Source organism: Tribolium castaneum, chromosome 1, assembly GCF_031307605.1.
Source record: "Tribolium castaneum strain GA2 chromosome 1, icTriCast1.1, whole genome shotgun sequence".
In the NCBI taxonomy this organism is placed as follows: domain Eukaryota; kingdom Metazoa; phylum Arthropoda; class Insecta; order Coleoptera; family Tenebrionidae; genus Tribolium; species Tribolium castaneum.
Genome location: NC_087394.1, coordinates 6,691,371 through 6,751,230, shown reverse-complemented (window position 1 = coordinate 6,751,230; position 59,860 = coordinate 6,691,371). Strand labels below are relative to the sequence as shown.

General features: G+C 26.6%; 3 protein-coding genes across 3 annotated transcripts; 1 reads left to right on the top strand and 2 right to left on the bottom strand.

Annotated features, from left to right (window-relative positions):
• Positions 1-7,503: 7,503 nt before the first annotated feature.
• Positions 7,504-31,510, bottom strand: LOC657222 (glutamate receptor 1). The gene is made up of 13 exons (XM_963693.5): positions 31,367-31,510; positions 25,268-25,420; positions 24,812-25,069; positions 24,501-24,754; positions 20,224-20,595; positions 19,743-19,964; positions 19,549-19,669; positions 16,049-16,143; positions 15,411-15,998; positions 11,966-12,210; positions 11,799-11,904; positions 11,528-11,740; positions 7,504-7,720 (listed from the first exon to the last, which is right to left on the bottom strand). Exons 1-13 carry the CDS (start codon positions 31,449-31,451, stop codon positions 7,643-7,645), a joined length of 2,790 nt encoding a protein of 929 aa, XP_968786.2. The 5' UTR covers positions 31,452-31,510; the 3' UTR covers positions 7,504-7,642.
• Positions 31,511-35,444: 3,934 nt separating this feature from the next.
• LOC657138 (uncharacterized protein) lies at positions 35,445-45,987 on the bottom strand. The gene is made up of 4 exons (XM_064358080.1): positions 45,818-45,987; positions 39,015-39,071; positions 38,719-38,792; positions 35,445-36,127 (listed from the first exon to the last, which is right to left on the bottom strand). Exons 1-4 carry the CDS (start codon positions 45,903-45,905, stop codon positions 35,711-35,713), a joined length of 636 nt encoding a protein of 211 aa, XP_064214150.1. The 5' UTR covers positions 45,906-45,987; the 3' UTR covers positions 35,445-35,710.
• A 4,461-nt stretch (positions 45,988-50,448) lies between these two features.
• On the top strand, positions 50,449-54,609 carry LOC654863 (uncharacterized). Its single transcript, XM_970665.4, has 3 exons — positions 50,449-50,927; positions 50,987-51,201; positions 54,435-54,609. Exons 1-3 carry the CDS (start codon positions 50,519-50,521, stop codon positions 54,564-54,566), a joined length of 756 nt encoding a protein of 251 aa, XP_975758.1. The 5' UTR covers positions 50,449-50,518; the 3' UTR covers positions 54,567-54,609.
• The last annotated feature ends 5,251 nt before the right edge of the window (positions 54,610-59,860 follow it).

Here is a 59,860-nt window from a genome sequence, read left to right as displayed (position 1 = left end):
ATTATTTCGGGATAAACTATTTTTTTGCTAATTATCTCATAGATGCTCCGATTTTTTTTCTATACTTTTTATAGTTTTTTTTTCCTGAGCTTCAATTCTTTAATAAAAAAATGCCCTCTATTTTATAACTTTTTAGTACTTTTAATTTGTATGAGAAATTATTTTTGGGTTTTTTAATCATATATTTATGGTTTTCTACTGTTAATTACAATTTTGGTGGATGCGCCGGGAAAATAGATTTCTTTGAGAAAATCAGAAATAAATCTAATAGTGAATTATTTTTGGTCAATTGTCTTTAAGATCTTTTACCTTTGTATTTCTTTAATAAGAAGTTGACCAATTTAGGTCTTTTAATAAAAGGTAGTTCTTTTAGAAATTAAAACTTAAGTAGATATAAATGTTATATATTTATTTAAAGGTTTTGCATTTAGTTGTTCTTGTTTCTAAAAGTTTTTAACGATTAATTACAAATTTGGTGGAGGCGCCGGAGTAGTCTAATTTTTTAACAGCTTACTTGTTAATTATTAAATTTTATACATTTGAATACTTTAAAAAAATGTTTAGGGACAACTACGGGAACAAATCGAGTTGAGATAAACGGAAATTTGTAGAAGAATAAATGCAAATTTGAATTAAAAAAAGTTTTTTATTGCCAGGCAGAGAAATTTTTAGATTGCTTTTATACAGTGCTTATACTTATAGCCTATGGTGTACACAGAGAGAGTATATTTGCGCTTTTCAACGTGACGTATTAAATAAATTTAGATAAAATAAAATAAAATTGGCGTAAAAACTAATTTCTTTAGAAAAGTCAGTTGAAACAGAGGAGCGTAGAAAGTAAGAAAATTATATTTTTTGTGTAATTTGAAAACATGCAGATTGCGAATTACAAAAACAATACAAAAAAACAAATTGTTCGGAATAATCCTTTTGATTTTGGGAGGTGGACTTTTGTAATAAAATGCAAAAACATGTTTTTTTGGCTTCTTGAAGGTGGTAAGCTAAAAATTGGAATAAGGTTTAAAAAAATATTTAGAGTAATTTTTTATGAAGCTACTTGTTCTATCTAAAATTGTGAACTTTAATTAGGAGAGAAATGGCACTATAGTCAACTTGTTTAATACTGTGCCCCAAAAACTAATAACTAGACAGGAATCATCATTTGCGAATAAATGCTTTATGTTTTTGTTTAAGCATTTAAATTTTTTCAGATTTTTTTACAATTTTTTATAATTAGGACTTAAATAATAATTAATATTAAGTCGCTGAAAATAAATATAATTTTTTTTGTTGGTAGCTTACATTTCGTAGCATAAATTTGATTACAAATTCTTTTTAATTTATTTGGTCTCTGAATTAAATTGAAAATTAAAATTAGTTTAAATAGTAATTAATTAATTCTTAGTCTTCAATTAATAGATATACTTTATTGTGCAAAACACAAATTAGTCACTAATTAAAATTTAATTATTGTTAAGTGTGAGCTTCAAAATATGAACCACACAATTTTTGCAAACTTTTTTAAGAGCCAGCGGCAATAATTATTTATGCTATGCAATTTTTTCACTGTTACAAAGAGATCTAAAAAATGAAAAAAAAAGGGCGACATAATAATGATTAATTTTAATCATAAAGAATTGTAAAATATTTTGGAAAAATAATTTTAATAATTTTTTTATTGCAAATGTGTGATTACAAGTTTTCAAAAAAAAACTTTGCAAAAAATGCAAAATCTTTTGATTTATCTTAAAATTAATAGGTAAATAGACTAATTCAAAACCGCAATAAAAAAAGCTTTTTATTAAAATAACAAACTTGATACTCACTGAACATTTTTATTGAGCAGGATTTACTAAATTATAGCTGTATTCAAATTTTCAGATGAATTTTATTATTGGAATAATTTTTTATTTATGTTATTTGAAGGATGTAAAAGCTACACAGAAGATTGCTGGTTGCACTTTACATACAAAGCCAGTAATTGTAAAATTATATGAAACACCTTGTATATGTATATTTTGTATTTGCGACAGCATTTACGTTAATAATTAATCACAATTTAATTTAGAGTAATGCATTTTACGAGTAGCGTCTCAGGCAAAAAATTGGAATAAAAGTTTTTTGCCTATTTTTGGGTATTTTTTAACGTGCGCAAACAAGCATTTTCTGAACTTGTCCGTTGTTGAGAGGTGGAAAATTTTATTATAAGTTTTGTTACGTTCTTTCAAAAATGTTCGTTGTAAAATGGTGTCCGTTATTCGGAGGTGTCCATTACGGGAGGTTTCACTGTATTTATTTATGATAAGTAACAGGAATTTAAATTTGTAAATTTTGGTACACTTGTTTATCCTGTTAACCTATCAGCAAAAAAACAAATTCAGAACAAATTATATGTATTTTTGTTTTGCAAATTTTGCAGCACTCCCTGCACTCGTGCTGTAAAAAATTGCTCGAATGGGAAATAGTATTTTGAAAAAATGACAGGAACTTAAATTTGTTAATTTTGGTGCACTTGTTTAACCTGTTAACCTATCAGCAAAAAAAAAACAAATTCGGAACAAATCATATGTATTTTTGTTTTGCAAATTTTGAGCACTCCGTGCACTCGTGCTGTAAAAAATTGCTCGAATGGGAAATAGTATTTTGAAAAAATGACAGGAACTTAAATTTGTTAATTTTGGTGCACTTGTTTAACCTGTTAACCTATCAGCAAAAAAAACAAATTCGGAACAAATTATATGTATTTTCGTTTTGCAAATTTTGCAGCACTCCCTGCACTCGTGCTGTAAAAAATTGCTCGAATGGGAAATAATATTTTGAAAAAATGACAGGAACTTAAATTTGTTAATTTTGGTACACTTGTTTAACCTGTTAACCTATCAGCAAAAAAAAACAAATTCGGAACAAATCATATGTGTTTTTATTTTGCAATTTTTGCAGCACTCCTTGCACTCGTGCTGTAAAAAATTGCTCGAATGGGAAATAGTATTTTGAAAAAATGACAGGAACATAAATTTGTTAATTTTGGTGCACTTGTTTAACCTGTTAACCTATCAGCAAAAAAAACAAATTCGGAACAAACTATATGTATTTTCGTTTTGCAAACTTTGCAGCACTCCCTGCACTCGTGCTGTAAAAAATTGCTCGAATGGGAAATAGTATTTTGAAAAAATGACAGGAACTTAAATTTGTTAATTTTGGTGCACTTGTTTAACCTGTTACCCTATCAGCAAAAAAAACAAATTCAGAACAAATTATATGTATTTTCGTTTTGCAAATTTTGCAGCACTCCTTGCACTCGTGCTGTAAAAAATTGCTCGAATGGGAAATAGTATTTTGAAAAAATGACAGGAACTTAAATTTGTTAATTTTGGTACACTTGTTTAACCTGTTACCCTATCAGCAAAAAAAACAAATTCAGAACAAATTATATGTATTTTCGTTTTGCAAATTTTGCAGCACTCCTTGCACTCGTGCTGTAAAAAATTGCTCGAATGGGAAATAGTATTTTGAAAAAATGACAGGAACTTAAATTTGTTAATTTTGATGCACTTGTTTAACCTGTTACCCTATCAGCAAAAAAAAACAAATTCAGAACAAATTACATGTATTTTCGTTTTGCAAATTTTGCAGCATTTCTTGCACTCGTGCTGTAAAAAATTGCTCGAATGGGAAATAGTATTTTGAAAAAATGACAGGAACTTAAATTTGTTAATTTTGGTGCACTTGTTTAACCTGTTACCCTATCAGCAAAAAAAACAAATTCGGAACAAATTATATGTATTTTCGTTTTGCAAATTTTGCAGCATTCCTTGCACTCGTGCTGTAAAAAATTGCTCGAATGGGAAATAGTATTTTGAAAAAATGACAGGAACTTAAATTTGTTAATTTTGGTGCACTTGTTTAACCTGTCAACCTATCAGCAAAAAAAACAAATTTGGAACAAATTATATGTATTTTCGTTTGGCAAATTTTGCAGCACTCCCTGCACTCGTGCTGTAAAAAATTGCTCGAATGGGAAATAGTATTTTGAAAAAATGACAGGAATTTAAATTTGTTAATTTTAGTGCACTTGTTTAACCTGTTAACCTATCAGCAAAAAAAACAAATTTGGAACAAATTATATGTATTTTCGTTTGGCAAATTTTGCAGCACTCCCTGCACTCGTGCTGTAAAAAATTGCTCGAATGGGAAATAGTATTTTGAAAAAATGACAGGAACTTAAATTTGTTAATTTTGGTGCACTTGTTTAACCTGTTAACCTATCAGCAAAAAAAACAAATTTGGAACAAATTATATGTATTTTCGTTTGGCAAATTTTGCAGCACTCCCTGCACTCGTGCTGTAAAAAATTGCTCGAATGGGAAATAGTATTTTGAAATAATGACAGGAACTTAAATTTGTTAATTTAAGTGCACTTGTTTAACCTGTTAACCTATCAGCAAAAAAAACAAATTTGGAACAAATTATATGTATTTTCGTTTTGCAAATTTTGCAGCACTCCCTGCACTCGTGCTGTAAAAAATTGCTCGAATGGGAAATAGTATTTTGAAAAAATGACAGGAACTTAAATTTGTTGATTTTGGTGCACTTGTTTAACCTGTTAACCTATCAGCAAAAAAACAAATTCGGAACAAATTATATGTATTTTTGTTTTGCAAATTTTGCAGCACTCCCTGCACTCGTGCTGTAAAAAATTGCTCGAATGGGAAATAGTATTTTCAAAAAATGACAGGAACTTAAATTTGTTAATTTTGGTGCACTTGTTTAACCTGTTAACCTATCAGCAAAAAAAAAACAAATTCGGAACAAACTATATGTATTTTCGTTTTGCAAATTTTGCAGCACTCCTTGCACTCGTGCTGTAAAAAATTGCTCGAATAGGAAATAGTATTTTGAAAAAATGACAGGAACTTAAATTTGTTAATTTTGGTGCACTTGTTTAATCTGTTAACCTATCAGCAAAAAAAACAAATTCAGAACAAATCATATGTATTTTTGTTTTGCAATTTTTGCAGCACTCCTTGCACTCGTGCTGTAAAAAATTGCTCAAATGGGAAATAGTATTTTGAAAAAATGACAGGAACTTAAATTTGTTAATTTTGGTACACTTGTTTAACCTGTTAACCTATCAGCAAAAAAAACAAATTCGGAACAAATCATATGTATTTTTGTTTTGCAATTTTTGCAGCACTCCTTGCGCTCGTGCTGTAAAAAAGTGCTCAAATGGGAAATAGTATTTTGAAAAAATGACAGGAACTTAAATTTGTTAATTTTGGTGCACTTGTTTAACCTGTTAACCTATCAGCAAAAAAACAAATTCGGAACAAATTATATGTATTTTTGTTTTGCAAATTTTGCAGCACTCCCTGCACTCGTGCTGTAAAAAATTGCTCGAATGGGAAATAGTATTTTGAAAAAATGACAGGAACTTAAATTTGTTAATTTTGATGCACTTGTTTAACCTGTTACCCTATCAGCAAAAAAAACAAATTCGGAACAAATTATATGTATTTTTGTTTTGCAATTTTTGCAGCACTCCTTGCACTCGTGCTGTAAAAAATTGCTCGAATGGGAAATAGTATTTTGAAAAAATGACAGGAACTTAAATTTGTTAATTTTGGTGCACTTGTTTAATCTGTTAACCTATCAGCAAAAAAAACAAACTCGGAACAAATTATATGTATTTTCGTTTTGCAAATTTTGCAGCACTCCCTGCACTCGTGCTGTAAAAAATTGCTCGAATGGGAAATAGTATTTTGAAAAAATGACAGGAACTTAAATTTGTTAATTTTGATGCACTTGTTTAACCTGTTACCCTATCAGCAAAAAAAACAAATTCGGAACAAATTATATGTATTTTCGTTTTGCAAATTTTGCAGCACTCCCTGCACTCGTGCTGTAAAAAATTGCTCGAATGGGAAATAGTATTTTGAAAAAATGACAGGAACTTAAATTTGTTAATTTCAGTGCACTTGTTTAACCTGTTAACCTATTAGCAAAAAAAACAAATTTGGAACAAATTATATGTATTTTCGTTTTGCAAATTTTGCAGCACTCCCTGCACTCGTGCTGTAAAAAATTGCTCGAATGGGAAATAGTATTTTGAAAAAATGACAGGAACTTAAATTTGTTAATTTTGATGCACTTGTTTAACCTGTTACCCTATCAGCAAAAAAAACAAATTCGGAACAAATTATATGTATTTTCGTTTTGCAAATTTTGCAGCACTCCCTGCACTCGTGCTGTAAAAAATTGCTCGAATGGGAAATAGTATTTTGAAAAAATGACAGGAACTTAAATTTGTTAATTTTGATGCACTTGTTTAACCTGTTACCCTATCAGCAAAAAAAACAAATTCGGAACAAATTATATGTATTTTCGTTTTGCAAATTTTGCAGCACTCCCTGCACTCGTGCTGTAAAAAATTGCTCGAATGGGAAATAGTATTTTGAAAAAATGACAGGAACTTAAATTTGTTAATTTCAGTGCACTTGTTTAACCTGTTAACCTATTAGCAAAAAAAACAAATTTGGAACAAATTATATGTATTTTCGTTTTGCAAATTTTGCAGCACTCCCTGCACTCGTGCTGTAAAAAATTGCTCGAATGGGAAATAGTATTTTGAAAAAATGACAGGAACTTAAATTTGTTAATTTTGGTGCACTTGTTTAACCTGTTAACCTATCAGCAAAAAAAACAAATTTGGAACAAATTATATGTATTTTTGTTTTGCAAATTTTGCAGCACTCCCTGCACTCGTGCTGTAAAAAATTGCTCGAATGGGAAATAGTATTTTGAAAAAATGATAGGAACTTAAATTTGTTAATTTTGGTGCACTTGTTTAACCTGTTAACCTATCAGCAAAAAAAACAAATTCGGAACAAATCATATGTATTTTCGTTTTGCAAATTTTGCAGCACTCCTTGCACTTGTGCTGTAAAAAATTGCTCGAATGGGAAATAGTATTTTGAAAAAATGACAGGAACTTAAATTTGTTAATTTTGATGCACTTGTTTAACCTGTTAACCTATCAGCAAAAATAACAAATTTGGAACAAATTATATGTATTTTTGTTTTGCAAATTTTGCAGCACTCCCTGCACTCGTGCTGTAAAAAATTGCTCGAGTGGGAAATAGTATTTTGAAAAAATGTTACGTAAATACATAGCTTCTGAAAAAAAACCGAGCTATGATTTCCGCGCGTGTTTTCCTCTTTTATGTGGCGCCCCTGTTTCCTACAACTCGAAACGCAAAAGAGCAAATTGCGTTTGGCCTAGAGTGCGCCTGGCACAGCGGCCTGCAGCGGTGCCCTGGTCACGGACACTGTTCTATTTAGCGATAACATCGCCACGCAAACATCCAGAAATCAGCCGAGGACGCAACCGCTTTGATCTTGTGCTTGCTTGACCATAATTCATCGCCGCGGCGGCGGCGGCGGTTGCTTTTCCCGGAACTAATAATAATTCGCTTGCTTCAGGATAATAAAATGAAACCACACAACAAACAGGTAATATTTAATAGCCACAGTCTAAATTGACACAATCTACGTTTAAGTAAAAATATTACAATTAATGTGACGCACGCGATGAGATATGGTAACGATGAAAACGTCAACTCTTACAAATTGGTATTTTTGGGCTTCACACTTGAGTGTGAGTGTTGCTGTGGGCTTGCTCCTGTTCGTTAGCACCGGCGATTTGGTTGGCTGGAGTGTAGTACTGGAAGTTGAAAAATTGATTACTCGAAAAGTGTGTTAACTATATTCGTTTAACGGCTTAATTATTGAAATTTTAAAAGTGGAAGGTACAATACGAGTATAAATAGTGTTTGGTGGACTTTCGATTACGTTATTGATAACGATACGTAGTTTAGAACCCATATTTCGATTAAATTATTTTTAGAATTCAACAGGTTCTCTATTAATAAAAACTAGAATTTAGTTTGGAAAAGTTTTTATAAATTAGGATTAACATTGTATAGTCATATGGAAGCAGATTACGTTGCATGGGATAAAAATTTTGCGATTTTTTTATCCAGAACAGGGAGAAGAAAATGATGTTAAAAAAGTTTTCAGTTTTAGAATTTTTAACAAACGTTTCAAGAAATCTAAACTAGCGTCTTGACTTCACTTAGCCGATTTATCAGTTATTTTTCAGCGTCTTTTTAGTCTAAAATTTCTTGTTAACACTGTTGACTGTGGTATTGATCTGTCTTTTCGTATCGTATTTGTTAAATATTTTTTATCATTTTTTTATACCAAAAAATTTTTGTCGTATTGTTACAAAAATTGTAAAAATTGTTACTTTTTTTTGTTTAATATAATAACTAATTTAAATAATATATTAACTAAGACACGTATTTTTTCTTAAGAACAAAGTTTTATTTACATTTATTTACATCCTGTGGTAACAAAACGAAAATATCCAGATTTAGGTAAAATATTGTAAAAATTATTTTACACTATAAAATGATTTATGCTTTTTTTGTAAACTGTTTATAAGAAATTTCTTCACTAAGTGAAATTTTAATTTTGTATTAGTTCTAAGTGAGGAGTGATTTAAATAAATGACGCTTCTGTTGAAGAATTTAAAATTAAATAATACAGGAGAATTTAATTGTTGGACTTTCGTTCAGTTGTTTACAAAAACGAAGTCGGATTTTTTTTCAAACAACTTAATTTTTTATTTTTTTTTAGCAGCGGCACCGATGTTGCTGTTTTATTTCCTATAACTTCGAATTCAATTTATTTTCGAAGTTGCAACTTTTTTAATTGTATGGTATAACATTAATTGTTGATTTTTTAGTAGGTATTTGTTTAATGTTGCAAGAGCAACGTTTCTGCTAACTAAAGTAAAAAAATACTATAATTTGAAGTGCCATAAATTTACCATAAAAATTTAACTTTGAAAAGCTGTAACTCGTAAAAAAAAGGCATGGGAATTTTTTAATTTATTTTTATCACCACTCGGTACTTTTGAATCAGCCTGTATTTTAATTTAATTTTTACTCTATTTTTTGTAGACATTTGCTATTAATTTCAATATATATCTAAAAATTACAAAAACGGAATGTCTAGTTTTTAAGATATTTTAAATTCAGAAAAAAATTAAATTTGCAAAGTGAAGAGGTCACCAGACCTGACCTGACCTGACCTGATGTGTTTGTATGAAACTTTTTCTTTTTTTTTGTTATACTTTTGTTAAAGCTTTAAATGTTTCTTTTTTTTTCTTAAATTGTAAACAGGCTGAAATCTCTACCACAATTAATTCCAAATAGTGCAACCGTTCATAATTCTTGCTAAAAAAAACGCTTTCTTATAAATCTACCAAAGATTTCTAACTGTTGTAATGTTAACTTAACCACACATATCTGTCTAAATTAAAAAAAAACAGTTTTCTAAAAAATAAAGTCGATTTTTTCGTTTCCAGAGAAGTTAGTAAGAAATCAAATCTTCAAATAGTTTACGAAAACATGTCACGTGTGAATTATTCATTTCTGAAAAAAATTCTGAAATTTCTGAAATTAACTTTTTTAGGAATCACTTGTACTGACACAATCTTTATAAAATCTATTCTTTTTTATATTAACGGACGCGTTAAATAGTCTTATGTTGGCACCACTGGCTACATATTTCATAATTATTTTAATAAAAAAATAATACTAAGTATTAGCAAAAAATTATATTTTTCTTGTAAATATTAAGGCTAAACTTCTGAAACATTCCTAAACTTTACTCGCTTGTTTAACATTTAACATTCTGCAATTTTAAACACAATAATTAGGAATGAGACAGACAGTAATTAAAATAAGAGTTATGAAGTAATTGACCTGGTAAATAATTTAAAACTAGCTTCAATTTTGATCGTATTTAAAAATTACAAAATTTAAACACAATTTTTATAACACCCATTTGTATTATCCTTCAATGAATAACTTTTTTCGGTATACCTGTAAAAAGTTTTTTTTTATTTTTTAGTTATTGTACGGAAAGCTCAAATTAATAATTAAGTTAATATTAAGTTCGTCTTTAGACAGAAGATAACAAAATTTTGATTAAAATATTAAACAAAACAATAAGTTATAACAAAATTTATTGAAACGAAAACAAACAAAATGTGCTGCTACCGATGTTTTTACAAAAAAAAATATTTTGGGAAGTTTACCTAATATCAAACTAACTTTAATTAATGGAAATATATTAATGTAAACTTTAATAAAATGGCGTTTCTGTTAGATGCATATGTATTTAGTACTAATTTTTTGAAAATGAACGTGAATAATTAATTGTAAAAATGTAATGATTTAAATCAGTGATGGTTTAAAGAGACCAAACTATTGTTTCCTTAGATTGTTTAAAAAAAAGTACTTTAAGTTCTTTAAATAGTAAATAGTATTTTTTCAATTTCACTCCAAAAATTCACTCATTTGAAAAGTTTTTAGCACGTTATCAGTTTAATATTTTCTTTGTTTTCACAGTATTTTGCGAGATTTTGCTCAAAATGGGCAAAAAATCATTTAATTAGATTGAAAATGACGTTGTTTATGCTTTTTTTTTGAACATTTCTTTTTCACAAAAACATATATACTTTCGTCAGAATTACTCAGATCTAAAATTGTAAAAGATGAGGAGGTTATTTTTGGCTTTTTTCAATCTAAAAGACAATTATTGTGCAAAGTTTTTCTCGAAAGCTTTCTACAAGAATTTTGACACGTTTTTTGAGCTGAAAATATTATTTTTTCCCAATTTTTTTTGTTAAAGGTTAATTTTTTGAAAATTATGCTAAAGCTTATTAAGAAATGTCATTTTTATTTCAAAAATGTACTTATACTATTAGCCTTGTTGGTGTGTTTTTGAACGTAAACTGTAAATTTTCCACTGTAAACTTTACATTTCTTCTTAGAGATCGTACTGAGATTTAACAAAACAATAATTTATAACAAAATTTATTTAAACGAAAACAAACAAAATGTGCTGCTACCGATGTTTTTACAAAAAAAAAATTTTTGGGAAGTTTGCCTAATATCAAACTAACTTTAATTGATGGAAATATATTTATGTGAAAATTTAATAAAATGGCGTTTCTGTTAGATGCATATGTATTTAGTACTAATTTTTTGAAAATAAACGTGAATAATTAAATGTAAAAATGTAACGATTTAAATTAGTGATGGTTTAAAGAGACCAAAGTATTGTTTCCTTAGATTGTTTAAAAAAAGTACTTTAAGTTCTTTAAATAGTAAATAGTTTTTTTTCAATTTATTTTTTTGCCTTTCGCTGTACCAAATTTTTTTTTTATATTTTCAAAAATAGAAAGTTCTTAAAAAAATGACTAGACTAATTTGTAATTTTTTTTTCAAATTTATTTTTCTCGTTTCGCTGCCTTTTAGCATCAGTGACTCAGACACAATGAAATATTTTACTGCTTGTCTGAAATAAAATGTGAATAATTAAACGCAGCGTCGTATAATTTTGATGCGACACTTATGTAAATGTGTTTTTTATAGTAGTTATAAAATGTCATTACCCTTCCATTATCAATATCCCTTCCGACGCCAATCGTCAAACGAGCTTTCGCCTTCATGGCATCACTGAGCGGAATTTTCGCTCTCACGGCTTCTGTATGCGATTTGTAGCAAAATTCGATCAGAGCAACAGCCAGTGCTATCATAAGACCTCCGATCAGTATGTAGAAAATTCCAGCGACGTTACTTAGAGATAACTCGTTTCTAGCTGCGTCCTAAAAGAAAGCATCAAATATGTTAATGTTAAAATTACTAAAAAAAAGGTGAAAAAACCTGTTTGTCGTGAATGCACTCAGTTCTGTCGTACCACCACCGATTCATTAGTTTTGTTAGTTCGCCGTTCTCTTTCAAGTTCAGTACTGCTAGATTAATAGCGTCTCTGTTAGAAATAAAGCATTTTTCTAAATAAGTATTTTAGTCTTAGTTAAAGGAAAAAATACCTCAAAGGCGAGCCCAAAGGTGTAGCAACTCCAAACCCTTTAGCATCCAAATTTCGTCCAACTTTCATCGTATCGCAAGGTTCTCTCTCGTTGATGTAGTCATTTTTGGGCGATTCGATCAAAAGGGCGTATTTGCCCTTTGAGGTCCGAACACGTCTAATGCCTTCATCGTACGATTTGACGAAAACGTGCTTCCGCGAATTCATGTATTCCCACATTTTTGAGTAGAGGGTTATTTGTGACCTCTGCAAGAAGCCAGTTTTAAAATTAGTTATTTTTCCAAAATGTCAGTTCAAAGTGGAACAATTTTGAATTCTTGCTCAACACAAAATTTAGTTCCCAGTCAAAAATTCGAGATAAAATTGTTTAAAATTGATTTAATTTTATCTAGTTTACTAATTGCTTCAAAAAACTAATTGCTTCAACACAAAATTTAGTTTCTAGTCAAGAATTTGAGACCAAATTGTTTAAAATTGATTTAATTATAACTAGTTTACTAATTGCTTCAAAAAAAAGAAGAAACTTTGACCATCAAATTTTTAATATGCTAAGAAAAACCTGAGGATCAATTACATTAAAAAAACTTTTTCGTGACTGTGCCATGCCTCACATGTTCGACTAGCAAAAATTCTTTGTCTGAAGATGATACAATAAAGTTTCGAAACGTGAGGACGAATTTAATGTTGTTTATTTATTTGTTTATTGTTTATTTATTTTTTTGAACATCTCTTTTTCACAAAAAAAATATAAGCTTTCGTCAGAATTACTCAGGTCGAAAATTGTAAAAGATGAGGTTATTTGTGGCTTTTTCCAGTTTAAAAGACAATTATTGTGCAAAGTTTTTCTCGAAAGCTTTCTACAAGAATTTTGACACGCTTTTTGAGCTGAAAATATTATTTTTTTTCCAATTTTTTTTGCTAAAGGTATATTTTTTGAAAATTATCCTAAAGCTTATTAAGAAATGACATTTTAATTTCAAAAATGTACTTATACTATTAGCCTTGTTGGTGTGTTTTTGAACGTAAACGATAAATTTTTCACTGGAAACTTTACATTTTTTCTTGGAGATTTTACGTAAACCGACTGTGAAATTACATGTTTAAGTATAAAATGACTTTGTTTTGTTTTTTCTAGTGATTTTAGCGTACGTTTTTGTGTTAAAATATTTGTTTAACATGTCCACGAGATTTTAATGCCAATAAGATTTAAAATGACGTTTTTTTTGGGCTTTTTTGTGCGTTTTTGCATATTTCCTAATCAAGAACATCATTTTTGGTAAAAATTTTTAAAAGCAATAATAAAAATTTGCTAAATTCTATCAAAAACTGAGTTACTTTTCATTTTGATTTTTAGTAAACGCAAACTGTAGTGCATTAAATTCTCTTTTTTTCTGAAATAAGTCATTTTTTACAAAAACGGTCGACGAAATTACTTTTTTTTTTCTTTGTCGCTGATAATTTGTCAGAAAAAACAAATTTTATTTTATTATGTTTTTTAATTCTTTTACAACGTTTTTTGGTTTTAAAAAAGATTTAAAGGTTTATTTGGGAGAAAAATTTATATTTTTGTTTCTTCTGTATGTAAATATTTTAATTTCTCGAGATGTCGCTTAGCCAAAGTAAAAATTTATGTAATTTGATAACAAATGTCGACCGTATTCTATTTTGGCCGTTTAGCAGTTGAAACAAGAAAAAAAATAACCTGGAAAATTTCTATAACAGCGAAAAAATATTGCCCACTTTTTTATTTTACACGCTCTTTGCTTTAAAACTATGAAAATTTCAACGTCGCATTGTACCAAATATTTTTTTTAATTTTTATTAATTAATTACTTTTTTATTAAAATTAAAATTAAAAATTGACGTTATACTTTTACTATTTTCTAGAATCATTTTAAGTTAAATATTTATTTTGGTGTGAAGTTTTTTATACCATTTTTGAATAATGTCGAATAATATAAATACTCCTATAAACTTTTACCTATTAGGAACATAAACAATATTTTACGAAATAAAAATATTAATTGGAAAATGTCTACATCCTTAAAATTTTTGCATTATTACATAATTTCTAGTTTTAGGACTTAAGAACTTTTAAATGCTTCAACAAATATTATTATAAATAATAAACAACTGCGGCCTAATAATGATTAATCAATTTGGATTTAAAATTTTTTTAAAAAAATTTTGAGAAAATCACACGCATCGAAACCAAATTAGCAAACGCTATTTGAAAATACGATAAAAATATACCTTTTGTAGCTTATATCTACAAGTATATATCTACAAGATTTTGCCAAATACACTTAAAACGATGTTTTAAACTCTCAAATATAAGCCCAAAAGGCATTAAATTTTAATAAAAACACTTCAGCTTTTGACTTCTAAACAGAAGCGATAACCTTTAGTGCGACAATTTTTTTATTAAATACCTTTTGGAAGTAACGGACTACACAATTACTTATTTAAATGAAAAATGATAGAAACGAAAACTTCTTTTTTCACTGAAAATGTCTTTTTTTTACAGAATTTTGTAAAAATAGGTGCTTTTTTTTTAGCACGTTTAGCTATAATAGTTTTTACATTACTTTTTTAAAGATTTCGGTAAAAGTTATAAAAATTGACTTATCTGGGTACCAACTGTTATTTTGCTAAACGTGAAAAATTGTTCAATCTTATAATTTTTGGGTGTTTAGCAATTCTAAAATCAGTAATTTTAAACAGAAATACAAAATGTTTCACACAAAATGATTTTTCAGTTTTTCTTATTTTCTTATTTTTTCTCTCTATAATTTGATTTTGTGTTTTTTTTTTGAAGGAAATTTAATTCTCTATCACTCTGTTTTTCTAATTTTTTACCTCATATTGGTGTTTATTTTTTTGCTAGTTTTTTTTATAACCAATTTTATTAGCATTATTATTATCTTTATCTACAAATGCCAAAAGTCTACATTCTCAAAAATATTCTCATTATCATAATATTTCTAGTCTTTTTTCAGCTTGAGTGCATTAATACTTCAATAGAAGTCATTAGAAATAATTAAGAAAAAATCTTCAACTTAATATTAATTAATTACTTTTTATTACAAAGAATTTTAGAAACATTCTGAAAAAATCACACACATAGAGATAAAAGAATTGTTTTCTAGCAGACGCTAGTTTATGTAATAAATTGTTTTTAATATACAGTAAAAATATATTTTTAATAACCGCACCCTGTATTAGGAAATTTTTAATTTAATAAAGTTAATATGTGCTACTAAAGTCTCTTATTTTTTTTACTTATAGTCATAAAGTGAGTCGAAAAACCGCTAAAGCAAAAAAAATACAAAAACACTTATTCATGCATGAAGGCTTTACGTTTAGTTTTTTTTTCTACTATTAATAATAAATCTTGCATAAATCATAACCCAGTTTTACAAAAATTGTCAAAATTTGGTACAAACCTTGAAAAAGTCCCACGTCGCCCCATGGTACAGTGTCCCATACTCAACCTCCGTCTGGGAGGCCAAATCCTCTGGTGAATTAATCGGCGCCACCATCCTCTCAACTGTGAGAAACGCTGCCAAGTTGGCAGTGTACGACGAAATTAATATAAGGGTAAAAAACCACCAAACCGCCCCCACAATCCTTCCCGAAATAGACCTGGGAGCAATATCGCACCCTTGTTGCATAAAAGCACCCAACGAAAACCACAACGAGTTCAACATTGTAAAATCATTAGCCATGGAATTGTGTGTTGAGTGTTGTCCTGAGGGATCTCTATGTTCCCCAGTTAGGTGGAGGAGTCTCCATTCATACGGAGAAAATCTCGACACCGTAAACAGGACTATACTAACTCCTATGTAACTGAAAATCACGCAAACCCAAATTTCTTTTGACAGTGGGTTCAGGAAACTGAAAACTCCCGGTTTTTGCTTCATTGGTTTTTTGATCATTATTGAGATTCCGAGCGACATGAACGGTTTGCTGAAGTCGATCACGCGTTCGCGTTCGGAGGTTATTGTCATGGGGGCGATGGCAATGTCGGCTTCCTGTAAAAAAATTATAAAAAAATTGGTGGTGGAAAATTTTTGGGGCTTACGTTGCGAACTAGTTCTCCGACCATTCCGTCCCAGTTGCCTTTCACTTCGTGGTTTTCTGAGCCGTAATTGCCGTCTTTTACCACTCGGAGCTCGTCTACAAAATCGTAATAAAAGTAAAAATAATGTTTTTTTGTTCAAAAGCTACAAATTAAAGCTAGAATCAGTGTCTTATTTTCTAATATTTTAGCTTCAACAGCGATGAAGAGCTCGTTATTTATTTCAGGAACTCAATATATTAAGATGACAACTTATTTTTTTATTGTCAGCGTCTTAACACTGAAGGAATATAAAAAAAAATAAAATTACGTTTACAACTTGAGTGGTTTGAAAGATTATTCCAAAAACAATTTTAAAAAATTTGAAAGTTTCGGTTTTATGTTCAAAAGCTACAAATTGTTAAAGCTGAATGCAAAAAGTTAGAAAAATCAATGTTTTTTTTCCAATATTTTAGCTTCAACAGCGATGAAGAGCTTGTTATTTATTTCAGGAACTCAATAACTTATTATTTTTATTGACAGCGTCTTAACACTGAAGGGATATTAAAAAAAATTAAAATTACGTTTACAACTTGAGTGGTTTGAAAGATTATTCCAAAAACAATTTTAAAAAATTTGAAAGTTTTGGTTTTATGTTCAAAAGCTACAAATTGTTAAAGCTGATTGCATGAAGTTAGAAAAATCAATGTTTTTTTTCCAATATTTTAGCTTCAACAGCGATGAAGAGCTTGTTATTTATTTCAGGAACTTAATAAATTAAGATGACAACTCATTTTTTCTATTGTCAGCGTCTTAACACTGAAGGAATGTTTCAAAAAAAATTAAAATTACGATTACAACTTGAGTGGTTTGAAAGATTATTCCAAAAACAATTTTAATAAATTCGAAAGTTTTGGTTTTATGTTCAAAAGCTACTAATTGTTAAAGCTGAATTTGCAAGAAGTTAGAAAAATTAATGTTTTTTTTTTCAATATTTTAGCTTTAACAGCAATGAAGAGCTCATTATTTATTTCAGGAACTCAATAAATTAAGATAACACATTTTTTTTATTGTCACGTTAACTTTGAAATTAGATATTTTCAAAAAATTTTAAGGTCACGATTACAACTGTGTGATTTGAAAGATGATTCCAATAACAATTTTCAAAAAAATTCGAAAATCAATACAACTATAAATATTCTACCAATATTTTTTCGCAACAGTGTGTTTATTTAATTTTTAAACTATCACAATTTTTTAAGAATAGATTTTGTTTGTAGCTAAAATTTTTAATTCTTGACATTATATAAAATTGAACTAAGAGGAATGAGAGAAAAAATTTACATTTTTTGAACAAATTAATTCATAAACGCGGTTTTTAAAATTAAATAAAATATTCATAGACCAGACTCCGAACATTTTACTTTGTTAAGTATTTTGTTTTTGTTGATAAACATATTTTTTTTTCTTATTTGAAAGTTGCAAATTGTTAATTTAACAATTTAGTCACAGTTTTCATCCACTTTTATTTAAATAAGAAGCATATTTTTGATTTATTTTGTTGGGAAACTTTTTTTCAACAACATACTAAAAATTGTATTTTTTTTAAATTAATTTTATTTTTATTTTCTAGTTTTAAGCTCTTCCAGAACATTCTTTTCTTTTCTTTTTTTTGTATTTGATGATGAATTTTTTGAGCTTTTTTAAAAAATGCCAACGTAATTTGTATTTTTTTCTTTACAAAATATATTAATTCAATAAATTAACATTGGCTCAATTTTCAATAACAAATAATAGAATATTTTTAATTATTTTGTATAACTTTATATTTATCTACAAATTTTAATATAAGTATAATTGATTGACAAGACTGAAAAAAAGACGAACAAATGTGAGAAACGTAGAAAATAACACATTAAAAAATTAAGGAATTTAAAATAAGAGGCTCAAAAGTTGAAAGAAACTGAGAAACGGAAACATTGAATTTAAAAAAAAAAAGTGAAAGTCTGTCTAATAAGCAAGAGTTCAGAAAACTGAAATAGTTAGAAAATGAAAGAACGAAAGACAGAAAATGAAAAACTAGAACTCAAATGTAAAAAATTAAAAATTGATAAACAGACATTTAAAAAATGTGAGAAATTGATAAATTTTGAAAATTTATTGATTTAATCTGAAAGACTAAAACACTGAGACACTAAGTAATTTAAACATGGAGACCTTGAGAAACTTAAAGACTGATATCCTTAAAAGTGAAAAGATAAAAAACTACGAAACTAAGCACTGAAAATTTGGAATTCTAAAAAACTCAAAAAAAATGAAAATTTCAGCATAGATAAAAATCATAGAACAAAAACCGAAAACTACAAATTAACATTTTAAACACTAAGATGCTGAAAAGTTAACAAACTTAAGAACTGAAAACCTTTAATATCGAAAACGTTTAGATTTGTAAAGATAAAAAACTGAGAAACTTTGATTTAGCCTGAAAGACTAAAAATAGTGAGACTTTAAAAATTAAGCCTTAATGGATAAATTTGTTGTTCTAAAGAGTGAAAGATGTAAGATTGAGAAATTTGAAGAAAGAAAGTCTGAAAAACTAACATATATAAGCAATGAAAAGAGCGACTAAAAGATTGATAATGAAAAATATCATAAAACTAAAAAATAAGTAACAAGAAAAAATTAAGAACTAAAAAATTGAAATACTGAGAAAACAACATTTTAAGAAATATAAGAAACTGGGAAACTGAAACTGTGACTATGACTAAGAAATTAAAAAATCGTGACTTCAAGTTTACTATCACAAAGGGTGAAAAGACTGATAAGCTGAGACATCTAGGCACAAAAATCTGAAACAGTGAAAAACTCAAACATTGAATAAAGTCATTAATAAACTGAACATAAAAGTGATCACAAAACAAATAAATAGGAAACTACGAGTCAAAAAATTTATAAGACTGAAAAGTTAATTAATTTAGGAACTGAAAAGCTGAAGTACTAAAAAACTTTCAGATTTAAGAAGTTAAAAAACTGAAAAACTTTGATAATCGAGATTTTGGGGAAGTAAAAGACTAAAAAACTGTCGTTATAAAGAGTGAAAACACTTGAAATTGCGGAATTTAAGGACTGTAAGACTAAAAGCTTAAGATAGTTAAGGACTGAAAAGATTGGGAATGGAAATGATCATAAAACTAAAAACAGGAAACAGAAAGAAATTAAAAATTGAAAAACTGAAACTGTGACGATGACTAAGAAACTGCAAGACTGCGTGATTTTCTGAAACATTAATAAGAAACTAAGAGATTAAAAAATTACAAAGTTGTGAAACTAATAAGACTCTGGGAAGCTAAGTGACTGAAAAATAAAAACAGAAAAAACTATAAAATTTCAGGTTAAATAAATAGAGATTAAATTGCAAAACTGACACTCTGCGCTTTAAGTTTTAGAGCTTTAAAAGAGCTTTTACTTTGGGTAAAAATTAAAAAATTTGGAATAAAACCATCAGATATTTTTATTCTACTCACACGTAATTCCCAAATGTTTGGCAATCAAGTCTGCCAAATCCTTGCAATAGCCCTCAAAACGATCATTTCCACTTAAAGTCTCTCCAGGTTCAGGTGAGCGTAACATTATGTAAGGCTCTTCCTGAAAGATAATTTTTTTAATGTATTACCTACTTCTATTAGGTACAGAAATAATCAAAATTTGGTCAACTTACTACAATAGTTGTAACAATATAAGTCCGATTTCTCTCAATTTGAGCGTTACTTTTTAGCCGAATGTATTTAGCAGCAACTGGTGTAAAACCAGTCTCGTCGCTCCATTCTGCTACTTTGACCATAGCACTGTTTATGGTCATTTCGACAACATGAAGAGTGTAATTTTGTCGTCGGCCGTCTTCACTAAAACGGATCTCTCCAGTCAATCCTTCAATCTCTACCTACAAAATTTAAAGACTACTTTTTAACTCATTTATTTAGTTTCTGATTTATTTATTTATTTTTTTAAACTGGGTATGATTTTGTTTTTGAAAACTAAAGTGTGTTTTTTTATTTTAGAAAAAATTAAAACGTGTAAAAAATTGTAACAATAAATAACTACATGTATGTAGGTAATTCCATTAATTTATCTTTATTCTATTTTTTTTAGTTGTTAACATTTTTGTTAATTTCTTTATTAGTTTATAATACTGTACTTACCTTTCTTAAATATCTCGAAATTTTATCGCCATGCTCCCATGGTATAACCCACCCTCCGGACGCATTACAGTCTAAACCCTTGCTCCCATTATTAAAAATTTGTCCTCGTCTCATATTATTCCTAAATATGTCTTGTTTTTTTCTCAATAATTTATTAAAAGCTTCAACGAGGACAAAAACAGCATCGTACATAAGAGCAGCTTGAGCCGAGATACTTTCCCGGCCAGTATTTTGACTTCCAGTAGAATCTAACTTTTTCCAGTTATCCAGAAAGTCTTTGACGTGCTTTCTGGAACTATCAACTATTCGAAATCCAGTTATGTTAATTGCGCCGTATTCGATTACTTCACTCTCCCATCTATCGTCCATCACCTATTAAAAAAATAAATATTTTCTCGACTTCTTTAAGGTAAAAGGGGATATGTTTTAGTGTGCTTTCTAAATTTCTAAATTTATATTTCTGTTCTGTTATTTTTTTCACCGTTCACATTTTTAGAAAACTGGAAAAAGCATTATACACAGAATATAATAATAATAATAATAATAATAATAATAATAATAATAAAAATAATAACCAAGACAGGGCGACGTAATTTTATTTTTTTCTGGTCACAGATGTGGCAAAAAATTTAATTGGTTGTGTCTTAAAAAGATCTAATTTAATCAATTAATGAATATTTGTAATTAAAACCTCTAACCTCTAGACTTTAGAGGGGAGCGTAAAAGTTAAAGGCAGGTACAAATTTAATCTAAAGAAATTAAATATAAAATAAAAAATATATAAATATTAGTACTGAGAGTAAGAAGACGAGACCACAAGCCAAACATTTCACTTTGTCTGTAATGAACTCAATAAACTAATTAGTAATTAACATGAAAGCAAAGACTTAAAAAAAAAGGTGTTCAGAACTTGTTCAGAAAGCTTTTGTAAGGATTAAAGAATTTTTTGCGATTTAAAAAAAATAATGACCTTTCTTGTACCTCAATGAGAAGGGTTTTTACATTAACAGTAAGTAAAGAAATGATCTGTAAACCTTGGAATGACGTAAAGGAGGCACTTTTATTGCCTACCAGATACGTCGAAAGACTACCTCTTAAATTAAATACAGTTTTTATACATATTATGAATTTAGTCTAAATATGAAAAATAGAAAATTAAAAAAAAAAATGTTTAGGTTGTGTATAGCGGAAGGTTTTAAATAAAATGTAAGAGCAAATGTGTTTTTTTGTTTTTACTAATTACACTAAAATCTAAAAAAAATATGCAAAAATTTCTTTCTAGGGTTGTTATCATTAATGATATTTTAGACAAAAATTACTTCAAAAATTTGTTTACCTTGATCTTTTTTTTATATAATTAATAATTATTTATTATTCTTATTTTCATTACTATTTGTTTTAAGTACATTAATCAAAAAATTTGAAAATTTAAAATTGGAATTTTTGGCTTGTTTGACCGATATTTCTTAAGAAATATTTAAATTTTTAAATTAAACTTAAACTTTAGTTCATAAAAGTGAACACAAACTTTTGAACAGTATCATTTTTGGACAATTTTGCAAAAGCTTTAGGAACTTAGTGAATTTTTGACTTACAACAGTTTTAACATAATATGCCAATTAGCAAAAAAATAATTTGGGATTTAATTATGTCGTTTTTCTACTTTAAATACGTACATAAACATTTAAAAAATTGAAAAAACTAAAACATTCGAAGGAAATAATAAAGACTCGAAAAGATTATTAGTTAATTACTGACACTGACTTTTTTAAAAAAGAAAAATAAAATAGAAAGAAATAATAGTTAAAGTCTGATGAAGATAAATAACCAATCATCATTTCAGTCATAATTTTCAAGGGCATAAATCTGGATCTAAAGCTGGGTTGTTTAACTTACTCGTATTACAATGAAATTTCGGAACCTAATAGAGTTTTTTTGTTTCAAAAAATGCTTTAACATTTAAAAGATGCAAAACACTTTTACCCAAAATCTGTGATTTTTTTTTCATCTTTGAATAAAATCTCTCAAAATCACTTAACTTTCAATAGAAGCTTTATGGCTTTATGGCTCTCAACAAATAATTTCAACCTAATTGTATATTTTTATTATTTGGACAAAATCTCGCTGTTGTTTAGGTAAAATCAAAAACGTGCACAAACGTTTTCAAAAATTAAAAACAATGTGATTTGTTGCAAACGCTCGCTTAAATATGAATTAGTAATAATAATTAATAATAAATTATTTCGTAATAACAATAAATCTCGGAATAAATTTCACAGAATTAGACAAAAAATTAAGTATTTTTAATAGCAAATGCTGAGTTCTGTGTGGTTATTAGTACTTTTTTTAAGTCAGTATAATAAAGTATGAACTTTAAAAATTTTATAATACAACTAAGTTTTTACATTCTACGTTTAATTCGGAGGCTTTAGTGTTTGTTTCATTCATTCTTCTATTTTTATTTATTGAATTTTTTTTGCAGTAAAGAACATTGTTTACAGTTTCTAGATATTTTGACAAAATCTTAGGTATTTCAGAGAAATTTTTTATTAATATGACATTTGGTGTGGTAATTTTTCTATAATTTATCATTAAAAAGCTTTATAACAAAGTGATTTTTTTTACCGAAAAAATATCAAAGTAAATTTAAACCAATAATATTGTCTTCCAATTAAAAAGTTGGATTTTGCCGTAGTCCGATGTTTGAGTAACATTGAAAAATTACTACAAAATAATCAATAACAATTCGTTTAAAAAATATTTTCTGTGTATGAATAACTTATACAGGGTGACCCAGCGGTGTGTAATCGGTCTATAACTTTTTTGCTATTTGAAATATTGCCATGACAAACTAAAAATATTTTTATTATGCACAGGGTGTTGTATACAGGGTGGTGAACCAAAGTTATATTTTTTTAAATGGAACACCTTATCAATTTTTGCATAATTGGATTCTACGCAAAAAATAATGTAACTTTATATAAGCAATTATGGGTCTATCTCTTTTCGTTTCGGAATTATTCAACTTTTCGTTATAAAAAAGACCAATTTTTGAAAAATCACTGCAAAGTCGCTTATGAATATTTTCCGATAAATTTGCAACAGAAAAATTTAGAATACCTTGTAGTTTTAGTTAATGGTCGACTTTTAGTTAAAACACGCAGATAATATACAGGGTGTGCCAAAACGTAAAAAGTTCAATAACTCATTTTTTTCAAATGGAACAGCCTGTATTTTATTAAATGTGTCGATAGCATTTTTGATAAGCTTTCTAACGGTATAGGGTTTGCATAACAAATTTAAAATATTTTTCGAAATTGTTCAAAAAAATATATTTTATTACAAGATAATTTGTTAGCCTAGAATCTGATAGTCAAATAGTAATAAATTTTTTGACTAATTACACAAGTAATCTAATTATTACCTGATACATAAATGAATTTCACTCATCAAGAATTATTAATAAAATAAATAAAAAAATTATTTTTTATTTTTTTGAACACTTTAAGAAATATTGTAAATTTGCTATAAAAACCGCATATCAATAGAAAGCTTATGAAAAATGCAATCGACACATGTAAAGAAATACATGGTGTTCCATTAAAAAAAATGAGTTATTCAACTTTTTGCGTTTTGGCACACCCTGTACATTATTTCCGTGTTTCAAGTAAAAGTAGACTATTTCCTAAAACTACAAGGTAATCTGAATTTTTCTGTTGCAAATTTGCCGAAAAATATTTACAGGCGACTTTGCAGCGATTTTTCAAAAATTGGTCTTTTTGATAACGAAAAGTTGAATAATTCCGAAACGAAAAGAGATAGACCCATAATAGTTTGAATAAAATTACATATTTTTTTGCGTAGAATCTAATCATGTAAAAATGTACAGGGTGTTCCATTTAAAAAAATGTAACTTTGGTTAACCACCCTGTATACAACACCCTGTGTACAATAAAAACATTTTTGGTCTGTGGACTTTAAGTCGCTCTATCGGATAATGAAAACAGAATCGCAATATTTTAAATAACAAAAAAGGTCACCCTGTAAGTTGTTACAGATGATGGAAAATCATCTATCGCATCTCCAGTTTTCAGTTAATTCACGTTTTGTCCAAAACTAATATTTTTTCTAGTTTCTTTCCCATTCTTTTCGCATCATTACATTAATAGTATTATAAACATTTTTCTTTAAATTGTTAATGAAAAATTTGTTAATTCAATTTTTGAAATTTCGCTGCTAAAAAAACAATTATGGCCTTAATTATTTTTGTAACTTACTAAACCAGACAGTAAGTAGTGATAGGTCCTTTTTCCCAACGCAATATCCCTAACGTGACTAACGACAATTTCTTTCGCCATATCTGCAGAACAATCGAGCACTACGTATTTATGCTCCCATCGCGACTGTTCCTCCAGTCCTCTCAGGAACTGTAAAGCTTCCGTAACATTGCTTATTCTTCTAACTGTTGACACTTGAAAACTCTCACTTCCCGGCACTAAACCCTGATAAATTTGCTGTAATCTGAGGAGACCTAAAATTAACTCTCAACTCAAGAAATCTATCGACAATATTTTCTTTTCCATCTTACCGTCATTTGAATCATAAAGGTAAATAATTTTAGGCCAGCCATAATATCTGACTGTGTCTATAATAGCCTGGTGGTACTCAGGCCGCATGGAAATGGCATAATCCAGGAAACCCGATGATGGGGCTAGGACTTTTTCAGGGAACCATGGGGTGACAAAGGGCATTTGGAAAGTGTTGCTGTAGGAATGTAACGTGTCGAAGGAATCTGGTGAAACAGCTCCCAACATTGAGTAAACGCCTCTCTGGAACTGGTTACATACTGAAAGAGAATTACAGAATTTATTGTCAAGTCAACAGAATCTTTTTTTAGTTATTGGCGCGGTATTGCGTTGGTTTATTTCCTTAACGTAGTGTTTTCCGGCAAGTTTTATAAACACGTTGTTTGTTTCTTTTTGCGGTATAAATAAATGCTTGTTGGAAATTTTAAACTAAAAGTTTGTGTAGATCGATAACTTACTAAGTCTTGATAATTTGAAAGCGTCTGCTGTATTTATGACGTCGACGTACGCTTGTAGTTCGAAACGTCTTGCCGTGACGTTCTGGTTGTGGTTTAACATTGCAAACTTGAATGCAGTTTGAACCTCATCAGTGCCTTGCTCGAATATTGCACCTAAAACGAAGTTATTACAGTTTATCGATATTTTTTTTTCAAAAAGTAATTAGACAGACAGTGAAAATTACACGTGGGGATAATTGGGGAAGCTATAGAAGCTTTCAAGAATAATAATTAGTTAAAAAAATTCTGGAGAAATTATGCTAAACATTATTATTATTACAGTTTATTGTTAATTTTTGATTTCAAAATGTAATTAGATAGACAGTTAAAATTATACATAAGAACAATTGGGTAACTATAGAAGCTTTCAAGAATTTTTATTTATTTAAAAAATTTTTGAGAAATTATGGTAAACATTATTATTATTACAGTTTATTGTTAATTTTTTGTTTCAAAATGTAATTAGATAGACAGTGAAAATTGTACATAAGGACAATTGGGGAAATTATAGAAGCTTTCAAGAATATTAATTATTTAAAAAAAAATTCGAGAAATTATGCTAAACTTTATTATTATTACAGTTTATTGTTAATTTTTTGTTTCAAAATGTAATTAGAGAGACAGTGAAAATTATACATAAAAACAATTGAGGAAACTATAGAAGCATTCAAGAAAATTAATTAGTAAAAAAAATTCTCGAGAAATTGTGCTAAACATTATTATTATAACAGTTTATTGTTAATTTTTTGTTTTAAAATGTAATTAGATAGACAGTGAAAATTTTACATAAGGAGAATTGGGGAACTATAGAAGCTTTCAAGAATATTAATTAGTTTAAAAAATTCTCGAGAAATTATGCTAAACATTATTATTATTACAGTTTATTGCTATTTTTTTCACAATGTAATTAGATAGACAGTGAAAATTATACAAAAAGACAATTGGGGAAACTATAGAAGCTTTCAAGAATATTAATTAGTAAAAAAAAGTTTCGAAAAATTATGCTAAACATTATTATTATTACAGTTTATTGTTAATTTTTTGTTTCAAAATGTAATTAGATAGACAGTGAAAATTATACATAAGAACAATTGAGGAAACTATAGATGCATTCAAGAAAATTAATTAGTAAAAAAAATTCTCAAGAAATTGTGCTAAACATTATTATTATTACAGTTTATTGTTAATTTTTTGTTTTAAAATGTAATTAGATAGACAGTGAAAATTTTACATAAGGAGAATTGGGAAACTATAGAAGCTTTCAAGAATATTAATTATTTAAAAAAAATTTCGAGAAATTATGCTAAACTTTATTATTATTACAGTTTATTGTTAATTTTTTGTTTCAAAATGTAATTAGAGAGACAGTGAAAATTATACATAAGAACAATTGAGGAAACTATAGAAGCTTTCAAGAATATTAATTAGTTAAAAAAAATCTCGAGAAATTATGCTAAATATTATTATTATTACAGTTTATTGTTAATTTTTTGTTTCAAAATGTAATTAGATAGACAGTGACGATTATAGATAAAGACAATTGGGAAACTACAGAAGCTTTCAAGAATATTAATTATTTAAAAAAATTTCGAGAAATTATGCTAAACTTTATTATTATTACAGTTTATTGTTAATTTTTTGTTTCAAAATGTAATTAGATAGACAGTGAAAATTATACATAAGGACAATTGGGGAAACTATAGAAGCTTTCAAGAATATTAATTAGTAAAAAAAATTTTTGAGAAATTATGCATAACATTATTATTATTACAGTTTATTGTTAATTTTTGGTTTCAAAATGTAATTAGATAGACAGTGAGGATTATAGATAAGGACAATTGGGGAACTATAGAAGCTTTCAAGAATATTAATTAGTTAAAAAAATTTCGAGAAATTATGCTAAACATTATTATTATTACAGTTCATTGTTAATTTTTTATTTCAAAATGTAATTAGATAGACAGTGAAAATTACTATAGAACCTTTCAAGAATATTAATTAATTAAAAAAAATTTCGAGAAATTATGCTAAACATTATTATTATTACAGTTCATTGTTAATTTTTTGTAGTTAGATGTAGTTAGATAGACAGTGAAAATTATACATAAGGACAATTGGGGAAACTATAGAAACTTTCAAGAATATTAATTAGTAAAAAAACTTTTCGAAAAATTATGCTAAACATTAATATTATTACAATTTATTGTTAATTTTTTGTTTTAAAATGTAATTAGATAGACAGTGAAAATTATACATAAGGACAATTGGGGAAACTATAGAAACTTTCAAGAATATTAATTAGTAAAAAAAATTTTCGAAAAATTATGCTAAACATTATTATTATTATTACAATTTATTGTTAATTTTTTGTTTCAAAATGTAATTAGATAGACAGTGGGGATTATACATGAGGACAATTGGGGAACTATAGAAGCGTTTAAGAATATTAATTATTTAAAAATATTCTCGAGAAATTATGCTAAACATTATTATTATTACAGTTCATTGTTAATTTTTTATTTCAAAATGTAATTAGATAGACAGTGAAAATTATACATAAGGACAATTGGGAAACTATAGAAACTTTCAAGAATATTAATTATTTAAAAATATTCTCGAGTAATTATGCTCAATATGATTATTATTACAGTTTATTGTTAATTTTTTGTTTCAAAATGTAATTAGATAGACAGTGAGAATTATAGATAAAGACAATTGGGAAACTACAAAAGCTTTCAAGAATATTAATTATTTAAAAATATTCTCGAGTAATTATGCTCAATATTATTAATATTACAGTTTATTGTTAATTTTTTGTTTCAAAATGTAATTAGATAGACAGTGAGAATTATACATGAGGACAATTGAGGAACTGTAAAGGATTTTATGAATATTAATTAGTTAAAAAAATTTCGAGAAATTATGCTAAACATTATTATTATTACAGTTCATTGTTAATTTTTTATTTCAAAATGTAATTAGATAGACAGTGAAAATTATACATAAGGACAATTGGGTAACTATAGAAGCTTTCAGGAATATTAATTAGTTAAAAAATTTCTCTAGAAATGATGCTAAAATTTAGAGAAATGTTGGCAGAAATGTTTCAAATTATTGATTTACAAAAAACTTTTTAAAAATATTTGCTTTAAAAAGCCAGACTTCCTGGTTGAGATTCAACTTGGATAAAGAAAACTTGAAACAGTTCAAGGAAAACGAAACACTCTTTTCCCCCTATATTGGTTTGTTCTTTCACTGTTCGTGCAGTAAATCTCATTTCTGGGCTGAATCCTTGGTTAGCGAAAACTTTTCCTCAATTTTCTACATACGATTGTGTTCGTACAAAGGTCAAACTTACAATTGTGTTAAAGCAGCTTAGTAGCTTATAAATTTTATTTTTGTGTATGAAAGAGATTGTCATTTGCTTAGAGGGTATTTTTGATTTTTTAAAGAATTTAATCAAGTTAACACAATCAGTCGTAGAAAAGAAACGACTGATATTGATAGTAAAATTAACGTATTTTGTTTTGTTATTGATTTTTATGACATTTTCCAAGAAAATCGATTTTTTATCTGACACAATTTTTATGCCTTTACGTACATTTAAAAAAAAATCTGTGAAAAATTTGTTTTTACTGTTTCCTAATAAATATTTATTTTGTATTTTTTTTTTATTTTCGACAATTTTTTTGGGTCAAAATTAATTATATACTATAAATAAAAGTTAAATCAATGAAAAAAAATATTTTATTATTTATAATTATTAATACATTCTAAAAAATCGCTGAAATACTTTGTACTTAATAAAATTTTTTTTCTTGTTTTCAGAAATTTTTTACATTTGTTTTTTGGTCAAAATTAATAAAGCACTTGATAAATATTAAGCCAGTAAAAACAATTTTTATATTATTTATAATTACACTCTGAAAAATCGTTAAATGTTAAATACGTAACTTAATAAATACTTAATTTGTTTCTTTTTTTTTTCAGAAAATTTTTACAATTTGTGTCAGACCATAGTTTTTCTTTTATTATAAAGATAAGGGTAGAAAATGCAGTTTAATTTTACTGTCATAAGACTTATAGCTTTTATTGATATCATAAGACGTCTTCTAGTAGCAATATTATGAATTAATGATAGACTGGCTGAGGATATTTTTTTTTAATATTTATAATTTCATTCTGAAAAATTGCGATGTTTGAATAATGTTTTATCTTACACAATAATTTTTTGGGGCCTAGGTAGCTACAGTTTGTTTACACAAAACATTTTTGCTTCGTTTTTTTTCAAATATTTAATATTACTAATTTTACTTATTAAAAATTAGAGAATATTCTGAAAAAATACAAGGTGAGTCAATAGAGGGCTACTTCTGTCTAAGATGCAACCAAAAATTCTAATTAGAACATTGGGTGAATTTTGAAAACATTAATTGAATCAACACTTATTTTTTTATTTTTTAAATAATAATAATCCATAATAAAATTTTAGCACTGTTAAGACAAATTTACCACTACATACATGTACATTGGGATTAAATATTTAACAGCAATATATTTTTTTATAAAAAAAACTTTTTATTTGCATTTTTTTAAGTTTTTTTTTGAACGATAAATATAGCTAGATAGTAGTAGTAAATATAATATAAGTAAATAGAAATAATAGAAGTAATATTTTTTTTAGCTGTTTATTTATGCTAATTATAGTGTGTCAATTTACTATGACAAAAATTTTATAAAAATCATCAGTATGGTTATTTCGTTTGTAACCTCTAGAAATGAAACTGTTAATTAACTATTAAAAAAATCGTGATTTAACATTTTTAGATTACTTTTTGTAAGGATATTTTGATGTCGTTGGCTTTGCCTACAACTAGAGTTTGCAATTAAACACTGATTTAGTAGATTTAGTACAAAAAATTACCGAAAGTTAAGTTTATTAAACACGATATTGTCATAAAATAAATAGGGTTCTCTAATTGTCTCAAATATTTTGTATTTTATTTAATTTTAAAAACATATCATACTTATTGAGAATATTTTTGTTTCTAATATTTTATTCAGTTAATTAAATTTTTTTCACCACAGTTTAAACTTCAATTACTTAATTAGATTTAAAAGTGAGTTCAATCCAACAACAATAAAAATTTTGTGCAACAATTAAAATTAAAAAATTAAATAAACTGCTTGTGATTAAATCTGAATTCATTTTTATGTGGTGTATCATCATTCGAAAGTTGGTTCGACATTTTTTAATCATTATTTTTATTCAAATCGTTATTTTCTTTATTTTTCGGTTTCGTTTTTTACTGAATTTTAAGATATTTTACATCTTTGACTATTCTATTACGATAATTTACTACAACTTTTGTCTATTTTCTCAATAAAAAAAAAAGTTTAAAATACAGGATGATTCAGCTATAACATCACAAAAGATACTTTTTTCTAGATTTGGTTTCTAGCTCAAGCATCTTGTAAAATATTTTTTCAAGTCAGAGAAGGACATTTTGGACTTATTTTAAGAATTAATGGTTTACGAATTGTTTTTGTATTTTTTTTTTAAGTTTTGTAACAAACGTTATTTTATTTATTTTCTTATATTTTTCTTAAATATTTAATTGTTTGATAGATTTAAACTATAACGTTGAAAATTGTCACGTGTGTATTGGTGAATAAATGGTAGATTATGACCGTGCGCGTGCATAAACACACATTATTATAGCCGGAAACATAATTTGCCGTCAAGTAACGTAATTATAAAAATTTCGTTTTAACTACATATTCGTATTTACAAAAGTTCTTGATTAATTTGAACAAAATTCATTATTTTAATTAACTTATTAACCCTTAATGATAATATACAGTGGTCTACTATTTTTTTTTCTAATACAAGGTGCGTGTCATGCAACCCTTGATTTTTAGAAAAAGTAGGTACCTAATAATAATATTAGCCACTCAAATAAAAAAAATGTGGCGGAATTAAGAACTTAAATTGGATTGACGTTTGTCTTCTCGTAGAAGATAACATAAAGCTTCCATGTTTAATGGATTATTACTTACCTAAGGGAATTTTATCTCCAGTGGCCGATACACTAATAGTGAAAAACGTCAACAAAACAATATTTTTGACGTTGGTGACGCTCATGGCGCTCGCCCAGCTTCACTAATGCTGGACCAAATCTAACAAAGCGACGCCCGATATAAGGGCGCAGACGCATCTTCCTGCTGCGACTTCGATCATTTCATTTGATGTAATTATCATCGAAAAATTTGAAAATTTTCTATTCGCATCATGATGATTTGTTCTTTATTGTGTTTTTTATTGTTTAGATTTTTATTTAATTATTTTAGGTAGCAGGTTTACCGCATTAATAATTAATATGGGCTCAATAATTTGTTTATCACAAAAACACAATTAGAAAAATTAAATTTTGAATCTAGTTTTTATCGGCCGCAACTATATTTTTAATTTTTGTAAGTAAAACATTAAATTGCTAATTTTTTGTTTTAAGGATAATCTATGTATTTTAAAAGCAATTTTTTTTCTAATGTTTAAAAGTTTACTATATCCCGGCGCATCCACCATTTGTGTACTTACTTATAATATTAATTATTGTGGGTATAATGTGCTTTTAAGCTAATAATAGGTATCAGCAGGTCACAATAACAAAAAACAGTACTGTATATACATCAAATAAACTTCTAATTAAACAAGGTGTACCTCAAGGGAGTATACTAGGGCCTTTATTATTCGTAATTTATATAAACGACCTATTAAACATTTTAACAGTCTTAGACAACAATAGTGCAGTTAACTTTGCTGATGACACAAACATATTAATTGGGGGTGAAAATATGACAGATACAATGAAAGAAGCATAGATATGCATGAATAAGGTAATAAACTGGACTAAAGAAAATAAATTAGTGTTAAATTTTGAAAAAACCTACGGCATTTATTTTGCAATATGTAATCACAAGAATACAGAAAAACCGAATAAAATTGTAATATCATCTAAAGAAATTGAATTAATAGAGAAAATAATTTTCTGGGAATATGCATTGACCATAAGTTAAGTTGGACTAATCATATAGATAATTTAAAAAAAAAATTAAACTCAGTACATTTTACAATACGTGTTTTAAAAAAATACATTAACATTGAACAACTAAGAATAATATACTTCGATAATTTTCAATCATTACTAAGCTACGGTATAATATTTTGGGGACAAAGTGGAAAGATGTCAAAAGTATTTGTTGCTCAAAAACAAGTCATGAGAACTATGTTTAACTTAAAATATAATGAAACTTGTAGGAACATCTTTAAAAGCAATAACTTTTTAACAGTAACTGGTTTATACATTTATAGATTACTTTTATTTTTCTTTAAACAGAATCTACTATTTAATGTCACTAACGACCATAAGTACAACACTTGCAAAGTAGACTTAGAGTATCCAAGACACAAACTCACGCTGACGGAAAAAAATTCTCATTATGCAGGAATAAAACTATGCAATAGTTTAGCTATGCATCTACGCACACCTTGTAATTTAAATTTATTTAAAAAGAAAATATTTGACTACATTTTGGATCTCGAACTATATACTTTAAATGAATTCTATAATAGACAGGTTTTTTGACTTATGTCTTAAAATTATTTGTATATTATTGTTATTTCTGTGTATAATACTGACGTTTTTTGTATCAATTTTGTTACTACATCTGTATAAATTGATAGAAATAAATTATTATTAAATTATTAAAAAAAATATATATTAACGCTCACAAAAATAAAAAAATGCGTATTTTTGATGATAAATTTTTCGAAATTTTTTAAATCATTTTGGAATAATTTCAAATTGAGTAGTTTGTTATTAATAAACATTAAATAAATTTAAGGAAAAAAATATTTGACTTAAAACTTGGCTTACAAATGTATTAATATGTATAATAAGTTAATGAGAAATGTACGATGTGTTTTAATAACGGTTGTGTAAGTAAAGTTGTAATTAAAATAGTTTTAATGTTATCATTCAGCCCACAAGTATGTTTTCTGAAATTTCTATTATTTTTTTATTGTAATTGTTTTTATAATTTTAAATTATAATAATTTTTTTAATATGGATATTGCATTTAAGAAACGTATGTGTAATAATTGTACAGTTTTTTGTCTCTTATTTTTTGACGAAATCTATTTATTACCAACTAGCATGCAAATAATACAAGAACTATAAGTGTATAAACACGTGTAGCTAATTAAATATGAAATGTGATTAAGTGCAGTAATGTTGCACGAAATTCTATAAATATAATGTGGTATGATTTAATAATAACAACAATCTGCATAAATATAAAATTAATTTGTATTATTTTTTTTCATAGATTTTTGTGAATATTAATTACGATATTCAAGAAGAAAATTAAATAGTAATAATTGGTGTGATTGATTAAACTTATTTGTATCTTAATTTTCAAACGGATATCCCTTAAGAAAATAAAAAAAAAACTGAAAATTGCAACATTGCATAATAACAGAAAATGAAAATCACTGTAGTAGTGACTTTTTAAAGTATAAAACTGTAGAAAAATTGTAATTTTTAACTAAAATAACGCATATTACATTGCTGTTTACTATAAATAATAGTAAATCAACTTATTTAAAAAAATATTGTATGATTGTAGGAAAAAAGTCAAAAGAAGGCGATTTAAGGATTTTTTTATATAACGTATCTTTGACCAGTATAAGACAATTTTTGAGTCATTCTGAAATCATTTTGGTTTTTTATAAAAAGAGAAACTCTTGAAACTTGGCAAATCATACTTCATAAGTGCCTGAAAATCCGTATATTTTAAGGAAAAATTAAGGGTTTTAGGCAGAAATAAGTGGCGAAAACTATTTTAAGGCACTTTGGTTCATTTTTAAACAAAGAGTCGGAGTTGATTAAAATTTTTTCAAAAACTTTCGATTTCTTCGGTTTCTGTTTAAAAATTTAGGTAAATTCTTAATTGTCTTAACTTGGAAAAGGTCTTTTAACAAAACTAGAATAAAAGATCATATAGTTTTCAACTAAATTGAAGAGACCCAAGCCATTTCAATTTTTTTTTAACGTAAAATTATTTAAAGAAACTTATTTCAAAAAAACTAGTCAGAAGATTTTCGTTTATGGAAAAAATAAGGCATTCCAAAGTGATTTGGCTTATTTTGAAGCGTAAATTTTTTTACGTAGTTATTTGAAGGTTGTTATTAGCAAACAACCATTACAGATTTACATATTCTAATGGAGCCAGCCGAAAAATTAAATTATTTAGCGCTGTGAGCAATTTTCGTATAATTTTTTTTTCTTTTTCTTATAATTAAAATTAATGATAATTGTAGCATTTAGCACTCTGAGCAATTTTCATACAATTTTTTTATCTTTTTTTACAATTAAAATTAATGAATTACAATGTAGTAAGTGTTATGCTGTGAAAAAAGTATGTAAAAAATTGACGCCACAGTCTCAAAAAAATCCAGTTTATTGTGTATCTCACATTTTCTAGCACACATTTAATAATAATTGTACCTAATTGTAATTGTAATTTGGATCAAATTTTAATTAAAACGGCAACTAATTGTAATTAGTTAGAATTAGTTGTTTGCTTAAAAATGATATTTATTTATAACTTTGCAAAAATTGATTAAATTGATCGCAGAGTAAAATTTGAGTGAAACTAATTAATTTTTCGTGAAGTATTTTTTAGACAAAACAAAGTTTAAACGTCGTTTTTTTCAAAATGTCATTATAAATAAAAATATCAATATTTTTAGCAACGTATTAATAATTACCTGATGAAAATTTGTTTAAAAAAAGTTTTTTTGTGAATATTATTTATTAAAACCTTTGTGCAGTAAAAATATACGTTTAGAGACTAAACTACTGTTACGGTAATGTTGCCAACTTAATTACAAAATCACTGGCCAATTTCACCAATTGATTACTTAGTAGCAATACCACTCAATTTGTGTTTTTTATGAAGTATAAGATTATAAAATAACTTCGGAAATTAAATTATTTCGGTCTGTTTTTTTTCGTTTTTATTTTTTGTAAATTGGTCGTAGTAACCTTTTCGAGAATTACCAAAATAACACAAATGATAGTAACTTTACATTTTATTTTTTCATCTGTCTTATACACTTGAATATTTTTAGAAGAAATGCAAATTTGAAATTAGTTATACACTGGAGTGACAAAATAATCACAGTAATTGTTAGATCTAGATTCAATCAAAATTCAAAACTTTTATAAAAACGTACTCGTAAAACAATAACTAATTTCAAGCTCACTCTCAAACTGTGTTTACAATATTATTACGTGCAATAAATACAACTTCAGTTCCAAATTTTTTTTTTCAAAATCGTCAGTCTTTCGGTAACGCACTATCACTTTTCCCTCTGACATACAGCCGTAAATTACTAGTTCGTGATCCAAGCATTCGTTCAAGCAGCGAATGTTTCGACTTTCTTCTAGCTGCCAGAACCGCTCGACATATTTCTTGAAAAACCACAGCAACTGGAGCGACTTGTTCAGCAGCTGCTACCTCCGAAAATCCACATTCAAAGTCTCTAGCTAACATTGCACCTTCTTCAGCGCTAACTTCCCTCAAGTGAACCATATCTTTTTTATTACCCACTATGTACACAGGAATGTCGGAATCTGCAATCAGGGTCCCTACACGTTTCAGAAAAGTGAAAGAGCGACGATTTGTGATGGAATAAACGAAAAGGAGGCCATCAGCCCAGTTTATTATCTCGCTAGAAGGTAGATCATCTTCATTCTGGAAAAAAGTGTTTTTTTTTTAAATAAAATTAAGTTATGTCTATGGATATTTAAAGGTTAGGATGTGAAACGACGTACAAATAAAACGTTCCCGTTCATAATGGTTCGGTTAATGTCGCCAGTGAGCGCAGTTGTTCTATTACCGTCGCTTACAATTTCGTTCGTTAAATTTTTTTTTGTATCTTAAAGCTTATTCGCTGCATTTTTAGTAATATCATATATGTTTGTGTTTGATTTTGACAAAATGTCGGAAAATAAAAGAATTTCTGACCAAAAACCAATCAACAATGTTCGAAAAAAGTAAAAATAATTAATTTTTTGTAATAATTTTGTGATTTTTGAGATTATTTAAAAAAACTTAAACCTGATAAATAATTGTCGAAAAACATATTAAATTTTTTGATAATCTAAAAATTCGGTCATTTATTGTCAAATTTTTTTAACAAAATATCATGAAAAGATAAATTTTGTAAACAAGCTGTTTTAAAAGCTTGGAAAAAACAAAAAATATGAATTTTTTATTTAGTTTAGTGATTCTTTGGCCTATTTTTACGAAAATGTGGCAAGATAATTGGATTTTTGGCAAAAAAATGTTATTACTTTCGAAAAAAAAACGAAAATTGCGTCAATTTCAGCTTAATTTAATTATTTAATTATTTTGTCACGTTTTTTTTTTGGTGTCTGGCTGATAAACATATTTAAACCTTCAAATATATATAAGCAAAAGTTACGTCTTTTTTAAGCTAATTTAGTGATATTTTGACTTAATCTTAACAAAACTTTCTGAAAGAAACTTGCCATAATGCCAAAAATGGTAAAAATTCTGATCATAAAAGTTTTAGATCAAATATTGCGCAATTTTGAGTTCAATTTAGTGTTTTTTTGATTATTTTTGATAAAATTTTATGAAATGCGTGGATTTTTGGCTAAAATTATCTTTAAAAAATACTTTAAATATTAATACAATAAGGTTATAAAATTTTCTACTGAAGTACTGAAAATTTGTCTTGTGATTTGGAATCACCTTCATTTTAAAAAAGTCTTTGCAAGTTTCTTTAATAAATGTAGATTTGAAAAAGATTTAAATTTAACAAAAAATTTAAGAGATTTTAAAATTTTTGTGAAATTTTTGAGTTTGATTTTTGAGTCAAAATTTTTAGAATTGTCAGAGTGTTGTTATTGTCTAAAGTGTTTTTTGTGTTTTTATTTTCGTTTGTTTACCAAAGTGGTTTTCTTTATGACCTAATGACGTAAGTTTTAGCTCAAATTTGTGCATAAACGCACTAAAAATGTTGCTTTTTTGGAAAATTTTTAGCATCTTTTGACGAAATCTTGCATTTTTGGTTCAAAAATAAGTTAAAAATTACCTATTTTTTTAGTTTGCTTAGACGAAATCTGTCGCAAAAGTTGGACTAACGTAATTTTCAAGCTGTTTTAAAATTACAAGAAAAAAAAGTTTTTTGAATAAAATATAAAAAAAATTATAAAAATAAAAAATCGCAGTTAATTTGGACATAATTTTGTGTTTTGTGTTTTTATTTTAATAAAATCTGGAAAAATAAGAGAGTTTTTGGATAAAAACCGTGTTACAATGATTTAAAAACGGAGAAATCACCTGATTTTCAGTCATTTCGTGATTTTTCATATTAATTACCAAAAATAAAAAACTTCTTAGATTCTAAAATGTAAAACTGTGGCATTTTCTAAGAATTAACTTACAAACGTGCTTAAAATCTCGAAAAAATAAAAAGATTGCTGCTGCCAAAATTCTCGAAAATTTCATTTTCTGTCTACACAAAGTTTTAGATCAAAAACATGTTTGAATAAGATTATTTGGCTTATTTTCACAAAAAAACTTACGTCAATTTTAACTTATTTTATGATTGTATTACATATTTATGACCAAATTTTGTGACATATTTAGGCTGCTTTTTTGATTCGGTTTAGTAATTTTTTGGTATATTTTTGAATAAAATGAGTGAAATAATTGCATTTCTAGCAGAAAAAGACAATAATTATACGCGAGTTTCATGTTATTTTAATGATTGCTGACTGATTTTTGATGAAATTTCGAAATTTAAGTAGGTTTCTGGAGATAAATATTTATATATAGGGATTTTTGAACTTAATTTTAATAAAACTTTATTAAAGAAACCTGCAAATATTATTCGAAAAGGTAAAAATTTAGTCATTTTTACTATCTATTTTGTTTTCGTTAACGTTTTTGCAAAATCTTAAGAAGAGACTGAGTTTTTAGATCAGAAATATGCTTAAAATTTAAAAAAAGACAAAAGTTATGCAATTTTCTATCCTATTTAATAATTTATTGGCTAATTTTAAATAAAACATGAGGTGGAACGCGAATACATTTGAAGAAAAAAAAATCGGAAAGTTTTTCTCAGTTTGTTAGGAGTGCAAAACTCAGCATTTTTGTGAAATTAACTAGTGACTTTGTTGGATTTAAATTGATTTAAAACGATTTGGCGCCGAGAAAAAATTTTCAGCTGTATTTTTTTTAATTTAGAAAATACTGCAATTTTGTAACTCGTTTCGTCTCCTAACTCATAGTCTTCCGTAGTCATGTCTTACCTTTGGACACGTGTCTAAAATTTCGTAAAGAACTGGTTCTCCATCTACTAACACTTCGTGTTTGTAACGAGTTTCTGTAAAAAAATAATAATACTAAATAATTTTTAGCAAAAAAAAATGAAACAATAAACAAATGAGGGGTCAAATCTAGCTATTCCACTTAATCCTTTAAAAAAAAAAAATGTACAGGGATATAAAATAAAATAACAAAAACAAAAAGCAAAACAATTCTTTAAGAAGAAAAAGAAGAAAATTGAAGAGGAAAAGATTTTAAAGATAAAAATGTACAACATTACCTGACTGGTGGTCATACTCTCCAATATATCGCTTCGTAAGGAATCGAACTGACAGCGCTGAAAATAAAATTGATTTCATTCAATCACTGCTGTAAAAATAACTGTGTTTTTAGATCTAGGCTCGTCGACTGATCTTGATTCTAAAAACAGCGCATATTTGATGTTCTATAGTAATTTTGTGTGAATTATGCTTCGAGTTACAGCAACAAAATAACTTTGATTAAGTATCTCCTCTTTGAATGAAATCAAAGACCAAATTTTAATTTATTATTAGCCTCGTTATTAAGGCTTGGCAAACATGACTTGTGTCCGGAAAATCTGCATTTAATTACATTTCTTCCGGAAAAATTAATAAATCAAACCAAACGGGAAATGCGTAACTAAATTAAACTATGCACTTTCAGTGGAACGGGATGTGAAATTGACGTTTTATTTTTAAGTGTGGGCTGTGATGTATCGTCACATTCTCTTTAATTAGCTTTCGGTAAATCAAGCCATAAATGAGGCAAATTATAACTGGTGTCTTATTTTTTTACTTTTGAATTTATAAAAATAACTGTATAAAATAACTTCTGTGGCATATTTTTCAAAAAAAGAAAATTAAAAAGGTTCGATTTTATTTTTATAAATTTTAGTTGCATTTTGACCTTATTTCAATATTTATGAGATCATTGGTTTTTGAGAAATGACGTTGCTTTTTTGTTTTTTTTATTTGACAATCGTCATTCCATTTATTGTTTTAATAATAATAATAATAATAATAATAATAATTATAATAAGGCCCTTTATTAAATAAAATTAAACTATAATAAAAAGGCAAAGTTTAGCTTGAAGCTACTATTCAACTTAACTTCAAAGGAAAATTAAATAAAAAAGTAAAAATAAAAAAATAATAATAAATAATTATGAACAATATAAGAATTAAATAAAAATAAATTCGGAATTTATTTACAATAACTAAAAACTATTTTTAGTAGTACTGTGCTAGTTCTTTTATATCTTTCTGAATATAAAAAAACAAAAAACAAAAAAGAATATATATATATATATATATATATATATATTTTATTAATAATTTTTGCGTTTAGATGTTAAGTGTTTTCATGAATCAATTATTCTTTAAACCAGCTGAGTCTGTTAATAAAATTTTCTATCTCAAAAATTAATAATCTCAGAGAAATTATATCTTAAGAACTAATAGTAATACAAAAGTCCCCGTATGCTATTAAATTTTTATATTTTTTTCTAGACATGTATTTTGTATCAACTAGTAAAGAAATATGAAAATATTAATTATTATTTTATTTGAACATCGCTTGTTTTCATATAATACAAGTAATAACATTTTTGCAACTACTAATATTTAATTAATTTATGTTAATTACAAGGCATTGTAGAATTATAGAAAAATGTAAAGTGTTTAATAGCAATCGCTGAATAATAAGGCAATAACAAACATAAAGTTTTTGTGAATAATAAAAAATATATGAAAGCTGAGTTTTTTCTATAATTCTTTATACAGGGTGTCTCAAAGCTCTTTCAATCTCTCTGAGATTCAAAAATATAACAAAAGCCGATTTTTTTTGGACAATAGACATTTATTTTATCTATGATTCAAAAATATTGTCGTTATAATAGTTTATAAAATTTCATTTATTTTTATAATTATTATAAAATTTTTATAAAAAATAATTGAGAGGATTATTAAACATTTGCTGGAGGATTCATTAAGTTTTCAAGTTTTTATGTTTATAATTTTTTGCATTAAGTTTTAATTTCTTAATTTTTACTCATTATTTCAATGAACAATCAGTTTTTTTATTTATGTATGGTGATAATGGAACTTTAAAAAACTATTCAACTTTTTTAGGAGAGAAAATTATGTAAACCAAATTAATTTTTAACTATAAAAATTTAACCAATTAATGAAATTGTTCGCATATCTATTCTCCTTAAGGACAGTTCTGTCTTCAGTTTTTGTTAAATATTTTATGTAACTTTATAATTTTTTTCACTTTTTGTTAACAATGTAATTTTTAGTTTTTCCAATTTTTATTTGTTTTTCAGTCTAAGCTAAAGATGTTGGTAGTTATTAATATTTATAAAAAAAAATACTTATTATAAGTTAATGTAATAAATAAATAAAAGAAACATATTTTTTTATAAATCTTATGAACATTTTTAATATAACTTTGCGAAATTCGACTTGATGAACCAACCTGGTGATTTATTTTTGCGTCATTTTCATTTTGTTCGACTGTACAATAAAACTGGTAATGTTTTAACCTTGAAAGCTACCTTTTTTGGAAAGCTTATTGTAAGTTTTACCCGGTAAAGTAATAAAATACAGGGTGTTTTATAAAAAAAAAGAGTTGCAACAATTTCTACCATAAATAATAAGAATTTATGACCACACTTTGTAAAAACTACTCCAGCAGTTTTCATTAACTTTTTTTTTAGCAAAACCACTGCACTTTTTATTGTTCTCATTAAATTGCCTTTAAATAATTAATGATTCATCATAGGTTAAATTGCTGCAAAAATATTTCTAAAACATGCGAAGCTTGAATGTTGTTTTGTGCAAAACATACGTAGTTAGTCTAAAAGATAAATGAATTAAATATAAGTTTAAAACTAAAGTAAACGTAGAAAAAATTCAGGATAGCTACAAGTAAAAAATTGTTAATTGTAAAATTGTAGAATTCTGTTTTTAATTTTTTTTTAACTATTAATATTTTTAATTATTTAATTCTTATTTTTAAGGACTGTCGAAAAATTCTAAAAAAAATTAATGACTAAAGAAAAAATAAAGTATGTAACTATTTTTTATTTTTTTAAGTATTAATATTTTGAATTAATTAATATTTATTGTTAAGGACTGTCGAAAAATTCTGAAAAAAAAATAATGACTAAAGAAAAAATAAAGTATATAACTGCAAAGGTTGATTTCTGTGTGATTATTGGATTTTTATTTGAGATATTATAGTAAAATATACTCACCCTGTATAAAGAAATAACTGAAATAAAAGAAAAAAACTAAGTAAAAAGGCTTAATTTTTCAGTCTTTGCTTTATTTTGTAAGTGGTAGTTATTATTCGTTATTTCTCTTATTATTTTTGTTATTTACATTTTTATAATTATTTTATTTACAATAAAAAGTTTCTTAGGTTTACACGCAATTTTTTTAGTTCTGACAATTTTGGATTCAGGTACTACATCAACTAACCACGCCTGTAAAAAGTCACTAAAATGATTGAGGAAACATTTAATTTTTATTATTAAGTGATATTGGTAATACGTGTGACTTTCACATACTCCACCTGGTTTTATTTACCTACCACGTTCTATTTATAATGTTTATTGCGCCAGTAAATCAATTCCAAAGTTAAGTTTTCCGTATTTTTCTTACAATCAAACTCCTTTTGTCTCGAGTAACTCGCTTATTTATTTTTGATTCAGCGAAACAACCGGGTGCTCCAATTTTTTGGCATTTTTAGGTCTCACCAAGTGTTTTCATCTAGCCTTACTACAATTTCATTTCCTATTTATAAAACACACATTTCTGTGTGTGTATTTACGTATCGGGTGCATACATAATACATAAATCGATCGAAGGTCTAATTAATTAAAAAAATTAACCAAACCAATTAATTACACTATTTTTGGTTTATTTTACACAAGCGCTGAAAAATAAAGCTTTTAACATTTAGATTCTAAATCGAGAGAAGCACAACATGCACTTCATATATTTAAAATTATATACAAGACCTACTAACACACTTTTTTCGTGTCTCTCACAACACAAAGGTTACTCGTGCTTGTATAAATAGACGGCTAGAGCTCCATTGTTCAAAATCGGAATTTTTCGGTTTGTTAATTCAATATCTTGATCATTTGCTTCTAATTCGTTTTTAAAAATAAGCCGAAAAAAAACAAACTCTACTTTAGTAAATAATAATTTCTCGTATTTGTGTGGATAGATATTAATAATATTGGAAAATTCTTTCAAACACAAATATTTTTAGACGATCTGATTGATTTACAGTTGTTTGTTTTTATCTTTTTAATAAAGTAATCAAATCGGGATTTTTTCTAAAATAATTCCGATTTTACGTTTATACGTTCGTGATTTATTTGTACACAGACTACAATTTACGTAGATTTGAGCACTCAACAACATAACTTACTGTTTTATGACGTTTACCTATAATGCTATAAATACTAAAATGTTTTAATAAATTAGATTTATTTTATAATCAATTTGTTTTAAGAAAAAAGGCGTCAGTTTACAACATTGAACTGATCTACAGATTGATTCACATAAAATTACTAATTCTATAAAAATCTGATTTTATTTTGGACCAACAAATTTATTGTTGTTATCAGGTTATCAACAAAATTTTGCCAAATTTGTTAAAAATATTTTTTTGTAATTTTTATTTACAACCAGTAAGCCACTGAAATTTTTTAAATATTTTTTTAATCTTGGATGCTTTTTTTAATCTATTTTTGAAATTAATCGTGAATTAAAGTTTAAAATTGTTGAATTTTGTGGAGTGTACCAAATATTTTTCACATTTTTTTTACAATTTTCTGCTTAAGGTAGGTAAGTTTAAAATTTAACACGTTGTTAAAAGTTAACAACGCGAATGGACCAATCCAATTAGTTCATTTTGGTCACGTGATCTGTTAACCACGCATTAAATTGAGGATTAACTTAATGACTCTTTTATAAATCGACTCTAAATCTATGTAATCTTGTGGAGTGTACCATATATTTATTACAATTTTTTTTACTATATTTTACTCTTCTAACTTACAAACAATGATTTTAATTCATGATTAAATAATGCTGTGGCGAAACAAGTGTTTATTCTTGAATTATTTTTAATCTGTTTCGGAAATTATAGATTTTTAATCGAAAGAAAAGTTTGTTATTTAAAGCTTAAGGGCTGGTTTATAGAAAGCTCCGTTAAAATTTAACACGTTGTTGAAAGTTAACAACGCGAATGGACAAATCAATTTTGACGTGATCTGTTAATCACGCATTAAATTGAGGGTTAACTTAACGACCCTTTTATAAATCGACTCTAAATCTATATAATTTTGTGGAGTGTACCATATATTTATTACAATTTTTTTTACAATATTTTATTCTTCTAACTTAAAAACAATGATTTTAATTCATGATTAAATCATGCTGTGGCGAAATAAGTGTTTATTCTTGAATTATTTTGATCTGTTTCTGAAATTATAGATTTTGATCGAAAAAAAAGTTTATGCTTTAAAGCTTAAAAGCAGGTTTATAGAAAGCTTCATTAAAATTTAACACGTTGTTAAAAGTTAACAACGCGAATGGACCAATCAAATTTGTTCATTTTGCTCACGTGACCAGTTAATTAAATCAAATTGAGGATTAAAATAATGGCGCTTCTATAAACCGACCTTATAATTAGTATTTCGTAATCTTGTAGAGTGTACCTTATATTTTTTACATTATTTTACACTATTTTGCTTAAGGGAGGCAAGTGCAGTGACTTATTATTTTTTATTTATTTTATTATTTGTAACTTCTAGTTTTTTCAGACACTTCTAACTTAGAAGCAACGATTTTAATTAATGCGTAAATAATGCTGTGGCGTGATAAGCGTTTAATCTTGAATTATTTTTAATCTGTTTCTGAAATTATAGATTTTAATGGAAAATAAAATTAGTGATTTAAAGTTTAAGGGCAGGTTTATGGAAAGCTTCACTAAAATTTAACACGTTGTCAAAAGTTAACAACGCGAATGGACCAATGAAATTTGTTCATTTTGCTCACGTGACCTGTTAATCACGCATTAAAATGAGAATTAAATTAATGACGCGTCTATAAACCGACCCTAAATCTATGTAATCTTGTGGAGTGTATATTTTTTTTACAATATTTTACTTAAAGAAGTACAGTCACTATCAAAAAGAATGCTACCTCTAAAACCGCAGCCGCAGATACGGTTAATGTGTACATTTGGCTAGTTTATAATTTAGCAGGACATTGTGGCAACTAGATGGACAGTTTAAATAAACTTGTTTGCAGCTCGGTTGGTAGAGGTGTCATTCTTTTTGATCGTAACTGTACAGTGTTTTTTTATTTTTTTATAATATCTAGTTATATCAAAGATTTTATTTAATGATTTAATAATGCGAAATCTTGCGTTTAATCTTGGATTTTTTTAATCTATTTCTGAAATTAGAAATTAATTCAAAAAAGTTAATGAATTAAAGTTTAAAACTGTTTTAGTTTATGAAGTGTACTATATATTTTTTCCAGTTCTTTTTTTTCAATATTCTTCATAAGGTAGCTAGGTAAGTACACTGGTTTTTCATTTTTTTTTTATTTTTTTGGAACATCTAATTTATTCAGACACTTCTAAACTTCTAAAAACATAAAAGCCATAATTTTGATTAATGATAATTATTTCAGTGGCGAAATAAGTGTTTAAAATTGTTAAAAAAAATAATTTAGCGGTGAAGGCATTATTCCTATTTGTCCGCAGATTTTTTTTCAAAAAAAAGTAGAATAAAATAAAATAACTCAAATTTAATTTTTTACATTTTTAGTAGGTGTCGAAAAAAATGTTTAAAAATCGGAACATTTATAATAAAAGTTAATAAAAATTACAATAAAAAAGCAAGTCTTATCATCTATCAAATACAAAAAACGAAAATTTTTTTCGTCACAGAAACTATTTTTTTTTGTTCTAATATTTTTGTCCATATTTTTGACACAACACTTGATTTTTATTGAAGCATTTTTTTCTTACCACTTTTCCCAACTCCTGGTGCACCAATGACAGCAACTTTGACTTCAGTAAGCGACGATTTTTTCCGTCTTGTTGCTTTTGTGTTCATAGTTCGAACCGTTCACACAAGCACAACAATTTTTGACGAAGTGAACACGGCTCTGGCTCGCAGTGTTCTCACAGCTTTTGGCCGTCTAAAATCTCATATTTAAGTTATTCTAAAAATAATTTCCGAGTTACAGCAGGATTTAGGTGACGTAGAATCGCAGTTAAGTGCAGACAGCAAAAGTTTTACATCTTTTCGGAATGCATGCATCACTCTCATCCTCTCGTCAATCAAAAAACATGTTAGAAAAATCTTTCAACACGTTGGGAATTTTATATTTGTGATGGTTATTCGAAAAATGTTTCAGAAAAATTATTTTATTCGTAGCTACAAGTTTGTGGTTTTTTTTGTTAGTTGAATTATGTTCATTATTTTTCTATAAACACATTATATACAAAAAAAAACTTGTGGAACATACCTAATTAAAATTCCATTGTAAAAATGGCAATGGGTCAATGTCAAAACAAACAATTGGTTCTCCAAAAATAAATTTCGTTGGCTGCATTTACAGAAGTAGGTATCAACACATAATTTTCGATAATGCAAAATTAAACTAAGTAATAAAGAATAAAAAGTATGCGAAAGGATTAAAAAGCAACAAGACATTTCTGAATTTGACTTTTGAATTTGAATTTGAAAATTCAAATTTACAACACACGATTTTTCAAGCGCTCATTACTAAAAAATACAGTTTTTTATATTTATATTTATATTAATTTATTTAATAATCAATTAATTATTTATATTTAAGACTAATTTCTACTAAAAGTTATCACACATTTTTCTAGTCTGTATTGTTCAAATTTTTATAAGTCGACCGATGTAATATTTTTTAATTTTGAATTGATTCTAAAACAGACAAAAATTTCTAGAAGAGGTTTAAATAAAGATAAATGATTTGAAAAATCTTACAAAAAAATTACAGTTATTTTTCCATTTACGAACACCTTCTTTTGAATAATTCGACTATTGTGTGTGGAAAATTAAATCTACAGGAAATTGTAAGTTACATTAGCATATGTTAATGCCACATTAATCCAGCTGGAAGTAATGAATCAAGGTTTCCACCTAAATTGAGAGTCTAAATACAATCTAAGTCAAAAGTGAAATTCGTTCAAACATTTTTTTCTAATTGTAAGCACTATCGTATTTTTTAACTATATTTTTTGTATATGAGTATATAAGGTTATTCCAAATTCAATAAAAACTGAGTTTTCAGCTTATGTGTTTTTAATCTACAAAATTATTTATGCCTTATAGTTACTCTTGTGCTTACTAAAATTTTAAAAACAACAAAATTATTAATCCATATTTGTTTTTAAAATTGTAGGTACAGTGCAATTACTAAACTGTAAATGATTTCTTTTTTAATTTTTGAACGTTTCAATAAATGAAATCTAAGAAAGTAATGTAGAAGTTTTTTATTTTGATATAGCTATACTTCTTTAGATCTTACATTTTTAATAACTATATTTAGATAATTTTTAACATTTTTTTTATTTTGGGGATGTTTTGTGCCTTATAACAAAATTAGAGACGTTTCTTTAAAAAATTTTTGGCTAAAAATTTTAAATTAAAACTCATGGTTCAAAAAACAGTTTAATAAATTAATACTGTCTACAGACAAGAGACATAAAAGCCTATACAAATAAAATAATTTCAGTCAAGTCTAGCTTAAGTTTTTGGATGACAAAATATTCAATAATAATTAGGTTATAAAAGAAAATAAAAAAAAATCAAAAAAAATGTTGGAATGGAGAATAAAAAATGTGTGATCTATTTAAACTCTTACAAAATTTTTGCTGAAGATTTAAAGAAAGTTTACAAAAATAATCAAAAAATGTTTACTATGGGATTGTTATACTCTTAGTAGACACCTCCGAATAACGGACATCTCTTTACAACGGACATTTTCGTAGGCACGTAACAAAACTTATATTAAAATTTCTACCTCCCATTAGTAGACACCTCTCCACCACGGACAATTTAAAATTCCCTATCGGTGTTCGTTGTTGAGACGTTTTACTGTATTACTTTTTCCGACCTTACTTTTTAATTGTTTTTAGGTACTTTTTAGTAATTTATACGTTTTTTTAAAGTTTTGTTGAAGGTTTTTTGTCAATCCAATATTAAAATCAGATGTCACAACTCAAAAAACACTTTAATTGATTGAAACCTAATGTTTGAGTTTTTAACAATATAAAGAAATAAAAAACGTATACAAATTTTTATTTAAAAAGAAATAATTGTTACAATAACTAGATAAATTTTTCCTGACCTAACACTGGTTGTTTATAGATTTTGATTATTTATGTACCTATTTATGTATTTTGAGAACTTCAAATAATGACAGATTCAAACACTTAAAATTTACTGTTTTACATGAAATCTATAAATGAGATTCTTTTTATGTTTTTTGGATAGTTATATTGTCTTCTCTAGATCTCCCACTTTTCGAGTGATTTTCTGTACTTTTCTTATTTTTGTGATATTTTTCTTTATAATGAATCCTTAAACAAAGATTTTTAATGTTTTTTTTAAATTTTATTTGTTGTTTTAAAAAAAAAAGATAATTTTTCATAAGAAAAACGACTGTTATTTTGTCTTAGAAAGTTCTTCATGTTTATTTTATATTTTATTTTATGTTATAATAATATGTTTTCGTTAAACGATTGGTTATTTTTTACTTGCTTCCATAATACGAAAAGTTTTAGAAGATTAAGAACGTCTTAATTAGAAATATTTTTTTATAAATAGTCAATTATTTTATTTCCGATAGAATCATACTTATAAACATATAAATTATTTATTCTAATTTAAAATAATTTATTTTAAGTATAATAAAGTCACATTTTTTCTCGTCATGATCTTGATTATGAGCAGCTTCTGAAGATTTTTTTCTAATCAATAATATTTATTTTGAAATCTTACAATATGTGACTAATACAAACTCTTACAGAATTATGTAAAGGTTTATTTATTTCCTACACAATTGTACAAAAGTTTCAAATGAAATCTGCTCAGGAGATATGAAGGTTTGTTATTATTGTTTTGTGATTCTTAGCACATTTTTAGTCTTTGTGATGCTTTTCTTAACTTTATGCGACACTTTTCTAAAGACTTTTTGTTCAAAACAATTTAAAAATCATATAAAAACACATTAATTTCAATTTTTTTGCTTTTATAAGAAATACAATTAGTATTAGAAAAATAGAGAAGAAAACAAAAAAAAAACACAAAAATACACTACATTAATACGTTTGAATTTAAAAATTTGTCAAAAGTTTAAAACACATTTGCCCTTTTTTTGTAAGTGCTACTTTTATGTATTGTGTTTTGAAAAACAGTAATGAAGAAAAACACATTAATTTAAAAAATTGTTACAATAAAGGTAAAAATTATCTTTATGTGTCTTACACTGTAAAGACACCTTGGCTATCTTCAGCTTTTGAAGAGTTTTCTTTTTATTTAATCAATGCTATGATTTTGGGAACTTCAAACAATAGGACATAATATTAAAACTCTTACAGAATTTTGCTGAAATTTTAAAGTGATCTAGAAGTTTTTTAATTTGGATCATTACACGTATAACTATTTTATTAATCTCACTTTTTTGCCATACATCAAATTTAGCAAAGTTTGTCTGAAGATTCTTCGCTTGATTTTTAATTTTAATTCTATAATTCGTATCAGAGGAAGGCGTTTTTTTGACAAATTTTCGCCACAGTGTTACAAAAACTCGTATTTTATTCGGAAATAAAATTAACTAGACGCCCTCTGGTGATGACTTTTGAACTATGTCGAAAACAGTAACGAAATTTTCGTAATTCCACATTTAATTGACATTTAATGAATTAATTAACAATTTTGCGTGTATAGTGTTAATTGCTTACATTAGAGAGAATCACTTTAAAAGTACGTGGTGGTAAATACTAGCGTTCACTTTGGTTCTGTGGTTTTTCGTGGTATAAAGTGTTTATTGTTGGAATTTGAAAGTGGATAAAAAGTGAAAAAGATTTTAATTTTCATTACAAAGTGTTATGAAACAGTTGTCTGATTAAAGACTATAAGTAATGGATCACAGCGAACATAAGGTTGGGCTCAAGAAACCAATAAATTAGTGAAGTTTGTGAATTTTTGGTTAGAATTTTTCCACTGATAAAATCATGAAATGCTGCGGTAAAACTACAAAACTACAATAAAGATTAACAACTGCTGATACATTTAAACGTAAATTATGCCAAAAGGTAGGCTTTTCAATGTCTTTGTAATAATTTTCCAATAAAGAAAGTGAACCAAACTGTCATTCGTTATTCGTGTTTTCCTCGTCATCTCTAATTTGTCAACATTCGTTTCTTCCATCAAAGATACAATAGTCATTCCGCATAGGCAATACAATAATTGTGAAGGCTCAAAATTCGTACAACGCTCAAAATATCCGAATAAACAATTTCCCGCCATTTATGGTTACTGTTTTCGACCTAGCTCAGTGGCGCCCCCAACGGTAACTTTACCTCCGAATTGCAAATCCACAATCACGAACGTTTTGGAAACATTCACATCACTCAAACGTCAAATAAAAAATTTTGGAGAAGATGTCAAAATTCCAGTAACTCATGTCACAAATACAAATTACTCCAAACCCCGGCGATCCCCCAGACCAAGACGACGAAAGTTGGGTGGATCTGCTCCAAAACCTGACCACTTTTATAACAGCTTCAGCCAGTTTGGTCAACAGCCTGAAACACACAATCGAAGTGGCAAAACTGCAACCAGCCCAAGAAATCCAAGAGGAAATAGCGAAAGTCGAAGCCAAAACCTCCACTTTGCAGCAAAGTACTTCAAAAACATCTACACCTAAACCGTCCACTTCCAAGCTAGCAGTTGGAAGCACTTCCAAGACGTCCACACCTCTAACTCCTAAAACATCGGATGCTGCTGTTGTGGCCAAGACGTCGAGTTTGTGTGTTTGTAAACCAAAATCTAAAGGTTCCGTAAAAAATAATCCTGCAAAGGCTGAGTCATGTAATTATTTTTGTCAATCTTTGTTGTGTCAATTTTTTTTTCAATTGATTTGGTTTTAGTTGCAAAAGAAAAATCTGTAAAGCTTAATAAGTTGAAAGAGGATTGTAAATTGGCTCAGAAAAATTTGGCAGATATTCAAGAGCAGGTGCGACAGCTGGAAAGGCTGTATCAGGATTATGAGTCCATGAATACGCCTGAAGGACAAGTAAATCCTGCGGCACTTTATAAGCAAATCATGAAACCACAGACTGTTCCCTACGTCCCAGTTCCTAAGGTAAAAGACCATTCTGTAATTATTTGTTTTATTATTTTTTTTGGACGTTCTAAAGAAGAATAAAGTAATAATAGAAAGAATGAAAGAAAAATAACACTAAACTTTACTTTTTCTAAAAGACAGAAGTTTCTTGAAGTTAGACAATCTGTTTCCTATTTATTTAAATCCAAAGTAGTTATTTGTTTTGTTATGTTTTTTGTTGATTTGAGTTGATTTGAGAATTATTATCTGATTTTTTTTTCAGTAAAAAACATTAACTTTTTTATTGTAGTTAAACAATCTATGATTCTTTTATTAAAATTGAAAATAGTAAACAATTTAATTTTTTAAATGTTACTTTAAATGCCGCTGATATTAAAAAAAAAGATTGCTATGTTATAGTATTATCTTTTTGAGATTATATTTTTTTCAAAATTTTGGTTCATAATAAAAAAAATGTTTAATTTTACAACTGTGTCTCTATTTTTCTATACAAATTTGTAGAAGCTTAATTTTTTAATTTACTGAGGAGCTCATGCGTTTAATCAAAATTTTAGAAGACATTTAAAAAAATTTCACTTGATCACAAATTTACCTCAAACTGATAAAAAAAAGTAAGCTTTATCAATGAGTATTAAAACAAAATCTTCAGAAGCATGGAAAATAAAACCATGTGTTTTCAATAAGGCTTTTTTCCTTTTTATTTCATCGTTTAGAGTTGTACCAGTAAAAAACTTCTTAACTTTTTTTGAGCAGTTTATTTTTGCAAGTTTACAGTTTTGAAAATTTTATTTATTAAGGTCGTTTTATTGAAGTTTATAATTGAAGAGAAGAAGAAACAGATCAGAACTTTTTCGTAATTTGAATAATGCAGATTATAATTTTAGGATAATTTGTTTCTTTTTTTTATGTCTTTTTATGCTTTTTATTTCTTTTCTTTTATGTCTCATGATTGATGCAAATACGACAGTTGGACTAATGGGATTTTTTTCCATTACTGTTTTATATTTTTGTGAATACAATGTGTTTTTAAATGATTCTTATATAGTTAACTTTGAAATTAGTTTACATGTAAAAAAATTGAGAATGCGAATATTCGGTGTCTAAATGCCTGTCATTAATTTTATAAAGGTAAATTCAGAGACGACCAGATGAGAATCATTTAAAAACACATTGTATATTCATTATTCAAAATTGTGATAGCTAACAAAATTTTAGCTAAAAAAAATAAATATAAATGTTTACAGAACTGCTTGTTTTTTACAAATAATAATTAACTTCAATATTTCTTAAAGAACCATTACCAAAATTTCCCAATTTTCTTATTCATAACTTAATAGCTTGTTCGAAAACATTTTAACTAAGAAAAAAAAATTTAACTTATGAAAAACAATTTGAATCTAAATTTTCAATTGTGAAGTTTCTAGTTTTAAAATATTGGTCAAAAAAAATAGGCACATGATTATTCTTTTATACAACTTTAATAGAAAAAAGGAACAGAAAATTCTTACAATATATTTTTCTTATCTTTAAACTAAACTATGGCGTTTAGTGAATATTTTATATAACAATAAAAAAAGTGAAACTAAACTTGCTTAAGAATTTTTTTGATTTATAACAAAAGTAACAAAAGTGAGTTAATTTTATGACATTTGAACAGTTAATTAAGGATGTCAAAAAATAATTCTGGAGCTTTTTGTTTGACTCTCGTAACAATTTTTTTTTGAGTTGCCAATTTAGTCGTTTTAAATGTTTTTTTTATAGATTTATTTTCTTATTTACTATTACTTTACAGAAAGCGTGAAGTTAACGTTTTATTATTTTTTTTTTGAAGCGTTTATTTAATACTTTGAACATTCTGTTTTTAGCAACATAGTTTACTATTTGTACCAATTTAAAAATGGATGCAATTTTTATTTTTTATTTTCATTTCTTGTATCTATATTTTTTAACATTAAAACAAAAGTGTGTAAAAGTAAGTGTAAAACTAGGGAGGTATTAAGTGAAATAGGTTTTAATTGGTCGAATTAAATTAAATTCAAAACAAAAAAATTAATAACTTGTAGTATGACGAACTAAATAAAATACCTACCTGAAAAAATGATTCTTTAGTCTACAGCGAACGAATTTAAATGTAGGCAACACAAAATACCACAAGAAGAAATTATCATATAATTTTCTACTTAGCATAAGAAAAGCGTTGCAAGCAACTTTTTTTTACATACTCTACCTAAATATTTAATTTACAATTTTTTTTATTAAAGTTTGATTTACATAATAAGTAAGAAGCAGGTTGTTAACATTTTTAATGGTTGACTTAATTTAAATATCTTACAGTTAAGCTAAAACTATGAATATTCTTGTCAACCTGTTTCTAAATTTTAATTTTTAGTAATTACAGAAAATCAAGGGTCTTTGCTTGTATTGCTAATAATACTTATTTAATAAATAAAATTTTGTAATGTAATTTAATTTTTGTAAATATGTAAATATTTATCTATTATATTAATTATGAAAATCCAAAAGTTTTTTTACAGTTTTAAGTCATTGAATATAGTCATTTAAGCACTCTGGATTAAAATGAATTTTAAAAACTGGTTTTTAATCTAAAAGCACTAAAAATGTAAAAAATATTTCCTTTAATAATGTAATAAAATGTTATTCTTATAATAATAAAATATTCTTATTTTTTGATCTGAAAATTTATTATTTTATGCTCCATCAAGGTAGAATTATTATTTGTCTTTGCATTTCACGCCACTCACTGAAACAAATAGCATAATGAGTTTGAACAAATTAGTGTTAATAAAAATAACCTTTTTCTTCTTGGAGATGATTACACATTACCGCTTTTATTCAAATTTGGTTTAATGATATTCAATTAATTATCTGTTTATTCTTTTGCGTGTAAGACTGATAAGGCTACGTGACCAACCTTGGAATCACCTAATTAACATTACCTCCATTTTTAATTTATGACAAGAAAAAATCGGAAAAAAGTAACTAAATATTTATGGCAATTCAATTTTTGGCAGTATTACCATTTACCAGCAATTATTAAATTAAATCGATTCTATTAAAATTATTTAAAAAATTAAATAAAATTGCACATAAAATAAAATCTAGGAATCGAGAAATGATTTCAATTTTTTTTTAACATTCATATTAATGATTTACGTTTGCTTTCAATCTCCATTCATGCAAACAATCATTAATTGCTAATTATCTCTTTATCTTTTTCTTTTTTTTTTCAGACGTCCAGAAGACCTCCTGGTCCGGAGTCTTGCGATTGTTTCGTCTCTTACAAAAACAAATCGTTTTACCAGAAACCTAAGGACAAGGTGGCTGTTTTGTCGACTATTCCATACCATCAACCTTATTATTAAGATGTAAATTATGTTATTATTGAAAACATTATCTTTTTCCATACTTTTTGCTTGTGTAATTATTTACTTGCTTTTTTTATTGGGAATGTTGGGATTTTCTGTAGTTGTCCAAGCTTGTGGAAAATTATGTCTTCGAAAAGGGAAGCTGACAACTTTGTTGGCGAGTTGAGTTATATAAAACGCAAAATAGCGTGATTAAATAAAAATTAATACCTACATTTGTTGTAAACAACTTTTTTTCTTTAGTTGTTATTTTTATTGCAAAAAGACATTCTTTTCTTGTTTGGAGCAACTACGCCATTTCTTTTTGAGTGTGAATTAAAAATAAAATTGGTCTGGAATTAAGGAAGTGTTCAAGAAATGGAAGCATAACAAAGTGACTCATGTCAGACAAGGTGGGTAATTAATAAAACTGTATCGGAAATTACTAAACCAGTAATACGTGGAGGTAGACCTCGGAAACAATTTTTAAAATGCGTAAAATAGCAAGTTGATAATTGGTTTTTAAATAATCGCAATTTTAAAACATTAAGGTTTAGGTTTTTTGTGTTTGGTGAGATATTTTTTATTTTTAATTTGATTCATTTTATTACGAAGTAAAATGCACACATATAATTCTATACTGAAAACGTCAAAAAAATATTATTTTTTCGTATTAAGAAAAAGAATAAGCAACTTGTCAAACTTTATTTTTCATTTTATAACACTCATGTAAATACGAACATACCGCTTTAGTGACACTTGGGTTAAACAGGAAATTTGTATTCGTAAAAATCAGAAACTTGTAACTTGACAACTAGTCACCTCTTCGTGGATTTTCAAATTCAGTGAAACCAGAAATTCTGGAAAGCAAATTAAATTCCATTTTTTTTTAATTTTTCTGTAGTCGAAATCGTGATACTAATTCTAAACCACCGTTAGATTTTAAAACTGGAATTTATTTTTTTAACCTCCTCCTTTTTCCTCTACTAAAGTGTTAGACACAATTTAGTTTAATTTCAGTTTTTTAACATTTTATTTTAAAGCAAATTTTTGTTAAAGATTATTTATATCCAACTCTATAACTCGCTTATGGTTAATCCTACAAAAAAATGCAATAAACTATTTTGTAGGAAATTTTATCAGCTTTAATTTTAAAAGAAAGATAAAAATTGATAGGAGTAACAGTTTTTGAGATATAGGCAAAAAACCAAAATGAAAACTGTAACTGTTACTGAACAAAAATGTAATTCAGTTTTTAATGTTTGACACGATGACGAAAATGCAGCATTTCAAAACGACTCTGAAGACTTCAGTGACCTTTATGTCACCTCCTTTTCCTTCTAACAATAAATTAAGTGTATTTTAAATCACAAGACATTTTCTGTTAATGCACATTTTTTTTAATTATTAATTATTTACAAACTTATATCTCGCTTATGGTTAGTTCTACATGAAAAATGCAAATAATTATTTTGTAGGAAATTTTATCAGCTTTAATTTTCATGAAAAGGTAAAAATTGATAGGAGTAACTGTTTTCGAGATATAAGTAAAAAACCAAAAAACTGTTACCTTAATTAAGCGCTTGCATATAAGCAAATTTAGTACTATTAGTATTTTTATTATTAATGTTATTGTTATTCTTCCTCTACTAAAGTGTTAGACACAATTAATTTAGTTTAATTTCAGTTTTTCAAACATTTTATTTTAAAGCAAATTTTTGTTAAAGATTATTTATATCCAACTCTATAACTCGCTTATGGTTAATCCTACAAAAAAATGCAAAAAACTATTTTGTAGGAAATTTTATCAGCTTTAATTTTGAAAGAAAGATAAAAATTGATGGAAGTAACTGTTTTTGAGATATAGGCAAAAAACCAAAATAAAAACAGTAACTGTTACTGACCAAAAATGTAATTCAGTTTTCAATGTTTGACACGATGACAAAAATGCAGCATTTAAAAACGACTCTGAAGACTTCAGTGACCTTTATGTCACCTCCTTTTCTTTCTAGTAAAGTATTGGACACAATAAATTAAGTGTATTTTAAATCACAAAACATTTTCTGTTAAAGCACATTTTTTTTAATTATTAATTATTTACAAACTTATATCTCGCTTATGGTTAGTTCTACATGAAAAATGCAAATAACTATTTTGTAGGAAATTTTATCAGCTTTAATTTTCATGAAAAGGTAAAAATTGATAGGAGTAACTGTTTTCGAGATATAAGCAAAAAACCAAAAAACTGTTACCTTAATTAAGCGCTTGCATATAAGCAAATTTAGTACTATTAGTATTTTTATTATTAATGTTATTGTTATTCTTCCTCTACTAAAGTGTTAGACACAATTAATTTAGTTTAATTTCAGTTTTTCAAACATTTTATTTTAAAGCAAATTTTTGTTAAAGATTATTTATATCCAACTCTATAACTCGCTTATGGTTAATCCTACAAAAAAAATGCAAAAAACTATTTTGTAGGAAATTTTATCAGCTTTAATTTTGAAAGAAAGATAAAAATTGATAGGAGTAACTGTTTTTGAGATATAGGCAAAAAACCAAAATGAAAACAGTAACTGTTACTGAACAAAAATGTAATTCAGTTTTCAATGTTTGACACGATGACGAAAATGCAGCATTTAAAAACGACTCTGAAGACTTCAGTGACCTTTATGACACCTCCTTTTCCTTCTAGTAAAGTATTGGACACAATAAATTAAGTGTATTTTAAATCACAAGACATTTTCTGTTAAAGCACTTTTTTTTTAATTATTAATTATTTACAAACTTATATCTCGCTTATGGTTATTTCTACATGAAAAATGCAAATAACTATTTTGTAGGAAATTTTATCAGCTTTAATTTTTATGAAAAGGTAAAAATTGATAGGAGTAACTGTTTTCGAGATATAAGCAAAAAAACAAAAAACTGTTACCTTAATTAAGCGCTTGCATATAAGCAAATTTAGTACTATTAGTATTAATATTATTAATGTTATTGTTATTAATATGACGACTAAAGACGACTCTGAAGACTTTAGTGACTTTTATGTCTCTTCCTTTTTTCTCTACTAATGTGTTAGACACAATTAATTTTAGTTTTTCAAACATTTTATTTTAAAGCAAATTTTTGTTAAATATTATTTATATCCAACTCTATAACTCGCTTATGGTTGGTCCTACAAGAAAAATGCAAATAACTATTTTGTTGGAAATTTTATCAGCTTTAATTTTGAAAGAAAGATAAAAGTTGATAAGAGTAACTGTTTTCGAGATATAAGCAAAAAACCAAAAAACTGTTACCTTAATTAAGCGCTTGCATATAAGCAAATTTAGTACTATTAGTATTATTATGATTAGTGTTATTGTTATTAATATGACGACAAAAGACGACTTTGAAGACATTAGTAACATTTATGTCTCCTCCTTTTTCCTCTACTAAAGTGTTAGACATAATTAATTTAGTTTAATTTCAGTTTTTCAAACATTTTATTTTAAAGCAAATTTTTGTTAAAGATTATTTATATCCAACTCTATAACTCGCTTATGGTTAATCCTACAAAAAAATGCAATAAACTATTTTGTAGGAAATTTTATCAGCTTTAATTTTGAAAGAAAGATAAAAATTGATGGAAGTAACTGTTTTTGAGATATAGGCAAAAAACCAAAATAAAAACAGTAACTGTTACTGACCAAAAATGTAATTCAGTTTTCAATGTTTGACACGATGACAAAAATGCAGCATTTAAAAACGACTCTGAAGACTTCAGTGACCTTTATGTCACCTCCTTTTCTTTCTAGTAAAGTATTGGACACAATAAATTAAGTGTATTTTAAATCACAAAACATTTTCTGTTAAAGCACATTTTTTTTAATTATTAATTATTTACAAACTTATATCTCGCTTATGGTTAGTTCTACATGAAAAATGCAAATAACTATTTTGTAGGAAATTTTATCAGCTTTAATTTTCATGAAAAGGTAAAAATTGATAGGAGTAACTGTTTTCGAGATATAAGCAAAAAACCAAAAAACTGTTACCTTAATTAAGCGCTTGCATATAAGCAAATTTAGTACTATTAGTATTTTTATTATTAATGTTATTGTTATTCTTCCTCTACTAAAGTGTTAGACACAATTAATTTAGTTTAATTTCAGTTTTTCAAACATTTTATTTTAAAGCAAATTTTTGTTAAAGATTATTTATATCCAACTCTATAACTCGCTTATGGTTAATCCTACAAAAAAATGCAAAAAACTATTTTGTAGGAAATTTTATCAGCTTTAATTTTGAAAGAAAGATAAAAATTGATAGGAGTAACTGTTTTTGAGATATAGGCAAAAAACCAAAATGAAAACAGTAACTGTTACTGAACAAAAATGTAATTCAGTTTTCAATGTTTGACACGATGACGAAAATGCAGCATTTAAAAACGACTCTGAAGACTTCAGTGACCTTTATGACACCTCCTTTTCCTTCTAGTAAAGTATTGGACACAATAAATTAAGTGTATTTTAAATCACAAGACATTTTCTGTTAAAGCACTTTTTTTTTAATTATTAATTATTTACAAACTTATATCTCGCTTATGGTTATTTCTACATGAAAAATGCAAATAACTATTTTGTAGGAAATTTTATCAGCTTTAATTTTTATGAAAAGGTAAAAATTGATAGGAGTAACTGTTTTCGAGATATAAGCAAAAAAACAAAAAACTGTTACCTTAATTAAGCGCTTGCATATAAGCAAATTTAGTACTATTAGTATTAATATTATTAATGTTATTGTTATTAATATGACGACTAAAGACGACTCTGAAGACTTTAGTGACTTTTATGTCTCTTCCTTTTTTCTCTACTAATGTGTTAGACACAATTAATTTTAGTTTTTCAAACATTTTATTTTAAAGCAAATTTTTGTTAAATATTATTTATATCCAACTCTATAACTCGCTTATGGTTGGTCCTACAAGAAAAATGCAAATAACTATTTTGTTGGAAATTTTATCAGCTTTAATTTTGAAAGAAAGATAAAAGTTGATAAGAGTAACTGTTTTCGAGATATAAGCAAAAAACCAAAAAACTGTTACCTTAATTAAGCGCTTGCATATAAGCAAATTTAGTACTATTAGTATTATTATGATTAGTGTTATTGTTATTAATATGACGACAAAAGACGACTTTGAAGACATTAGTAACATTTATGTCTCCTCCTTTTTCCTCTACTAAAGTGTTAGACACAATTAATTTAGTTTAATTTCAGTTTTTCAAACATTTTATTTTAAAGCAAATTTTTGTTAAAGATTATTTATA

Bases quoted from the DNA above. Each gene is read 5' to 3' on its own strand.
- LOC657222 (XM_963693.5), bottom strand. From the start codon at position 31,451: ATGAGCGTCACCAACGTCAAAAATATTGTTTTGTTGACGTTTTTCACT. The intron at 16,144-19,548 runs GTGAGTAGAATA...ACGATTTTGTAG, and splicing joins CAAACATTTGGGAATTACGT to ACGAGCTCCGAGTGGTAAAA. The intron at 11,741-11,798 runs GTTTTTTCACCT...GCTTTCTTTTAG, and splicing joins AGTGCATTCACGACAAACAG to GACGCAGCTAGAAACGAGTT.
- LOC654863 (XM_970665.4), top strand. From the start codon at position 50,519: ATGTCACAAATACAAATTACTCCAAACCCCGGCGATCCCCCAGACCAA. The intron at 50,928-50,986 runs GTAATTATTTTT...ATTTGGTTTTAG, and splicing joins TCCTGCAAAGGCTGAGTCAT to TTGCAAAAGAAAAATCTGTA. The intron at 51,202-54,434 runs GTAAAAGACCAT...TTTTTTTTTCAG, and splicing joins CCTACGTCCCAGTTCCTAAG to ACGTCCAGAAGACCTCCTGG.
- LOC657138 (XM_064358080.1), bottom strand. From the start codon at position 45,905: ATGAACACAAAAGCAACAAGACGGAAAAAATCGTCGCTTACTGAAGTC. The intron at 38,793-39,014 runs GTAATGTTGTAC...ATTTTTTTACAG, and splicing joins AGAGTATGACCACCAGTCAG to AAACTCGTTACAAACACGAA. The intron at 36,128-38,718 runs GTAAGACATGAC...ACTTTTTTCCAG, and splicing joins TTTTAGACACGTGTCCAAAG to AATGAAGATGATCTACCTTC.